At 42.7% G+C, this 72089-nt stretch overlaps 1 protein-coding gene across 2 annotated transcripts; it reads left to right on the forward strand.

Moving 5' to 3' along the window:
• Positions 1–17165: 17165 nt before the first annotated feature.
• Positions 17166–41493, forward strand: BTBD3 (BTB domain containing 3; the record flags this gene model as incomplete). Of its 2 annotated transcripts, XM_082305822.1 has the most annotated exons (5): positions 17166–17280; positions 31485–31749; positions 32332–32422; positions 32914–33032; positions 37132–41493. In XM_082305822.1, 4 exons carry the CDS (start codon positions 31607–31609, stop codon positions 38162–38164), a joined length of 1386 nt encoding a protein of 461 aa, XP_082161948.1. In that variant the 3' UTR covers positions 38165–41493. The 2 variants fall into 2 exon arrangements, with proteins under 2 accessions (XP_082161948.1, XP_082161947.1); XM_082305821.1 differs by lacking the exon at positions 17166–17280 and having other exon boundaries at positions 31427–31749.
• Positions 41494–72089: the final 30596 nt, after the last annotated feature.

Below are 72089 nucleotides of genomic sequence, written 5' to 3' on the forward strand. Positions count from 1 at the left end.
GTTGTCTGCCATATGAAATGCCATCGCCCTAACGGCATTGGCTAGCGTTGCTTCCAGCTTGAAGTGCTCTGGGCTTCAGTAGCCAAAATGGTATTTGCAATGAGATATAAGCCCCAAGTCCTCAAAGAGGTCAGTTCTTCCCATAACACTACAGATGTCCCTCGTGCTGTTTATTCTGCCTCTTAGCTTTTCACTTATCTAAGTGCTGAACTGTTCCTCGTGCATTTTTATAAAGTTTTGTTTGAATGTGACTGATTTGCAGGCTTTTTAAATGTGACTCTTCGGGGTGTTGCTCCGTGTTTAACCTTGTTGTTGAAAAAAGCCTAATGTGGACGGTGACAAAGGCTGAGGATGGAGCTAATTTTAGACTATTCATAGTTGAAAACATAGGACTTTCCCTTCCAAATTTGGCAAAATGAACATGAGGCAATTGGGTTTGTGTGCTGTAAGAGATCTCCAGCAATTACTTCATTAGGCAGTGAATTTCATTGTCCCTTATTTCTTATAATTCTTTTGAGGGCGCAGTATTTTTTAAAATACTTTAATATGTATTCTGGTGGCATGACTTGTTGTTTCAGAGACTTTTTATGATACAAACTAGAAGAGATTATTTTGGTTTGGTTTTTTTGTCTTTAATTTGTCCTTGGCACTGCTAAAGGTTTTTTGTGCATGAAACAGTGGTGGTGGGGGTGTTCCTATTATACCGGATTTCTCTAATTGTGTTTAGAGCTGCTGCAGCATCTCTGTGATGTTCAGGTACTTGTCTTAATTCTGTTCTACTAAACTGGCAAGCAGTGGCATAATTTCAGAGCATCAGAAATTTCTGTGTGTATGCCCTGAAGGGCTGCTGCCCTTGAGGCACTAAAAAGGGTCCATCCCGTGTCGAAGCCCCAAAAATATCTCCACATTTCTGTGCAGGGGTACTGTTGCTATGTCCTTTTTTTAACTTGAAGATCTCCCGTGGTTTGAGCACTCTCCAGAAATTCAGAAGCCCTGGGTCTCAGGTTTGCTCCATAGAAAGCACCTTCATTTCACATTGTATCATTGTATTTTAGACCTATCTCTAGTGCCCCAAAGCTGCAATATTTTGTGCATATTTTCCCTCTCTTTCTGGTTTAACAAACCCTTAATTATGTTATAAAGAGTGCCAAAGCTCTAACAGGAGAGTCTTCTCCTACCCCAAATGTTCTGCAGCTTGGGGTGATGGATGTGAGTCCCTTAAGGGGTTTCTGCCAGGGTCTCTCCTGCTCTAGTCGATGCCCTGACAGCTGGGCTGGATTGCTGGAGCTTTCTGTCCTCTAAACAGGCTTCCAAAGGTGTCCTGCTTATTGAGGGAACCACCTTGGTGGTCCCTTTGCCTGGAGATCTCCATGCTGTTGAGACGCAGGTGTGGGAATGGGGAATGAGCATAAAGGAGGTCTCTAGAGAGCAAAAAGGCTTTTCAGTGGAGAGGAGCTTGGCTAACAAGATGACTGCCCATTCAGAGAGCTAGTTGCTGGCAGTCCTACTCCAAGGGGCCTTTTTCTCATCTATCTTTAACAGAAAGTGCGTACGCCAGAAGTTCGACTCACCACATTACGGAGATAAGTCACCTGCAAGTGGCTGTAGTGCTCTTTGCAGACTAGCCCCAGGCCCTGCTCTAACATTATCATCTTTCATGTTGTTAATAAAAATAATAGTGCCAGCGTGTCAGGAGTTCAACCACCTGGCTAAAAGCAGCCCACAGAGCCACGGTATATGCCTGCCTTTTTACTCTAATCCAAGACTTCTAGCAGCGTTGAATTATGAAAGTCCTGCCGGCAGAAGCGGCAACGCAAGGCTGACACAGAGCTGAAAGCCCTCCTCTAGTTTCCTGAGCTGTGGGTTTAATGCCTGTTCATGTCCCACGTAAATCCTGTTCAAAATCAGGCCCGTAACTACATATCTCCATCACAGAGTCACTCTGTGTTGGGAAAAGCGTGGAAGAAGCCCGGCCATGGGAGAGCGGGAGTGGCACGGGCTGCGGTGCTTGGGCACAGCTGGGAAGGGGAGGGAGCTTTAGTTGTTTGCTGTAGCATCTGCCCACGCTATGCTTTCCTCTAGTTGGTACCATCGTTCTGTTATCAGCCAAGGTTTTACCTTGAACTTCTAGAAAGGCTATGCTCCAGCACCCCATTGGGAGGATAATGCTATTAGAAAGGCTTTTAAGTAATTATATTTGAGCTGTAAGATTCCACAAGAAAAAAAGGCCATAAATTCACATCTGCTTTGGCATCAGATGCAGCTTGCCCCTGGTGCCACTTCATGAAATTGCTCCGTCGGTGCTTGCAGGGCATCGCTACCTGCTGGAGGAGGAGGTCGGGGCAGGACGGAGCTCAGCACGGAAGCGGTGATGGCACTGCCAGCACAGCAGCCGATTAATATTTCAGAGGACGTGAGTGAGCGGTGACTTTGTGGCAGATTAAACCAGCCAATGTCCCACGTGCTCCCGTAAATGCTCCTGCATCTGCTTCCTTCGCGTGCCGAAAAGGCAGCTTCCATCCGTATTCCTTTCAAAACCAGAACAGATGGGAAAATGTATCAATTTGATATCATACTTATTTGCCTTAAAAGTAAAGGATTCTCTGTTAGGATGCAGTGGTGGCACACAGCATGCAGCCCAACCATGTACTATTAACGCCATCTATCCGGCTACAGCTCTAGAAAACAACATGGAGAGAGAGTTAGGGTTGAGCTTATCAGTAAAGTACACCACAGGGATGCTCCAGCCCCAAGAAAATGCACACTGAGGAATTTAAATTCAAACCTAAATTTAAGTTACCAACATTTTGAAGAGAAGCACAAAGATTCTAAGACATAGACATGCAAAAATAAGCACCCAAGCCACCTTAACTCTGCCCTGAAGAAACGTTAGGAGTGAAAATGTTAATTCGGGATTATTCTCTTTCATTATTTAGCCTCCAACTAAATTGACTTAGTCATGGTTACTTGTCTAATTTGTGATGAAGGAAGAATTAAGGCTGTTGGCTTCAATCATGAAATCAAAACATAAGTTGTTTCCAGCCTCAAATATCTGAAAACAAGCTCACTTTACAGATTGTGGGGCTTGCTTGCTATTGCTTATTCCTCTCCCCAACATTATATTACCCTTTATGCTCTCTTTCTCTTTTACGATACTCTCTGGTATGCCAGCACTTATTAAAGAAAAAAAATGAAAAATTGATACACAGAGGATTCTGAGACATAAAAATATTATGGATAATGGTGCAATAGTTGTCTTTTCTTTTTTCCGCTTTTGGCATTTTTATAACACCTAAAGGTTTAGGGAGCTGTTTTGTCTTTAGCGCATACAGTAGATGGTCAGAAGACTTATGTTGCCTGCGTTGCTTCACAGAGTCTTTCAATTTGCTCTGTTATCCTCTCAGTGTGAAATGAGGGTCTGTTTGCTCTGCAAGGCCGCTGTCTGAAGCGTGTCACGGCAAGGTGACCAGCCGTAACCCTCCCCAGGCAGCCTGCCAGGCAGCCACTGCTCTGCAAAGGAATCGGAGCTGAGGGCAAAAGAGATTCATTTGGTGGGGCTTAAGAAGCAGACGAGAGTCTGTTGTTGCTCCTCGCCCGCTGGTGTGGTCCTGGAGCAAGACAATCAAGCTTCAAGAGCCTTTTTCTTCCCATATTCATATTTAGAATTCAAGCTGTTGTGTAAGTAGGAAAGCCCCTTGATAGGGACCTGGTCAGGGAACGGATGAGACGGGCTTTCAGACTAGGTGGCGTCAATAACACAAAGTGGGTATTCAAAATTTGCTTGGCACAAGAAGGCAGAGTCTCCTCCCGCCTTGCAGTTCATCCCTGCACTGAAGCCTGTGGGCAGGAACAGAGCTCTCTTCCCCCTACCCCTAAGAGGTTCACGGCCTGAAGTGTTTTGCCTGTCCGTTAACCCTCGCAGGATTTCCAAGTGCTGCTCCCAAATCTACGCCAGCACCTGCATCTCAGCATCCTTGGGCAGGGCGGCCCCAGATCTTCTCCCTGCTGTGTGAAGAACCATCTCATCTCTTCTTGCCTCTTTTTGAAGTTGGCTCTTACTAGTGTCATTCAAAGGCACCTCTTTGTGTTGGAAGAGAGAGTGAACAACCGGTCTCTTCACCTTCTCTCTGCCACTCGGGGTTGTGCTGTCGTATTGTAGTTGATGAGGGTTGGAGAAAGACTTAGACCTTGGTGCAGGAAAATGGGCTGCCATCGCCTTTGACCTTTCATTGTTCTCCTCGAGGAGCTACAGCTGTGGAAATGAAGAACAAGTACAGCTATAGCATTTCAACAGCTGCTGTTGACAGGGCTAATAAACATGATTTTTTAACTGCTTCCTGGGAAAAGTAAAAATGTGTTTCATACAGGATGTGATGCACAAAATGTGGTTTCCCTGAAAAACCCATGGCTGTAATCTGGAAGTTATTTTCCAATGTGATTGTGAAATGGCAGAGCTTTACTCACTGTTTAAGTGCAAAACTTCAATACAGACTTCAGCAGGGCACTATTACAGTATCTCCCTCCAACAAGTTACTAAAATAAAGACGACATCCAAGAGCAAATTGTGAAATTGATTTTTTTTTAGCTTTTTAATAACTTCTGAGCAAGAGTATAGTGCTTTAATTCTGAAATAAGGAGTCTAGTGTCTGTTTACATCCTCCTTAAAGTACAAGCTGCTGGAACTATACATTTCACGAGAATCTGTTTGCCTTATTCTTTTGCCTTTTTTTTTTTTTTTTCTTTTTTTAAAAGAAACACAAGTGTCAGGACTTGTGGAAAAAAGCTGAAAATGTGACCCAAATGTACGCTTGGAAGGCTGAAGCATGTCAGAACAAATAAAAGGCACCTCAGTTGGTTATTTCTATTTAAGTCACAGCACTTTTGGAGGCTTGTTTTGGCACGATCAATTAGTTCCTCTGTGCTTTTTCACCTTCCGTAGAAGCAGTGGGAGCTTTACAAGTACCATTTTATAATCCTCAAACAACCTACTAATGCTTTCGTTTCCCATCAATTTGTTGCCAGGCACAAAGGGGTTTAATCACAAAATGATTGATAACTCTATTTAAACAGAACATTAGCCTAATGACGTATGAAACTGTAGCAGAGTTGTTAGCTTATGTACAAATGTATTCCTTAAAGAGCGACTGAAGTTGCCTTGTCTGGCATCCGAATCGGTTCGCTAATCTCTCTGCAAATTTCTCCTTAGCATTAATCTTCCGCTGATGAACACTCATTAGGCACATTGCGAGCACTCGCTCGGTGCCCACGGCCGTTCCCAGCGTCTTGGGAGAGAGCCGGCGGTGTGAGAAGAGACCTAGATGGTAGGTGACAACAGGACACCCATGTTCAAGGCTATGAAAAACTGCGCGTAGCCCACACCCTCAGTGCAGCCCGCGCTGCTCCATGCTTTCTCTCCATTCGAGGCTGCTCCATCTCAGAGGTCGTGAGGCCACGTCTTTGAAGTCTTCCTGAACGCTGCTATTATCTGAATTGTATTATGTTGGGGTTTTTTTTTCAGAAGAGGTGAATCTTTTAGCTACCTTATCCAGTGGTTTTCTTCAAAACACCAGTAATTAAGAGCTGAAGCACAGTGCAAGCATTTAGGAATCTGGCCAGCAGCGCGCTCTCCTGGATGCCCTACCGGCTCTATATGACCCCTGTGTTTCCAGTCAAACCAGCTCCCTGGGGACTGGGCTGAACCGGCTTGCTGCAGCTGGCCTCTGCTTGAGCCCTACAGAGCATCCATATCACATCTAGGACTCACGTCCTCATTTTTTTCTTTTTTTTTTTTCCTCCCAAAGGCTCAAGCTGACAAAACTCACGGAGGGTGAGCAATACATGGAAATAATGATGAGACAGCAAGAATCTAATACCGGCTGCACGATGATCACAATGTTTGCAGTACGACATCCTCTACTTAAGAGCATGACTTAATCATGTTGCTGCTGTCTTTTGCATAGTTGGGGCTAGGCGATACAATGGATATCTGGCTCTCATAACTAGAACCTGTCAGCAGTTATTGGCATATGCCTTAAACCTCCATGAAGCTTTGGTTTTTCTAGCAGTCCCAGACATCCAGCTATTGCCTAGGAAGCAGCAGGGTCTTGGTGCCACCTTTTACCCTTCCCAGAACTCTCCCAGCAGCAACTTTTTTAACAAAGGACTTGGCCAACAGGACCATGCAATTGCTGCGGATGTATTAAGGGTTGTCTAAGGCAAACCAGGCTTTGTGTTGTCCGAAGCAGACGGGATGGTGAAGTTTCTGCTGAGCCCTGCATTTGCCATCTTTAATAGGAGATGTTTCATGAAAGACTCTCAGCTGTAATGGACTTAATCTTTGTGTGAACCAGACCTCACCTGACCTCCATTTGAAACCTCTGGTACTTTTCCATTATCACATACTTAGAGCAAATCAGGTTTTTTTAGCCAGTGCATTTATAAAGATTATGCAGGCTACATCACCATTTTAGAAAGGCTTATCATTGCGCATTTATTTTTCTTCTCTCCTTCTAATTAGCATTTGGCCAAGGAAAGCTCCAGTTCCACTTCTAATACTACTTGTTCCTGCGTGACCAGCTAAGAAATACTTCACGTGTCATTACGTCGTTATCTTCACCCTAAATGTCCCTCTTATGGATGAAAGGGCCCCTCCTGGTAACTGATCCCCATGCATCCTGACAAGTCCGTCAATCCTGCTCTGCAGAGCATGTGTCCACCCCAGATACCTGATGACAAACGAACGATGATTGATATTCCTTTCATAGCCTGCAACAGCAGCCATTAACTCTGCTGGAGTTGTTCTGTCGCACTAAAGACTACTGGGAGGATGGTTTGCAAGTCTTTTATATCTAAAACACAGCTATTTATATTCTGAATACTGTACAGGAATGATGGGAAGTGAATCATCAAAGATGTTTTGATTACATGAATAAGATTCAATTTCAAGTTTATCCTAATGATGCAAATATCCTTCCCTGGAGATGCATGCATAGTCTCCTGCCACACTGGCAGCTGTACACAGTAGGGCTTTGCCCCTTTCAGATCTGGCTAATTAAAGAGAAGGACCTGGTCGGTAATTTGGTGGGAGACCTCCAAGACAAATTTGGCATAAGGGAGAGAGTGGTCACTTTTACTTATTACATCATGGATTTTTCTATCTGAATTCATACCAAACCTGCAGATCACACTGTCCAGGAAGGAAGTCACACCTCGGCCAGCTGGAGCTGTCGCCCATGGGCAGAGGTGGCTTACGTTGGCCAGGCTTTTGCGCTTCTTTCTGCTCTGCTTTCTGCTCTGCTCCTACTGTCTTTTATCATTTTCCACCTCAGTTTCCCACTTGCAAAACACCAGCTGAGCAACCACAGCCCAGCCTGGGAAGGAAAATCCATGGCGAGGAGCTGGGGACGGGGAGTCCTGGGGCCACCCCAAGGTGCACCACGCTGCCTCCCGACTCGGACGCTGAAGATCTGGGTGGGTTTTCTGCAAGACGACGCTTCCCAGCACTGATGCCCCGTTTTAAGTGTTACTTTAGACAGGTATGTGCTGCCTCCCTCCAGTCCTGCTTGCGACGGGACAAGATTTTACTCCTCGTATTGCAGTGTTGCAGAAGCTGATGAGAAGCTGAGATGTTTCAATCTAGAGCTGGTGACTGTAGGCACGGTACTTGTACAGCAGATGCTAGCTGATGGCATTCATTACTATTATTTATTACACTCTTTGCAATAAATTAATAAGACCCCACTATCAGAAAAGATCAAAAATAGGCTACTTCAACATGCGGTAGGACGAATACTTGTGGGGAAATCTGGAGGAAAGCGAAAGAGATGCACAAGATTGCTAGAGGAGCTTCTCCTTCCCCCACCACCTATAAATAGCCTCGCGCTGGGAGCTTCAGGAGAGGTCTTTAATTAAACAGAATGGTTTATAATTGTCATGGTTTAACCTCAGCCGGCAACTAAGCACCACGCAGCCACTCGCTCACTCCCCCCTGGTGGGGTGGGGGAGAGAATTGGAAGAGTAAAAATGAGAAAACTCGTAGGTTGAGATAAAGACAGTTTAATAGGTAAAGCAAAAGCTGTGAAATGCAAGCAAAGCAAAACAAGGAATTCATTTGCTACTTCCCATCAGCAGGCAGACGTTCAGCTATCTCTAGGAAAGCAGGGCTCCATCATGCCTAATGGTTACTTGGGAAGACAAAACATCGTAACTCCAAACGCGTCCCCCCCTTCCTTCTTCTTCCCCCAGCTTTATCTGCTGAGCATGATGTCATATGGTGTGGCATAGCCCTTTGGTCAGTTGGGGTCACCTGTCCCGGCTGTGTCCTCTCCCAGCTTCTTGTGCACCCCCAGCTGCTCGCTGGTGGGGTGGGGTGAGAGGCAGAAAAGGCCTTGACTCTGTGTAAGCACTGCTCAGCAGTAACTAAAACATCCCTGTGTTATCAGCACTGTTTCCACCACAAATCCAAAACATAGCCTCATACTAGCTACTCTGAAGAAAATTCACTCTATCACAGCCAAAAGTAGCACATTCTCCACCCATTATTCCATACCATTTATGTCATGCTCAGGTGCCACACTATCCAATACATCGTCATTAACCACCACCCCCCTTCCCATCCTTTGATAAAATACACAGATATCATTCCTTAAGTCTATGGACTGTCCCTGTGAAATGTCTGTAAAATGTCCATAAATGTCCACAAATGCCCACTGAGTTCATTTAGTCCATCAAAACCATAAGCCTGGAGACATTGATGCCCTCACCTGGTATTTTCTGCCATTGTCCTGGATCTCAGTCATCTTTAAGCCTTAAAAATTTTAAGGTACTTCCAACAGAAACAAGGAATGGCAGCTAACTCTCATTTTCCATGTGTTTCCAGGTGGGGCACACCTATATCCTGCATATATAGTGGGAAGCTAGCTTGAAATGCAGTCTTTTTCATGCAAGCAAAACACCTGTGATGAACCATTTCCTACCAGTCCCATGCTAGGTCCAAGATTCAAATCAATGGCATTTCTACATATGAGGAAACATTTCCATTGAATGTGGGTTTTTTTCCTCTTATAGTTTCACTCCTTTTGTCAGCACACTTACCTATAGCAAATACTTCATTTTATTCTTATAAATAGGCACCATTGTTTTCAAGAGGAATGGATGGTTCCTACAGCACAGCCATCTGCTGCTCGTTGCAGGCTGATAGCAACCCACTGTTTTTAAACACAACTGCAGCTACGAGTACGTAACACCTGAAAGCGCGTTGACTAGCACCCCATCCCTTTTCCTCCTCTTTTCCTCTAGCAATTTTTGACACGCTCTTCCAAATCCATGCTTCCTCCTGCCCCCGCGTCGGTTTTTCCCATTTATGTCTCTTTGTAGACTAAGAAGTGTTGTCTCAAAATCCGTGCTGTGCTCGTGTGGAGGTGACCTGGCAGCAAGCAGAGATGCAAAGATGCATGTGTGATAGTGGGGGGACAAAAACAAGAGCCCCCTGATTTGGGAGGAGAAGTCCCAAACTGCCATGGGTGGTTTTATACCTATTCAGGACATTTGTTGTCCTTCATTGGGTGTTTTTCTCGTTTGTCCCCCTCCTACTATAAAGTTCTGATTGCAAATAATAATTTAGTAAAGAACTATATAATTTTTTATTATTATTTATTTTATTTTATTAAAAACAAAGCAAAACAAATATGCATTTCTGTGGAAGCATCTTCTTTACCATGCAGGCTGCCGCAGGTTGATTAGCCCAGTTTCATGCTAAGAAAAGCTGTGCTGGTGGGAACGTTCTTTCACCTGCCTGCAGGAAAAAAAAAATCCATTTTTTTTTTTTTTTTACTTGGAGAATTGAAAATCAATGTTAGTTTACTGGCTGGAGCTTAGCTACAGCAAAACTTGGGCCAAAATCTCTGCAGGTGTAAAGTGGTACAGCTGCTCTGGCTGGAGGGCGCTCGTGCCAGCTGAGCCAGCTGGGTTTTATTGCTTATTTGATCAAATTAAAGGATATTCACGTCTCACGTCAATTCTGACAAAGCGATTTGCAAGCAGGAGCATTAAAGATGGTAAAAAGTCATGCATACACCCACATATTATTTGGTATGGTAAAAAAAAAAAAAAAATCAGGCTTGCATTGTCAGCACAGCATCCCCGGGCTGTTACTGACCCTAAGACCTGTCCTGCTCCCAGTGAGGTCAAACTGGGCTGTTATTCGCATGGTGTGAGCAGTGGTCACCCTAAAAACTGAGAGGGACCCCAGTGTTTGCACCAGCAAAGAGCCTGCCCCATCACCTCCAGCAGTCCTGTAAAATCCTGGGAGCACATCGCTCGTGGGGACCGGGTAGCGTAAGTGATGGGATACGGTCCTGACGGAGGAGGGATGTTGCCTGTGGGTATCAGTCCGCTCAAAGACCGTGGTGATCTTTATTAACACAGTTTCTCATGCCTCTGCAGAAAACCAGCTCAATTTCTTCCACTAAACCCAGATGAGCAAACTAGACTTTTCATCGTATCCTTGCAAAACCAAATAAAAATTGCAATATATCTGCCTGCAGGTGATGAATACAATTATATCCCCCTCTCCTTTTTTTCCTCTCCCAAAGAAAAAAGCATCTTTCACTGCAGAAAAACCTGTCCTTCATTTAGCGAAGCCAGCAGCTGTCAGGAGAGGAAAGACGCAGATTGACAGGGGAAAGAAACAGCAAAAGAGCTCCCAGAACACGGTACAAAAAAAAATAATCTTAAGATGTTGACCTCGCACAGAAGTGTGTAAAATCAAAGAAAAAACAGCAATATAATGTCCTGGTTATTTCCTAAATGGGAGTACTGTATACACTGCACGTTATCCCACTCTGAGAGCCTGCACTTATATTTTTCTTGTGATTTTTCCTCCAGAACAGGACATCTGGCATGTTTAGAGGTTAGTCCCCTTATTTCTGAAACCCCTGCCCTTTTTTTTTTCCCCCATCTCCTTTCTTGATCGTATTATGGTCTGGTTTTATCAGATTACTTCGGGCTTGGTAATTCGCAAGGGCACCGTCACAGTTGCGTTACATTTGTGACCTGCATGAGAAATCACATACTGTATCATTAAAACCCAAATAATTTTAAAAAAAAGTAATAATTTCTTCCATCTCCTCTCCTTGAGTTCACATAGTCTTTGAATTTTTCCTCCCCTTTAATATTCTTTCTGTCTATAATCCAGTTCACTTCCAGACCCTGCTGTTCAGCTGTTACTGAAACGTCTTCTTCAGAAACACCGAGCGGGGAAATGTTGATTTGTTTTGATCTCAGGGGAAATAATGTAACTCGGTGACAAGCCCACCAACAGCAACTCTTAATACACAGCTAGACAACTTGCAGAGAAATCACCTTGCTGTTAGGCTGCGTACACAAATTTAATTGCATTTAATTCTTGAACGCTGATACAACTCGTTTCAGCTGTAGGAATAATGGGGTATTTTGTTGGTTCACTGGCTGAACCAAAGGAGACCAGAAGAAAAAGAAACCCCATAAACTGTTTGGTTTCATTTTCAGGTTCTTTAATCCTCTTTGCTACGTGGCCTTTTAAAACTCTTTTTGTTGTTTTTATTATGAAATCGACAAAAAAATGTAGTTTCAAAATGAAAAGTTGAAACGTTTCATGCAGATACTTCCTAAAGATAATTCAGGTGGGGGAAAAAGGGCTAAAACACAGCATTTGGGCATACCTCCAATTAGGCTTTCAGCTAACTTCTGCCCAAACCTGCACCGTTTCGGCTGTCAATGTGCATTTTGCCAGGCAGAACTGGAGCAGGCACAAACGCGAGGCCAACCCGCACCAAAACGACCTTTTTCTCCCCCATAATCACACTGCACTTCTCACACTGGTATTCTTACAAATGCTGAATTTTCAGACTCTGTGGCCTCTCAGGGTACTAATGTGACCATGCTGGGAAGAGCTTTCCTACAAGCGGTAACTTCCTCACAAAACGGGACTATTCCTTCCAGTAGTGACTCTAGAAACGTGCAGGGTTTGGCTGGGATTGACGTGCACTTTACCAGTTTACCGGGCTACCTGCTGGCCAGCCAGCTTTCCTAAAGCAAAGTATTTATTCAGAACAAAAGCATTTCAGAGGAAAAACTATTAGAGCAGCAACACGATGCCCGCCTCACTCCGGAGGCGGTCACCCCTCTTCCAGCCAAGACCCAGCAGGCTGGTGGCACTGTCACCCGCCATGCACCAATGGTGCTATGATGGGACCATCACCTCCAAAGCATTTGCCATCCAGTGGCTTCCCAAATCAGGTCAAAGCATCCTCTGCCATCAGGGAATAAATCACGGATGGATTTGTTGCTGGCATTATTTCTGCATTTGGGGAATCGTAGTCATTACCCGGCAGTATATTTAGTTCCCATTTGAAGCTTCTTCTAGACTACCTACTGAGCTTGAAAGTTGTTAACCCAGACATCTCCAATGCCAGTTAATGTCAAGGGCTGAATGCCTTCTTCTTCCACAACATGTAATTGAAATGTTGACACTTCAACAGAACAGTCCTGAAATACCCCACCAGGGGTGCCGAGGTCTTCCCTGTACCTTGCTGTCCCCACATTGTTCCCGCTGCAGGCGACCACCCACCCTCCAGAGAGGGGCCGGGGGCCGTCAGGGAGGAGGTGCGGGAGCGGAGATGAGTGGAGGGGTGGAGGAGAGGAGCCGGGGGGAAATCCATCGTGGAGGATTTCAAGGGCCACGGTACAAAGATGTGAGCTGTCAGCCAGGTTCAGGGACCTTGGAGCAGCTTGCTATAAAACGAGACTAACAAATAAATAAACCCTGGATTTTAATTAACATGTTCTTTCATTCATGCACAAAATTAAAACCCCATCCATCCTCAATCAATCACCATCATCTCTTTTCTTTTTTTTTAATTAGGAGATTTTGCTATTCTAATTGTTACATTTGCCCATTTCCATCAAATCAAATCAAACTAATGACAGCCAGATGGTCACAGCTCTCAAGATGCCTCACTCAGGGCTAATCTATGCCCTCTGCTGTGCAGAGGAGCAGAGGGAGCCTGTCCTCTTCCTCCGGGCACTGAAAGGATGGGATTAAAAAATACATACTTGGTCAACAAGAGGCAAAGCCGGTGAATATCGCTGCGACCAGCTCTCCTCACAGAGCTGAGGTTGGATTATCCACCCTGTTCGTACGCTGTTGTCAAAGAGCATGCAAAGGGATGGATGGGGAAGAGCAAGCTAATGTCTCTGGAGCAGAAACAAGGTGCGTTTGATCTCTTCAGTCACTCTGAAGGATGTAAAGGCTCGTACATGCCCCCTGCCCGCACGCTCCCGGCGCGCTGTGTAGATGCTGTGTGCATCCTCTTGCACACCCTCTACCTCCTGCTTGGTCCGTAACCCGCGCACACGAAATTATCAAGGGCAAGATTTGTACCCATGTCTTTTGCTCCGCAGTAACAGACTCGAGATGTTGTTCCCGGCAGCTCCTGATAATACATGCATATTAATAATTACAGCATTTTATTTAAGAAGCAGTGGGTCAAACTGTTGTGATCACTTGAATGATACTTGAAAATTATTACAGGGTGCACCCATTGTAAGTTAGGATAATTAAGGCTGCTGTTATTAACACTCTGCCCTTCCCTACTGCCGGTTTAATTTCCTTGAACATTTTTATATCCTACTCCCCATCCTGCCTTGGGGTTTTTTAGTAAAATTCAATAACCATTTTCCTTTCTAATTTTTCTATTAAAGCACCATCTTATTTTGCCATCAGAGCTCAGCAACTCGTCTGCTGTTAGTGCTTCCCTCTGCCCGGGGCTGAAAGCCCAGCCAGAAACCAGGGGAGCTTGTGCAGCTCTTTCATCAGGTCCCGCAAGCAGCTGCTTACAGAGACCCTCCCAGCTAATAAGGGTCTCTCTGAGGACTTTGAGGCAGGCTTTAACACCCACGGATTTTACGAGGCTTGACTAGTCAAGCACTGGAGCAGACTTTCTGGAGTCATCTGTTGGCCTATTAGTTTTGCTGGATACTTTTTTCCTAACTTCACGCTGATAGATGCAGCAGGCACGTGCATCCAGAAGATACACCACTCAACCTATACATTGCCCCTGTGCAAAGCCAAGAGTCCTGGCTGAGGAGCGCTCGCCTCCCCAGTGCATGGGGCAGAGGCGTGCAGCCTCTCGGCACACCACCAGCACAGCTTACTGGGATGTGGGCACCCACGTACTGGGCAGGGCTCTGCCCGCACCTGCGCTGCACCCATGTCCAGCCCCGTGCCAGTTCATGGGTGCGCAGAGCCAAAAACCTGGGCAACACCTCCCCGATGGAGGAGGTTTTTTTAATTCTCTGTGTTCCCAAGGTCAGGAGGAAAACCACCCATCTGCCACCGCCATAGCCACCACCCGCAGCAGCCCGCCTTTAATGGGAAAACCTCAGCTTTCCATCTTTCCCTTTTTTGATGGACAGCCCTGTTAGGAAGGAAAAATCATGACCACGGACTGTGGTTCCTCAATCTTGGCTCCAAAAAAAATTGTGGCTCATTTTTTTATTTATATTTTTACTGACACAAGCAGAAGCTTGTTCACTGGGCATTCAGGCAATGCTGTCTCTGTAATTTCAATGATTGAGCCAAAGTTTCAAGTTAAGGGAAGCCTTCCTCCATACCTTTCAACCTCTGGGGACATTAAGGTTCTCTCTGAGATAACCCTTGAGCTCTGTCTCCAAAAGGCAATGCCGAAGAGCAGTTTTTGGGGGTTTTGGATCCCTTGGCTTGCATCAAATGCCTTAATCTGGCGTGTTTCAGAAGAGCAGATGCTCCCGCAGATATCGCAAGGGCTTCAGCTCTTTCTCAAGCTCTCAAGGTATGGCTAAAGACAGCAGGAATCAATATTCAGGCTGTTTAAAAGCAGGTATTGCTAGCAAGGATGTGATAGCATTTTCTCTGCCTTCAGGCTAGGCTGACCGCCTCAGTTAGAAACCGGCATCGGGAAGGCTCCCGTCATGCTTTTTTCCATGTCTTAAGCTATTGTACAAATCACAGTGGCCAACGCTTTCCCATCCAGACACTAAACCAAGTGGCACTGCACTCACAAAACAGAGAGGCAGCACTTGTGGCTGCCACTGGTATCACTGGCTCTTCTGAGACAGGCGAGGAAGGGTTAAAAGGCACCTGGGACTGTTGCACCTGGGGCCTAATGATGATGAGCTCCAGCTATAAAAGGCTGAAGGAGGAGCACAACTCTTGAAATGGAGACTAGGAGCTGCATCCTGGAGTAGCCTTGATACATAAAAAGCATACATCTGGTGGGAAAGGAGGTGTGAGAACTGACTGTGCTGCTGAAGGTAAGTGATTTGGGGGGGGGGGGGGGAAGAGTTGAGGTGCTGGTGCTAGGGTGTGGTGGAGAGGTGCTGGTGCATGTGGTGAGAGAGGTTGGACAGTCCTTGATAGAAGATGTTGGCTCTCAGATAGGAGTCAAAGATTCCTCTGCTAATATAACATTTTCCTCACTTGTGACGGACGCTGGTATCCACTAGTTCACGTATTTTTATTTTGGAAAGGTTAATGGCCATTTGGTTAAGCCTGAAGGGGTTTCTGCCCCAGCTTGTGGCAGGAGGGCAGAACTGGGAGAGATGAGGAAAATTGTCTGTACCAATACAGTAGACTGGCCATCAGTGCCTTCTAGCTGCAGTTTCATAGCCTGTGTGACCTGACCTTACAGGTCAAGGAGCAGACAAAATTCAACACCATCTACTATTAGTTAGTTAATACTTAACCCAAAAGTTGGGCTTGGCAGCCTCAATGGGCTACAGCTGTGCTGGAGATAATGGGTTTATCTTTGGGAGGCATCCAATGCCTGCATAAACCCAGGGGATGTGGTCACCCCCCTGGGGACATTTGGCATGGTGCTGAGCTGACTCCTCTGGCTCTGCTTCATGGAAGCCTCCTGTGGCCTTGGGATGCTGATGTATCTCCCTCTGGCTGGTCCTAGTTTGGGTGCCCACTTTCCAGCCTTTATAGCCGCAAAACACCTGGGCATTTAACCGCGTGTTGCAAGGATCTTGTCCTGCCTGCCAAAAGCTCACAGCAGCTGCCCAGGCTAATTTTACAACTCAGGTGTTTGCTTCTGATAGGCAACTCTTCATATTTTTACGACTAGACATTATTACATTGTTCTTTCATTTGATAACTGCTCCAGTAATGGCTTCCACTTGCAGTAAATCTCTTGCACTGTCTTTTTTCCCCCTATTAAACATAAGATGATAACCTTTGTGGGAGGCTGTGCACAGAAATTCAGTGAAGCTTTAAGAGGTTGGGGAGGAGGGGAGATGTGGAGGGGAAATGCGGTCAGCACTAGCAAAGTGCCTGGTGGGAAGATGCTTTTGGAGAAACTAATTATACCCTGGAGCACTTGGAAGAATCTACCCAGCATGCAAGTTGAACTGGAAAATGAATATTTAAATGGCTCTTCAAGTTAGTAAGTCTTTGGAAAGCGCTGCTCAATACCTGGAAAATATGCCTGCGACATGAGAACAGATGAGTCTGAATGTGACTCAACACAAATATTTGGCTTTATTTTACCACCTCCACAGAGCAGAACCTATCCAAGTTAAACGGCTTTGCAGACACCAACTAAAATACTTTGATCAGCTCTCCCCAACAGGCAGCTGGTTCAGCTTTTACCTTCCCCAGTAGCACAGCCCTTGGTTTGCAACAGGCAATGCTGGAGCTTGCCCAGAAACCTGGGCTGGGAGCAGGCAAGGCGCCAAAGCTGTGGAGGAGCACCCCAAAGACCTTCTCTGCAGCTGCTCTTGGGCTATGGCTCCTCTTCTTCATGAGCTTTTTAATACATATTTTATATATATAGTCACCCTGGAGGGTGACAGCACAAGGAGAGAGGACATCAACACCCAGTAGCACCAGAAGCTTTGCACTTTGTCCCCTATTGCAAGATGGTTTTGGTGGCCCAGTACTGCGGCTCTGGCCAGGTCTGGCTTATCTGGCGGCTCGGTGGCTCTGGAGTTGGGCTGAAACTTATCCGCAAACTGCAGTGCTAAGTGACTAAACACAACCCTGAGAAACACAGCGAGCTGCATGGAGGTCTACTGAACTCGGACAGGTAACCACCCATCTGTGTGCTTCAAAGCAGGTAACTAATTCTGGGTGTGCAATTGCAGGAGGAAGAGGAGAGACTGCAGCTCTGAACGTCAGTGCTTTGGTGCCCAGCAGCAGGGCTGTGAGCGTGTGTTTGAGCCGGACCATGCGGACGAGGTGTAACCCGTCGTCCTGTGTCTGTAAGTCCCCAGAAGTGAAGAGGGCTGAGGATGGGGTGGGACTGGTGCTCTGGTGCTGTGTGCGGCCTCCCGCACCGCTGGCTGTAGCGGAGCAACTTCAGCTGGGTGCGCAAAGTCCGCTGCAAGGTGGCGGCAACTGCTGCAGTTTAATTCAGTGTTGGTATTGGTATTAAACCAGACCCTGGAGCTCTTTGGGGGATGCTAGGCAGTCACGGTCCAAGCCCTGTGCACAGGTGAACAAACTGGGCTGGAAATGCCGGAGTGCTCTAAGGAGCCCAAAAAGCAAAACAAATGTTATTGAGTGGAGCCCCTAATTTGGGCAGCTCCTGCTGCCTCTCAGTCAGAAAATATCGCAGGATTTGATCTTCTGACTCCTGGATGCGCTGGGGTTATGGCCAGAAGATGCCTTCCTGCTATGGGGTTTCAAATTCAGGTTGCAAAACAACCTCCTCTAAACTGGAGGAAGGGGCTTCTCCCCACCACTTGCCCATCTAAACTACCCCAGCTGCAAAAGAGCCTTTTACCTCCAGTCTGGAAACAGGGTGGGCAATGACAGTGGCTATCTACAGCAGGTTTAAGTTCACTTCAGATAATGAATATTTTGTTGGCTTCCCAAGTCCCAATTAAATCATCATTTACATACTATAATTTAAAGCATGTACTCTGCCAGTAAAATCCATAAGAGCTATAGTGTGTGTATACAGTCATTATTGTTGCTATTTAGTTTCTTATCTATTTTAATAACTAAAATATTAAAATGGGAAGAGCAAAGTACTGATTATCCACAGATACGCCTAATTTCACATAGCGAAGGTATCTGCTAAAATAACATGTATATAATATAGGTAAAGGAATGTTCATGGGAGACTAAAGCTGGAAGACAGCAGCGATTCCAAAAGAATTGTTTCTTCGGCGGGGGGGGGGAACCCAAACCAACCCCCTCTAAAGCTTCAAATAAAGCCTTTTGCTATGCTTTTAAAAATAAATGCTAGCAATGCATTTTAATTTCCCACATGGTTATACGCCAGCGTTATGAGAAATCCCTTATTTATGAAGCTCCTGGATAAACCCAGGTGCTGATCCTGGAAATGCCTCTATCCCTGTTGATTATTTCTTCAGTGGCTCAAAAATAAAAAGTACTTTGCCTTTATTTTTTTTTTAACCTGGCAACCCTATGCGCAGCAGGATGGGAACAGCTCATACAAGGAAGGATGTACGGCATTCATATCTCATTGTGTGATTAGGTTTATTTGGAAAAAAAAAAACCTAAAAAATCTGAGGGGGAAGGGTGGTTCACCCATCAGGCTGCCTGTTGCTGGCCCTGGGATGAGATGTGGGCGCTGCAGCTGGAGGAGTTTCTGCTGTAGGGCTTATTTTTATTTTCTTTTGCGGAGAGCTCTGGAGAGTGACACTGGATGAACAAACGTGATGTTTTATATGGAAAAGTATTTGGTCGTTGTAACGTTGCACATCAATGAGATCTGTTGTCTGGAGGGAATGGTGAGCTCTTGTCCTCACAGATATCAGTGCACACAAAAAAAGTATCAGTTTTTTAGAGGGTGACTCCTCAAACGGGTTGAGCCAAGAATATGCTTCTATTTCAGGCACTAACTGGATTTTTAATTAAAAAAAAAAGGTGCTGCTAGTTTTTGTCCCGTCTTTTCTAAACTGTTTTGGTGCCAAAGCCCCGTTTTTTGTGGTGAAATCTGAAGGTTTTGTTGCTGTGGGGGCCCCTTGTGCCCCCCGCGCCTCGGCGGGCCGTGGGGCCAGGCCCTGACTGGCCTCCCGTGGGGCCAGGCCCGGCGGTGCCCTCTGGTACAGCGCGGCCTTATTTCTGAGGGGAAAACCCCCGCCAGACTGGAGGAGCGCGGCGGGGGTGCCCCGCCAGCGGCCCCGCGGGAGGCGGGAGGCGGGAGGTCGCCGCTGAAGGCCCCGGCCCGCCCCGGGGTGAGGCCGCGCCGCTGTGGGCCCGACCCACGCGCGGCCCCGCCGCCACGCCCCGCCCCGTTCGCGCCCGTGGCGTGCGCGTGCGCGCGGGGCGAGCGGGCGCGTCCTCGAGGCGGGGCCGCGCGTGCCGCTGCGAGGGGCCGCGCCGCCCCGGGAGCGGGGGCGCCCTCAGGTCAGTGCGGGGCGGGGGGGGGGCGGCGCGCGCGAGGCGGCCGTTACGGCCGTTACCGGGCGCTCGCGCCGCGCTGAGGGGAGGCGGCGGCGCGGTGAGGGGGCCGGGGCGGCCCCGCTGGGCCCCGGGCGTTGCGGGGCCGGGGGCGTCCTGCGGCGGGGGAGGGAGCTGCCGCGGCGCCGGGTGAAGGGGGGCGGCGGCGGCGGCCGTTCCCGGCGGCGGGGGATCGGGGGTAGGCAGGCAGGCGGGCGGCCGTTGGTCCCCAGCCGCCTTGAGGGGACGCCTCCGTGAGGGACGGGGCGGGAGCGGCCGCACCTGAGCGCCGGCATCGCGCCCGCCGCGAAACTTGGGCAGAGAGAGGCGGGGGAGCGGGTGCGGGGAGCGGTGCCCCCAGCGCCCGGGCCGCCTGCCGCCGGGTCGGCGCTGAGGCGGTCGGCTCAGCCGGCACAAAGAGCTCCTTGGAAACCGGTCTTTGCCCGATCAAAGTCGTTATTTGTTCCTGCAGCCGTTTCGAAGGGTTTCATCCTTACTTTTTCCCCCCCGGCTCCCCGAGTGTTTGCAGCTGCCTTTTGTGCAGAAGCCGGTTGGCTTTGTCGTGGTGCCGGGAGTGAACCGGCGGTGATCAGCCGCTCTAAAACCGGGTGGCTTGGGATCAAACGGGCAGCGCGAGGAGCCCCGGGCTTGGGACCTGGCAGCGCCAACGCGCCTGGCCGCCCGGGCCAGGGCCTCCTCCAGCGCTGTGCCTGTGGGCTAGCGCTTCCCCTTGGAGAAATTGGAAGTTATCTAAACCTAAAAGTTGGGGTTTGGGGTTGTTTTTCTCTTCTTAAAGTACCGCTTCTTTAAAAGAAGTAGTATTTTAAGTATCAATTAAGTAAAACTTACTAGAGGAACAATTAATAATTGCACCTGGTTTGATGTAAATACCACCTCCTCTTCCCCATGTTGGCCAAACTTCCCTAGGTACACGTCTGACGACTGAGTAGTTTCAGTTAAGGGCCCACACCTTTACAATTTACTATTTTCCTCTTTGTTTTGTTTCAAGAAAGTCCATCTGTGGTAACCTTCAGGTTAAGTTTATAAATTCGTTTGCCTATGGTGTTTCCTGGGTGGTGGTGCATTTGAAAATAGGAGGGAGCAGTGGGTTGTTCTCACCTGAAGTAAGAAAAAGTTTGAATTGAAGTTATGGTACTTAAGTGTTCCTAAAATGATGATTACTGACATACCTAATTAAAACAGCAAAGACTGATTGTGTTTTCTCTGAAGGGTGCTGGTGCAGATTTTCTACATTGTTGTTAGTCCTCACTATACTTTGTTTTCAGCATGTGATCTATACGTCAAAGTGTAATCCGTGTCCTGGGCTTGTCATTTGTTTTTTGTAGAGAGAGGTGATGTTGGGTTATAGGTATACAATACTATATTTGATGCTGCTTTAAGTGTTTTATGCTAGAGTCGGGGTTAAAATAGCTTTTCTTTTGGTGGGAAATAACTAGTCTCACCATTTCCTACAGAAAGGAGGTGCAGTATGTCATAACACGTAATATCTTGGCTTCACTGGGTAATTTAACTTTCCATATCAAATCTCTTAGGACCTTATTTGTTTGAAATAAGTTCTGCAGGATTGCCAAAGTTGAATGTAGAGTGCAGTACTTTTTTTTTAAATCCCCCACAGTAAGTACACTGCAGCTAACTACACAATAACTTTCCTTGTGTTTCCCCTCCAGCGATCCTCAGCTCTGCCCTGGAGGAAACACCTTTCACAAGCAATATGGAATTCCTTTAGCTTGCCCTTTAAGGCTGAGGAAAAAGATGCAGGTTGCAACAGTAATTTTTATTATTTGGGCGCTTGCTTGTTAGAGCTTGTGAGCAAATATTTTTTCTAAAGTTACCAAACAGTTGTTATGCTTACAACGAAAGGATCAGTGTTAGGGTAGGCTGAATTAAAACAGAGGTCTGATGATGATAGGCCATGCGTTATGTTGTCGGAAGAAATTTAGGTCTTCATCTGTTGTGTGAACTTGTGCAAATGACACTAGTTTTGCAGCAGAATATCATTCATGCCCAGCAGTAGCTTTCTCTGATAACTCACAATAGTTCTGCTGTGATACTCTCTCTACTAACTCCTCGAGGCTTGCAGGCTATTGTTTTGTTTTACACGAGCAGGTGTTCAGATACCTGAGCTGGCATGGAAGCACTGTTTTGTGAGGCACTATATAAATAAGAGATTAGCAACAGTTTCTATCTCAGAGAGCTGATAGATAAGGCAAAAGAAGGAAATAAGAGATGGGAATCTTGGAAGGAAAAGATTAAAAGCTTTGTGTGGTGGAAGTTGTCTTCAGTTGTTTTCTGCCATAAAGTTGAATTCCAATATTGTACCTTAATTACAAAACCAAATTATACGTATGTATGTCAGAAAACTGGGTGGGGGGGAACACACTTAAGTAAAAGGTCACTTCATTCGAGTTTGCAAAATTCCCATTTTCTGGGCCTGGCTTGTCTGTTTTCTGATCCTGCTGGCCTATCTGAGGTTCATAACTCAGCAAGCTAGAGAAAAAGAAAACCAAGCGAGTCCACCATCTGGAAATTGTGTTTTCAAACACTGGTGAACTGTTTGGTGATCTGTGAATGTCTGCTGGCTGTCCTGGGCTTGTAGGGTATAGAATCGCAGAAAACAAATTTGGAAGGCATCTTGAGATATCACCTTGTCCAGCCCTGTTACCTGTATCCTGAGGTTGCTTGATATCCTGAATAAATATTTCACCAGAGGATCGTGTACCACTTCAGTACAGGGCTGAATGACTTATTGATAGCATCCTCCTGTGACGGGATATTTATGTACCAGGTTACCCTCTGTATCCACCCGAGCTGCAGTTTCTCCTCTTCACATCCAAAGCAATTTAAAGGAGTCATTTTCTTCAAAAACCTACATTTTCTGGAATGATAGCTTCGCTGCCTCCTCGTTTGCACAAAGCATGCTTAGTTGCAAGGGTTTTCTGAGAGTATGAAAAGAAAGCAACTCTTCAGTCAGGTAGCGTGCTTGCTTGTGCCTGATAGGTGTGAGATTTTATATGTAGGATTGCAATAGTTGATGGAACAAAATCCCTTTAAAATCTAATCCATAATCCACCACATGCTACTTAACAGCCTGTCACCTTGTCCACTTGGAGGGGGAGGAAAGTGCAAGCCATACACTTTAACACTGGGGAGGAGCTGAAGCTAGCTGCCTATTATTTACAGCTGTCCCCTTGTTGCAGTATTTTACCTTCCTTTGGACTCCTCAGCATACAGTTCAACTCAGAGACGGAAGGAATCACTGCCCTATTAGACAACTCGCTCAGTTTCTGCGGAGGAGTGCAGCTCAAAGGGATACCACGTGATGTTAGGGTAATATAATGCACTCAAACATGTACAAAGTGCACCTAGGTGCCTTTGATTTCGTAGTGCTATTTGTTTTTTGTCTTCAGCAATACTCTCCTATCAGACCAAGGTAATACTACTCCACATATACCAAGAAAAAGTAAAGGGTTTCATACTATATAAAACTTTATAATACATAAAACTAATGTGTATGTATGTTTACCTTGCACAGTCCCTTACTTATGCTCTTATGTTTGATTACTTGCTCCTTCCTTGATTTTTTTCTTTTTCTCTACTAAAGTTCTGACATGTCGTAGGGTCTCTGAAACAGAGTTATTGTGAAGGAGAACAGGCATTTGGGATATCCTAATATTGCTAGGTAAATACATCTTAATGCTTGCAAGTATATTCTGAAACCAGAATTTGAGGAGTATGTGTATGTTCGTCTTGAAAATTTGATTAGTGCAAAGTAGCTGACGTTCACTTGTAAAGAGGAGGAGAAACTAATAGAAATACTAAAGCATAACTGATCTAATAGGCGAGTGTGACTGAAATATTTGCAGCAAAGTAAATCTGATTTTCTAAAACAGTTAAGATAAAAATTTGGCAACATCTTTATCCCCCTGTGGAACAGCCATTCAAACAGAGGCTGCATGTGCTGTGAAAGTCTGGAAACCAGGGCAAGTAACAAGATCCACAGCTTCTAACATGTGGCAAAGGAAGATTAACTCAGTACAGTGCAGTTTAATGGACGTAATGTTTGGTTCTATTCCTTGAACTATTTGGATGCAGCTCAGGTTAGCAGCAATCAGACTCTCGTATCTAAAAACTGGAGTTATTAAACAGTTGTCAAAAAAATGGCAAGAGTTGTTGTTCATGGGTTTTGAGTCTCACTTCTGAGAAGTGAGAGCCACTGTGTTGGAGAAGGCATTCCTTGTCAAATGCTTGTTTTGCCATTGGACTGACTGCTTCCTCTTTTGCTAACTGGGGTAGTCTTCCTCTTTGTCATTTAAAATGTAGTAGAAACAAGAAGCTGTACCATTTTATCCCCTTTTTTAAGGCCATTTAAAATACTTTTACTGAATGGTGCCAGGTATGCTCTTCTACTGTAAACACAAGTGTGCAAATCACTGACCTGCTTTGTGTTCTTAAGCCACATGTTTTACATCTAGTGAAGTTTAGGGAACTACGGACTGGCATGACGTAGTTTTCCCATGACAGACCCTAATGACGTTTACATTACAACACCTAACCCAGCTTTCCAAAAGTCCCCTCCATTTTTCTTAACCTCGTTGGAAGGTGCTGGTAGCCTGGCAGTCCCAGGAGACTGAAGTTTGTAGGCCACAGAACAGGTATGGCGTGGGTCGTAGCGATATCCTCTCCCCCTTTTTTGTTCCACAGGGTACTTCAGTGCTGTGGTTTGACGTGGTGAATGTAGGTTATCTGCACATGAAAAATGTAGTCCTTGAATTATATGCCAACATAATCAACTGTAATGCAGTCCCCATGTGGATACTCATGGGGTAGTTACTCTTCTAGTGCCATCAGCTCTCAGAAGCGAGGACTCGCTGAGAAAATGTCTTCTCTTTATCTGTGTTACCATTTGCGTTTTGCAGACTTACTGTGTGTAGAGCGACCAAGACATTTGGGAACCGCTGATGTAAAGGAGTAGGACCAGTCACCTTCCAACCTGCCCTTTATCAGAGCCTGTATTAACTTAACCATTGAGTTCAAAAAGAATAGTTTCTGAGCCAAGTTAAAATTAGTATGAAGGTTTGTCTACATAGGCATGATCTGTCTGTAAGATAGGAAGTTCTGTCTGTAGTCATCCGATCCCGATCTCTCCCTTGAAATAGGCAGCATGTGAGTACTAATTGTAGTGGTGGTTTTTCTGAAGTGCACCAAGATCACTAGCTTCTTTCTCACAGGGCACTGAACGATCATTAAATGCTAATGACTTTTGATTACTGTTGACCTTGGTCAATTTAGAATTAGTGACCTAGAGACGAAAACCACTGTATCTCATTACCAATTTCCTGAGCTATCTGATCTTTCCTTTGTAAGTCAGTTTTGGTAAGAGGCAGAGTAGAATTAAAGTTGACCTCTGTCTTAGAAAAAGGGTTGAATGTTTTCAGGTTTGCAATATCATGTTTAGAAAGAAATTGAAAAAATGGTAGCCACTAAGAAAGAACTTATTTTTTGAGCCCACAGATTGTCAAGAGCAAAACTCGACATGACATGAAATGGACAAGCTAGAGTAGTAGCCATGGGGAAGAAATGCATAATTTGTCACTTTTAAATTAGTAGAAAAACAGTTTATCTCCTGTAACCTTGAATTGGATTCTCATTTTGTAGTTGCAGGTTTTCTCATCTCAGAGTTAATTTATAATTCTTGTTTTTACTTTGAACTATCAAGAAGCAAATTAATGTTTATAGAATAAATTGCAAATTCTGCTCTGAGATATTTTCTACCTGCAGTTCCCAAGCTATGACATCAGGGAATATGTCTCAGCAGGCTGGTAAAATCATGTATTTCGCGTTGTAATGAAGCATTTCACATTATTTCCTTCCATATGCACAGAAGAGAATGGTTGTGTGATAATTCGCTGTAATGGGATCAAATATGTTCTTCACTGTAGGTTGTTTAAACATGAGCCTTTGTTTATATGGTTGTGGTTTATATGGGCTGTCATTCGTGCAGCAAGCATGGTATTGAAATCATAATGAAAATACAAGAGAATTTTAAACATTTTTTTCCTTTCTCGCTTTAATACACTAGCTATATTTATTTTGACCCAGCTGAGAACAAAACCTTTAACTTCTAAAGCAAAACTCAACAGTGTAGAGAAGTCTTTTGTGTTATGTTGTGTTTGGGGCGTAAATATGAAGTTATCGAACCTCTCACTGGGGTTAAATTGCTAACTTTAAGCAGCTAAGCAAGAAAGTAACAGGAAAAAAATGACAGTGGGAGATGTTGCACTTGGTGTAGGAACAGGTTCGTGGAGAGCCTATTGAAATCCACACAGAAGGAAGGTGGATGTTTATTCACAAGTAAACATAGGGCTAAATGTTATTCTTAAATAGGTTTTGTTTTGATTGCTTTGTCTCAAAAAGGATATTGCTGTAAAAAAAAAAATGAAAATGACTGCAGATACAAAAAGGACGTATTAAAAAGATTAAGGCTGCTTTGGTAAGGGGACCAAAGAAGTGCTATGCAGATACATAGCCTATATGCTAGCAAATAATACAAGAAAGAGAGCAAAAGACATCTGAATACTCATTCTTTAAGCTTCTGTTTTATGTAAGTTTGTATTTACCTGTTGACTGGGCTGCTCAGGGCTTTCTGCTTTTGTTTTCTTTGAAGTGTTAAGGGCATTTAGGAAAAAAATGTAAAAAACTATCTTAGTGGATAATATTATGCAAAGCGTTTAAAACCTCATACTTCAAGCACTTAAGAAGAATATTTGCCAACAAGTATGTTGCTAGTATAGCATAAGACCTATAACAAAATACAATTTAGCTGTTTTGGACTTTGGTTTAAAGCTTCTAATATCGGTTCAAAGTGCAATTCTACTCTGATACTATTCTACTTTTTCCCAGCTCTTGGCTATTCTGGGAAAGAAGTGCTCTCTTAGTTTTTTTACCCTATGTTCTGGCTTCTCTGAGAGTCTCTACAGTTTTGCCCGTCTTTCTCCCTGCTTGTAATTGGTGGGGTTTTGGGGGGGGTGGTTGTTTTTTTTTCTTTTCCCTTCCCATAGAAGACCTTTCTGAGTAAGCCTTCAGGGCCAGCTTTTCCATGTAACAGACAGAAGCGGATGCAATCTTGGTTACTTTCAGTGCTGCCAATCAGAAACGTGTGAGAGAGGAGGTTAGAAGATTTTTGTCAACTGTAATGCGTTTTTCACTTGAGGAAATCAAGAGTAGAGCTATCAGTCCCCTTTCCAAATGAGCGTTTTTACAAACAGAAGGGTTGGAATTGTGATTGGGAAAGATTCTTCCAGGTGACTAAATAATTCATAGATAAGTAAACAGAACTAGGCTCCTCAGCTGTGTGGTTTGTTGAGTTTTTTGTTTTTGTTTTTTGAACTTGTACCTTCCATTTCTAAATGAGCATTTAAAGTCAACTTAAATTCAATGAAAATTAGCAGTGGACAGGTAGATTTGTTACACAGTAACATTGAGTGTTTATTTTGGTTAATCGAGATGTAGCGTCTGAAATTTGTTTCCTCGTAAGGGGAAATCCAGAATTTAAACAAAGAATGTTAATAATGCATAGGCATAATAACTGCCAAGGGAGAGACTTGGCAACTTTACAGAAAAGAAATATATGCATTTTCTCCTTGCCTACTTGGAATTCATTCCTTTATTCATGATCTGGTTGTAACAGACAATTGGGAATTTTGATGAAAGCTTGTTTTTTTTATAGAATTGTCCAGTTCATGCTATAACATGAAGAACGAACCTGTAAATGAGAGAGAGAGAAAGCACAAGTTATTAGAGGGCGGGGGGAGAAAAACTTGGGTATACTTGCTATTTTGGCAGGAGAGACTGATGTAATATAAGGAAGAGTACTCTCATCAGCCCTGGAAATTAAATGATTTCTCAATCGGAAGTTACCTTTAGAAAGGCATAATTATAGTAGTAGCATACATTAGAAGTTGTACTAAGAGCTGGGCTATAATATGACTCCTGTGCCAACCCTCACAATGGTGTCAAAGTATTTGATCGTCTTAAGGGATAAATGAAACCGGGATTGCAGGTATATTGCACACATTTGGATTTGAACAGCAAAATTAATGCTTCAGTTGTTCACAATATTTAGTCAGGACCTGATTTCCAAGGGCTTGTAACTTGCTCGTAATAATTTGAAAGGGCATGTAACTTGATGCATAGTATCTCAACCTCCGAATATAGTCCTTTGCTTAATTCTTCATCTCTGGCATTTTGGATTTTCATTAGGCTAGTGTTAAGATTTAAAGGTGGAATTTCCTACACCTTTTAAGTTACAGTGTTTCTGGTGTGACTGCTTTGCTTATAAAATAAAGATTTATGTGTCTCTGAAGAACTGTATTTCCCTTTTTCTAAGTTGTATCAAGGTTGGTTCTGTTAATATATAATTAATGAAGAAAAATGAGAGTTGCTGAAAAAGATTAGGAACACATCGTAATAAGCTTTCAGAAATTGATAGATCTTTGGGAGAAAGAAGATCAATTTCCTTGATGATCTTGCTGGAGACAGACTGATTTGAACTTGCGATTTTGACTAGTCTTTCAACAGGGACTACTTCATAGGTTTCTTTTACTGATTGCTAATGTATTGATTTGTAGATTCATTGACAGTATGTCTATAGTAAGAGAAGAAAACTATGTTACAGGAAAATAAATGGAAGTTGCTCCCAAAATGGAAAGAATAGCGAGTGCAATTAGCACTAATTCTTTGGGGTTGTTTTTTTTTTTTTTTTTTCCCCACCGTTTCACGTGCATCTAATGATTGGTCTAGGACACTTAGTTTCTGAGCTGATGAAGTGCAATGGAAGGTGGTATAAAGCTTGTAACAGGGTTGTAGTTTTTCATAGGAACTTTTGGAGTCTGTTGTGGAATTAGCACTATTTTCCAGTTGTAACAGACCAGATTTTGGTGCGTGGCTTAAGAACAGGCAAAGATGGCAGTTAGGCTTTTTATTTACTGGGGTGGATTTTTATCCTGTCATGGAGATACTTCTTGTCTACTGGGGGTCTGACTGACTTCTGGATTCAGGCAGAACATGCTTCAGCTGCAGCTTCTCCCTCCCTTCCTTTCCCAAGAAAGCACAGCATGCTATGCATATGTTGATTTTACAGAAATCAAAGGTATGGTGGACTCCTATGGGCTCATGTTTACAGTCTGTCTTTCTCAGATTGAGTTGACCGGTCAGTCTGTCTGTCATTCTCTTTCTCTTCTGTAGCCTCCCAGTGACCTTATCTGGTGTGTGTATAATCTTTGGATTTGTACTGGTCAAATGGTTTGAAAAAAATGTGCGAGGACCTTGATTTTTGTATACTTTGGTAGTCTATAAAATGGATTTATAGAATGAAAATCGAATCTCTCATATGGATCTCCTAACCCCTGCTATCTTTCCCCTTCTGCCAACTGCAATGCTGAGAACCAGATTTTCTGAAGAGTGCATGGTTTTTCTGTCTCTTTAAGGGTTTTTTTTTAAAACTTCTTCCTTTTGAAATGTCTGTCCTGTGCAGTGGCAAAAGGGTTATTTTTGTAACTAGAAGGGCTGGAAATTTACATAAGGAGGGGAAAAAAACTTACTCAAACCCATCAAACTCAAATTTTGTGCTGAGAATACCTGCTGTGTCCCCATTATAAACTCTCAGCTGTGAGCAGTTATAAACATCCTATCTGTGGGATGAGTTTCTTCTCCTTTACCCCTTCTTTTACCTCTCTACAGTTCAATATGGTTGTTAGTTAGTTTCCCTTCTGAATCAATCTGTTGCAGATAAAAAAGGAAAACAAGGAGAAAGGGGGGGAGAAAAGAAAGAAAAGCTTGCTAGAAAATGTTTCTTTGGAAATTGCATAACCTGCCGCTCAATGTATTTAGGAACAAACCTGATTTTCAACCACACCAGGCATAATCTACCATCTTCTTTTAAATTACTGGTGAAGGTGATTTTGCACTAAGAGGTTGGGCTGTGAAATGCAGCAGCTGAGGCATGGACGCGTATACTTCTGTTTCCCCCTTCCATGAGCAGTGACTTCAGACAGAGGGGACAGATGTGTCTCTGGAAACGGTATCATCTCCAGCCACTGCAGCAAAGTCTCTAGATGGCCAGCTGCCAGGGTGTTTAGTTAGTGCTTAATGTGGAGTGTCTCACAAGGAGAGCTGATAATCTTTGAAACACCTGCACTTAGGTTTTACAATTTTGGGTTTAAGGACATTCAGAGGTTGCATGTTACAAAGCCATAGCTGTGATTCAAGCAATTGTGATGGTGTTTCAATAAATAGCCTGCGTAACATTTCTGTGTTTCAGTTTAAGTCAGTGGCAGATTTCTGTCAGGGATTTCAGCAAGGTCAGCCATTTCCCCACCAACCTTTGATCACTTTAATTTCACTGTTGTGGTCTTGTCCAGCAAAACTAATTAAGGCTAGAAGTGGCTAAATTTGCTTTGAAAGCAAAGAGGATTTTTTTTTCTTTAAAACTTGAAAATAATTATGAAATCGTATTTTAATAACCCCCCCCCAATATTTTAAGGTGTGAAATGTTGACACTTAATACCTAATATTTTTTGTTTCCCTGCTTTTATTTTTAAGTGGCTATGCTTGCTTGCCTTTTTTTTTTTTTTTTTTTATACACTTGACCTACTGTTAAGGAAATCTGATCTAAATTTAAGTCCCAAGTAAACTAATGAGTGAAAATAAGTCTTCTTTCCTATTTAAATGGTCTGGTTGGCATAGCTTATATCCTGTTTATTTCAGAAAGTATTTGTGAATAAAATCAGAGCGTGTTTGCATCTCAAGGAGTGATTTCTGCCTGAGACTCTCTGAATCATTCGGACTTCTTCATGTAATGCTTTGAAATATTGATTAAATATATTCACTCTGATTTGCTTTAATCTGATTACACATCTAGAAGTTTTCTTCTGATGAGGTGCAGGCATGTCTGGTGGTAAGCTAGCTTAATTAGCACTGCTTAGTGATTTGGGACCCTTGTCAAAGGCTATTATGTTATCTAGAAACATAAGGAGTTAAAGCTAAAGCTGTGACCTCATCTCTATTCATGTTACACTGGAGTAGAAGCTGCGCTGAAAGGGATTGTTTAACTGCATCGCTGTCTTTGCTGCCGCTAGTTGATTGCTTTCATTTCGTTCTGATATCTATAGCGTGCTTTTGCTGAACAACTGCTATGGTAGGGATTTGTGGGAATACTGGAGACATATGAAGTCATGTTAATATCAACTGCATGTGGAAATAGCTCCCACGGAAATACTTAGACTCAAATACATCTCTCTACCTGATTTCAACTTTTTACTGCTTCCCCTGTGAAAATTCAAGCAGCATCCAGGAGAGCTAAAACACACATGCTTCTGGCCAGTCATGCGCTTACGCAACTGTGCATGCCATTTATTACTTTATTACTTAGCGCTACGTATTAACTGAAGAGCGCAACTGCTGTCGCTTTAATGTCAGAGCGGCGTACGTTACAATAGGTGTCACTGTGCGGCTGGGTCCAATCGTTATCGGTGACTTCAGCTATTGGCTCCGAACGCTGGCTGACTCCATCTGCAGGGCTGCAATACCTACTCTGTTCCGATCCGTTCAACGCACAAGCTCCGCTCGCCGAGCAGACTGGCAGTGCTATTGCGCGTCTTGCTAGCCCCCTTCAGAAAGCCGGTGCTACAGCCAGGCGCGTACCCTCCTTGCAGGGTGTAGCGCTTTCAGGCGATTCCTGATCAGGAGATCTGGAAAGAAATAAAACTGGCAGGAATGATGGGGATGTATTTAACGATTCAAGTACTGGATCAAACTTAAAGCCAGTTTCTTACTCGGTGCACCGGAAAGGTCACCTTGTCTTGCTGGAAAAGAAGCAAACTCTCAGCTCTGCTGCTCTCTGTTTAACAGCTTCCACGTGCATTTCTTAATGTTCCCGGCTAGTTAGGCTATCTAGCTTTACAGACAAGTATACTCATGGTAGATGAGAAAGGAAAGAACATGAAATGTCTCACCTTCTTCTTGATGCTTCCAGAGACGGTCAAGAACAGGTCCAAGAAGAGCTCTAAGAAGGGAAATAGCAGCAGCAGTAGCAGCAGCAAATTGCCTCCAGTTTGCTATGAAATCATTACCTTGAAGACCAAAAAGAAGAAGAAGATGGCTGCTGATATTTTTCCCCGAAAGAAACCAGCCAACACTAATACAACTGCTGTCCAGCAGTACCACCAGCAAAACCTCAATAACAACAACACTATTCCAGCACCTAATTGGCAAGGACTTTATCCGACCATCAGAGAGAGGTAAGTTCAGGGCAGTTTATTTTTGCTGTTTGAATGGAGTGGTGAAAAATAGCAAAATGTTCATAATACATATGTTTAGTTATTCATTTATTTGCTGAAGAAAACACAGTTCTCTTTTTTTCCTTTGTGTGTGTGAAACAAGTATTTTGGTAATGGAAAATATTTTAATATCTCTTTTCCAGACAGTGCAGCTGTTTGTCTTGAGTAAATAAAAATGTTGCTGGAAGCTACAGCGTGCCCATAAAGATTTGCTTTTAGACCTTAGCGTACATGTTGAGCGATACATGCTTTTGACTTTGATTTCCACTTTTTGAAAAGTTCTCATAAGTTTGTTTTTTTGTTTTGTTTTTTATTGCATGTGCGTGCACATGCCCCACACCCTTCCCCACACACACATCACCCCCTTACTTTTTTTCTCTGGCATATTTGTGTGATGATGTGTAAACTAGCTTAAAACAAATTGTGACCTGCTTCTTTTTACTAACATGCAACTTTAAGTTGTTAAGAAATTGCATTTCTTGGGTCTGGGGCAAGCACAGTGTTACTGGGTGCCATAAATTAACACGCCGCCTCTGTTTGTAGAAATGCAGTGATGTTCAACAATGACTTGATGGCAGATGTTCATTTTGTGGTCGGGCCACCAGGTGGGACCCAGCGGCTGCCAGGACACAAAGTAAGCAACAGCTGCATTATCAGCTCGGGCGGGGATAGCCGGAGAGAACTCCCACGGTTACAGCAGGACACAGCGTGGGAGACTTGGCTTTTCTGGGACGGGCATAATTCTGTGTATTAAAAGGCTGCGTGCAGGGGAATAGTCTGTCCCTTGCTTTTCTTTGTGTTTTTGCTTGAACAGTACACTTACGCTAAGGCAGTCGTTATAAAGTTCGGAATACTGCTTTGTGCTGCTGATTAATATTACTCTTGAGATTTTCTAGAAATAGTTAACTTCTGTAGTGGATATGAGCGTTTTCCAGTAGCTAATGCATATATGCCCATGAGAGAAAATGTGTAATTCTGTTCTTAACTTTGACTTCATTTCTTACTGAAGTGTCTCTATAGAGTGTGTCAGTAAAGCCCAGTATGCTCCGAGTGGCTCTCCCACATTGTTTTTGTTGGCAGTGCTTTCAGTTTAAAGCATGAAATAAGATTTCCCTTTCTCAACAGTATGTCCTGGCTGTTGGGAGCTCTGTATTCCATGCGATGTTTTACGGAGAGCTTGCTGAGGACAAAGATGAAATCCGTATACCAGATGTTGAGCCTGCTGCTTTTCTTGCAATGCTGAAGTAAGCATCATTCATCTGCTGGATATGTTTTTCTTTATGATGTATACACACACTGGTAATGTCATTGTTAAAGCATTAGACTTGCGTATAAACAGAAAGAAAGCAGTTGCTTAAAATATTCCTCTTTTTGTGTTTCAAGTGTTTTAAACTTTTACCTCGTTTTGCTCTTCCCCTCTACTTCCAGGCATGCATATATTAGACTAATGTAGGCAGTTATAAATAATGACTTTGACAGAGGATCTTTGGGCACATTGTATACTGTAATGCCTATTGATCTGATTTGTCACTACACGTTACACAATGGAATGGAGTTACTAAAAAGAATTGTCAGCTGTAACAAAAAAAACCTGTTCTACTTTGCAAGCATAGCGAAAAGTTAAAAACACACAAAAAAACCCCAAACCCCAGAATTGCTGGGTTTGTATATTGACATCATTCCAGCGCTTTTATAAACTTGCTGTATGAAGGTCTTGTCTTAGAAAAATGACCCTAAGTTATTGAATATAGCCTCTGAAAATTAAATTTCTCCTCATCCATCATATTGATGCATTTGGAAAGTGATAAAAAGGCTGTTTACATGAATAGCGTTTTTAATTCTAACAGGGGAAAACCAGTCAGTTTACATGATCATTATTTTTCTTCTTGCAAACTGCATAAGAAATGCTATCTTTTCCTAAATGAGCATACAGAAGCAGCTTCCCTGCTGAATTGTCCTTGAATGTATCTATAAACTACGATTGTTAAAGAGAAATGCCCTATCACAGAAGTGCTGTGGCTTTGGGGGTTTTTTCCCTTCAGCTTTAGTAACTGTCATTGCGTTCTGATAAAGAATATGCATTAGTATCTGATAGCGATCCTTTTAATATGCTGCAGGGTTTTTTTGCATGTAATGGTGTAATCACTAGTGAGCAACTTCTTATATTTCATAGATTGTTTTGACTAGCTTGTGATTACAGAATGGTTTATTTTTTACATTTCAGTGGCACAGTAGATGAACGTTCGAAGTTGCATATAGAGTTTGTTGCATAGAATTTTTACAGGTTATCGTGAACATCAGAAATGTTCTGTGCAAATATCAGTAACTGCCAGGAAAAGCTGAAGTCACACAGATGTTCTATAGACCTGGAATATATATAAAGTTAAGATATGACATTATGTAAGTAGGTGCGTTATGGATCCCTGCTTTGGGCCTTTCTGGTTTTGCAGGTGTTTTCTGCAGAGCTCAGACTTGTGCTTTACTGTCCTGCAGAATTTTACAAGGCACAAATACAAGATACTTGGATTCCCCTGGCCCCCCTCCCTTTTTTTTTTGGTTTTTTTTTTTTGAACAACAAATCTGTTTCACTGTGGCTAAACATGATTTGCCATATAAAAACTGAATGCTTTCTGAATTTATCTTTAAGAAATGTGTTCAGAAAACAAACCTAGAAAAGAGAGTATCAATACTGACGTCTAGGTCTTGGCATGTTATTTAGCCTATGGCAATTTAGGAAACTATCTTTGAGAGCATAGCCAGAACCATGGAATTCTTTACCTTCTCAGCTTTTATTTAAAAAAAAAAAAAAAAAAAAAAAAAGTTTGTGGTCTGTGTGGATATTGAGCTAACCTTGCCAGTGCTAACTCCCACTGATGCAGTGTGCCTGAACCTGCAGAGTGCTCCTGTGTCTGTGAACGCCAGCGGTGTCTGCAGCCGTGACGGTGCAGGGAAAGGGAAGGGATCTTGCTCAGCAGTGCAGCATTCCCCTCATGGCAGGATCCAGTGCATGTGCTGCACTGGGTGGAGCCTGGGGGGAGCCACAGTCCCCCTTGCTCGTCTCCTCCTGGGAAGTCATCCCCATGAGTGTTGCTCCTGGGAAGTCATCCCCATGAGTGTTGCTCGCAACTGCTGTGAGCAGCGGATGGCAGAAGGTTCATGATGCTGTTGCTACAGAAGGAAAAGACTTTTTACCTATCCCAAAGCAGCCTTCTCCTTCGTACGCTCCTTTCTGCAGTCAGGAGGAATGCATCATAATCTTTGTCAGAAAATACACTGAGTTTGGTTTTGTGGCTTTTTTTGTTGGTTTTGGTTGGTTTGTGGTTTGTTTTTTTTTTTTCCCCCTGCACAGTGAATTCTTACAGCATAAATATTTTTTGTCTTTTACTATATAGTGGGCATTCTGACAACAAACATGAGACAAGGTATTGCCAGATATAACATAGGAAATGATATCTCGATTGGTAGATACTAATTCTTCTCCCAGTAAAATTGATTTGGCTGTTCTCTACAGTTTTAAAAAATAGGGTTAAATTCAGTCTGGCTGACACACTGAATTGGTGTTTTTAATGTATTATATCTTATCTTAATCTTGACTGTTCAAATTAGAACCGTGGTCTCATCCCAGGATGAATGTGTTACTAAACTGTCAGACTCTGTGGTCTAGCAGAATCCTCTGTTTAAGAACAGGGTGAAACTGAAATATCAGTAATTGTAGCCCAGAGTCGAGGTGCATTGGCAGAGTGAGAAGTGTCAAATATTGCTGACAGCTGATCTGTGCTGTGTCTGTTGTAAATCAGTGATATTAGTTCTTCGCCTTCATGAATATTAAACTAGCAACTTTTGTACTACTTCAATTTAAAACAGATGTCATCATTCTCTGCTGTACTAGCAGGCCAAGAGAAGTAATAGAAGGGAGAAAAGAGTTGGAAAGCAATGAGGAGAATCATAAAAATGAATGAATTGATACATTGAAAATTTTTTGGACAGTAAAGGAGCTAAGCCTGTAACCACTGGTATAGAGATGTGCTCTTTGTTGTTACAAATAGCCCAGATGAAACCAAGTAATAAAGGTAAAAAAAAAAAAAGTTTGGGTCTATGTAAGTATTCTTTTTCTCTGTAACTTCTTAGATTTTATTATATTGCTTGAGCAGTATCAGCTCTGAGCATGTTTTCTAAGCATGGCTTGGAAGATAGTACCCTACACCTTCAAAAATACAAATATACAACTATAATCAGATCAGTGTAGGTAGTAATTCCACTTTATAAGCGCATCTGTTCTGAAAAAAATTCATTGTGTTGGGAAACCTTCTAACTAGAAAATTTTAATTAGTACAGGGTCGCATACAACTTCAGCTTTACTGGAGGAAGGCACTTTTATCAACCATAGCCATCAAGACTTGCTTATCCCTATGAAGAGTAAAATTGCATTTGGCATGGTTTTAGCACATTGCATTCACCAGCTGCAAATGGGGCCCTGAAGCATGAGATATTAAAAAGAACAAACTGTACAATGCTTCATTTCTCTGAGCAATGAATCCCAGCAGTTTAGTCATATAAATAGAATTTCACCTTCATCTCTTCCACCACACTAGCGTAGCAGTAAAGCTTTTTTTCTTCCTTATGCAATGAGACTGAGAGAAAACACCATGGCAGTGGAGCTAGGATGCTGTAAGCATTAATAAACCTGAAAATTAGAATTCTCTGCCTTTTTCTATATGTTTCATCGCCCTGTTAAAAAAATAAAACCAACCTCTCTCCCCCTCCCCCTGCCAAACCTCCCCCCCAGTAGTTACGAAGATGAGTAGCACCTGCTATGTTTTGATAGTATTTCTATTCTTAGACTAGCTAGTTATTCCCAATAAACTTGTTTTCATTCCTGTATTTATATATACACCTCAATAAATCATCATTCACCACCACGGGACATCCAGTCCAAGTACTCTTTGTAACACGTGTTCCAGAGTGTTCTGTTAGCCAAGTAAGGTAGCCCTTGAGGAGCAACTGCCTGGGGCAGATAGCCTCTCGTTAGCCAAAGCATGTACGGAAGGAAGACAGAGCTGGAGGGGCCATAGTTCGTAAACAGAACCATTGTCTACGTAGCGTGTACCCTAAATGTGAAGTTGTATTCACCTTAGATTTAAGCCTGTTCTCTTCCATGGTCTTACATGAGTGATGAATTTGGTTTGTACTTTCTTTCTGGATTTAATCAATGTTCCCCAAAAGCACTGCTTACTTTTAATGTGGAGCCATTTAAATATTCTTTGTTTATAATTTTCAGATGTTGTTGACAAATGATGGTTTTTGCATTAGGCGGCAGCGTTACATGCATGTGTTTTATTTCAGATACATATATTGTGATGAAATTGATTTGGCTGCAGATACCGTACTGGCCACTCTTTATGCTGCCAAGAAATATATCGTCCCTCATCTTGCCCGTGCCTGCGTCAACTTTCTAGAGACGAGTCTAAGTGCAAAGAATGCCTGTGTGCTGCTTTCCCAGAGCTGCCTATTCGAGGAACCTGACCTGACCCAGCGCTGTTGGGAAGTGATTGACGCCCAAGCTGAGCTAGCTTTGAAGTCGGAGGGGTTCTGTGACATTGATTTTCAGACACTTGAAAGCATTCTCCGAAGGGAGACTCTGAATGCCAAAGAAATTGTTGTTTTCGAAGCAGCTCTGAACTGGGCTGAAGTGGAGTGTCAGCGACAAGAGCTAACGGCTACCATAGAGAACAAGCGCAAAGTCCTTGGGAAGGCTCTGTACTTGATACGCATCCCTACCATGGCACTCGACGACTTCGCAAATGGCGCTGCTCAGTCTGGGATTCTGACTCTCAACGAAACCAATGATATCTTCCTCTGGTATACGGCTGCCAAAAAGCCAGAGTTACAGTTTGTAAGCAAGCCCCGGAAAGGCCTCGTTCCTCAGCGATGTCACCGTTTCCAGTCCTGCGCTTACCGCAGCAACCAGTGGCGCTACAGGGGCCGGTGTGACAGCATCCAGTTTGCTGTTGATAAGAGAGTGTTTATTGCTGGCTTTGGGCTGTACGGCTCCAGCTGTGGATCAGCAGAGTACAGTGCCAAGATTGAACTCAAACGACAAGGAGTTATCCTAGGCCAGAACTTGAGTAAATATTTCTCAGATGGTTCTAGTAACACTTTTCCCGTGTGGTTTGAATATCCAGTGCAGATTGAGCCTGACACCTTTTACACAGCTAGCGTGATTCTGGATGGTAATGAACTCAGCTATTTTGGACAAGAAGGAATGACAGAAGTTCAGTGTGGGAAGGTGACTGTTCAGTTTCAGTGCTCTTCGGACAGTACAAATGGCACTGGGGTACAGGGAGGGCAAATTCCCGAACTCATATTTTATGCTTGAATGAAAGTCTGTGGAGACGAAGCATTTTGCTATGAAGAACCTGTCTGGTTTAGACCTACTGACACTTAGCTTTTTATCTGCAGATATGTGATCAGTACAGGTAATATGTAACTAAACACTACGGGCAAGTTACTGGCTTGCTATACTTGTAGCATTGTTGGTGATAAAGTTTAAGTCTAATATTTAAACTGGAAGCTCTTAGGAACAAGCAAGTCTTAAAGGCTTTGTAAGAGAGGTGCCTGTTTGCTGGTGATGCTGACCCTTTCTTTGATGCACCTGTGAATCACCAGAGGATGTCCCCCTCTTGTATCTCACTAAACACTGTCTTCATTGATCCATTTTCTCTTTCTCCATTTCCTGCTTTCTGCTTGTAATTATTTGGGGAGGTAGGGGTAGAAAATGAAGAGCCTTGTTTTATAGCTCTCTCTTCTCTCTTCTCTTCAGACTTAAAAGATTCCAGTAATGAGCTGCTTTTGATCATGGGAGCTGAAAAAGGTGCTTGAGTTGTAAGCAGAAAAACCATAGGTTTAAACCTTCATCCTGTGAGGTTCTCCTGCAGCCAGCTGTTTAGGATGGCTGCAGGGGAAGACGGAGAGAAGCAAGCAGCTTTCAGGAAGCTACACAGCACGCTGACCGTGTCCACAGTGCATGGACATGTTTACAGTGAGGGGAGGATGTGGGCTTGGCAAGTTACCCTCAGAGTTCATTTTCTAGGAATCCCACCTCGAAGGCCAGAAAGTAGTTGCACATGTTCAAATTGTATATGCAGCTTTTGAAACTCTACTCCCATGAGCTAGTTTTTGCTACGTTGAAGTTAATTTGCTATATAAATGGCTTTTCTTTGAACACTTGCTAAATAAATGGGAATTAATATCTATCACCTGATGCAGGATAATTTTTTATTTGTTTTGGGTGGTTTTTTCTTCTTCCTCCTAAACATGGTAGAGGCAGATTATAGAGGAACAAAAGAATGTGCCAATTCTGACTTGGACTTTTTTCTGTAATGTGAGATTTTTTCTTTTTATTACCATACATTATCAGTGGAAATTTAGACAAGAAGATTCCCAACTGTGGTCATATTACACTTAGTGTATATCATCAGATAACAGTGAGGAGGAGGAGGAAGTGTTCTCTAATGTGTTTATGTTAGATCTCTTGCAACTGCTTATGGTTATACATCAATCGGAGAATTATGTGGTGCAGAACTTTTTCTTGTCTCATTATTTTTCCCCCTCACAAACTTCCTGTCATATGTCTGTATCATTTTTGGAAAAGTATTAGGGATCACGACTCCTTCATCAGGGAAGGAAACCAGTATAAATAACAAATACAGGTACTATTTAAACGTAAGAAAATCCTTCACCATTGCATTGGGACAGTTGCTTCTCAGAGGGACACTACCTATTGTAAAGCACCTCATTCTTATTTCATCTCTGAAGTGGGTTCTGTTTGTTGTGTATGTTTTAACGAAATGAGAGGACCAAATGATTCTTTAGACAGACTGAAGATTAATATTATAGTACATCAACACATTAATGCAGCATAACCCTAAATTCACTTGTCAGTTTTGTAATAAAAATGGTTTTCTCATATGATTTCTTACCAGTTTAATACTATTACTCTAAGTGTTTCTTGACGGTTGGAATCCTGGCCCCTGGCCATCGTAAAGTGCCAATACATCTTTGCAGTGTCCAAAATACCATCTGAAGTAAGGAAAACGAGCGTAGACGTCAAACGCTTTATGGCCAAAGCCCAGATCTTCTCTCTAGGTAATAAAAGGAGAGACAGGTAAAAATATGCCTTGCAAGATCGATGCTTTTCACCCGTCTTAGTGTTTAATGTTTTATGTACATACATACATACATGCCTCTGTGTGTGTGTGTGTGTGTGTGTGTAAGCAATGTTCTTTCCGAAATGTAAATACCCTCAACATATATAGAAAAATGTTTTGGTTTTTTGTAACAGATGTACATAATCCAGACTGTTAGCGAAATCTAAACAGAATGCTCCATGGAAAACTCCCAGAGAGATTTTAAAAAACCTCCAGTTAATTATATTTAGATCTGCAGCCTAAAATAGACAAGAGTGTAATTATATGGACTGGAGGAAGAGTTGCTGAAGAGGCTGCAAAAAGGAATCTAAGATTGTGATGAGGTAATGGTCATCTACTTTTAGACAACATCTGAGCAGCAGTTCCATTTATTTAAATACATTTGAAAGCAGAGAAAGATGCTAATCAGCTGATTAAGTTTTCTTACAGCAAGCGGTTGATGCAGATGTAATTACTCTGATGATCAGATTGACAAGTTGCTTGCAGTAGCAAGCTGCATTCTGAGTTGTTTGGAAAAAAAAAATCAGGTGCCTCAGCTGGTGGGACAAATCAGAGAGTATTGTACTGGTAAAACTAGACTTGGCTTCTCACTTTTAATTTATTATTTGGTTTTTACTTACCTGCACATAAAGGTGAGGTATCTACTACATTGACTGCCTGGAACAGAAGTTAGGAGATCAGAATACTGTGTAGCTGTAATATGTAGAAAATGAGCTGTTATTTAATTATTATTTTTATTTGCTACTATTATGAATCTTTTTGACGAAGTAGGATGAAAGCTACCTCTAGCTTAATTCCTCTGAGTCCCTTCCAGGTTTTAGGAGCTGGTGCATGTAAAGTTTTTCAATATGGAAGAATAAACATAAGCACCCCAAAACACCTTTTGATGCTTACAGCACGACTTGATTCTGAGCACTGCTTGATGCTAACAAGTACTGGTATATAAAAAGGTGACTGGTACCAGTCACCTTCGGACATCAGGGCACTTAGGTAGGTGTCTAAATGTGGATTTGGTTGGTTTAGCAGTAGCATCCAAGCTTGAATACATTGATTGACGTTTTGCAAGCGTCAGCTATATCAACCTGGAATGTCAGCATAATGTCGATAGAGATCCTTTTGTAGATTCTGTCTTAAACTGTACCTGGCCATCTTTGCTACGTGTATGTTTGATTTTCCTGGGGAGGGGAATCTGATGAGAGAGTATAACATAATATACTTTCTGCATATCTAAAATAGTATTTAAGTGAACATTTTAATTTCTACATACTTATTGCACTGAACTGGGGTTTTTTTTTTTGTTTTTTGTTGTTTTTTTTTTTTTTTTTTTTAATTTGTTGTGATAAATTCAGCTAACTTCAGGTCCCAGCACCCATTTGTGCTGTAGCAGTGTTTGACCTTAGCAGGCTTACAGCATTATTTACAAAGGACAGATATATATAAATATGAAGTACCTCATGTTGAATGTTATTGTACTGTATCTTTAATGTCACAGTGCAGATCTTGTTGGACTCATGAATGTGTATAATCGCGTTAAACATACAAATAAAAATGGTTCTTAAATGGTTGTTTCCTGCAGTATCTTTGAAGCATGAGCTATGAAAGCCTTTACTTAGTTATCTCTTTTAGCGATTTCTATTGTTGTACAGTTGTGCAGAGATATTTGTTGAGCTTATGTATTCAGAGATCTTTTGATCCCCAAAGAAGTAAAAGTCTAAGGAAAAAACAAGGAAGAACAATGAAAATGTTAATCAGCTACATTGTAAAAAGGTTGACGATTAAGCTAATGAGCTAGAGTGAATGAATTCATTTATGTGCTTTATGAAAGACCTTGTCTACTAGCATTAATATTTTAATGTTCTATTAATATTATTAACTATGTGGAGATGAAGGGGGAGGGTCTCGTGTTTATTCTAAAAGACAGTTGGCACAGGAAAGGCCATGGTTTTCAGTCTCTGATATATCAGAATAAAGGACATGGTTAGTGCCAAGACGCTGTTGTCTGCTGAAAAGTTAATTATGTAATATTGTTCAGCATTCTGACTGCTTTCTTACTTAACAATTTTCTTCCAGGAGATTTGAAACTTCATTTTAAATACTTTTATGGTCCGTGAAGCTGAAGTCCCACTTCCGTGATACCCATCTCCAAGACTTTTCAGATATTACTAGCTAATGATAAGAAATACTCCAGAGTGTGATATAGAGACATGGAAATTTAATTGAGGAAGTTTTCCCCAGTAAAAGCAGTACCTTCAAACTTCATCAAAAATTCTGATTAAAGCATGTTTACAGGCATCAAACTTGTCACTTTTGGTAAGTTGTTTTTCTAGAATTCTTACTGCTATACTTGCTACCACACTGCTACATTCTTGATCCAAGTTCTCTTACTTGTCCAGTGCTTCTCATTAGTTTGGAACTGGCTTCAATCAGGACCTGTCCTATGCCTTGTTCTGTACTAACGGTACCAGCTCTTAAATGTGTGGTAGATACCAGTGTGATTTGGTGCAGCAAGGACCACATCATCGGCAGCAGTCTAGCTAGGTATGTTAAAGGAGATGGATGCTGCTAGCAGCCTTGGTTTCTCTGATAAACAGGTAAGAACTACGTGGACAAGATGAATAAAGGGTGGCCTATCTCATCCAAGGGGACATTATCCTCTATTTCTGGCTGAAATCTGACAGAAGTGCCAGGACACTTGCTTTGGAAATTGATGCTAAGTAGAGCTGTGTCAGTTTCTTGCACTGTGTTCGGTGATGCAGAGAAGCATGTGTGTATGCACACCAGAAGAAAGAGAGTTTGAAGTGGAAGGAAAAAAGTGATAGGATGTTTCTGGGTTTGGGAGGAAGAAGACTTCAAGAGCTGAATTCAGTTGTTCGTCTCACAGGTAAAATCCTGCTTGGTGGAGAAGGACTCTCTGTTCCCACTTAGTTGGAAACTCCCCAGGGGCTGACAGCCACTCCCTCTCACGAAGGCAAGGTCCCATCTAAAACAGGCTCCTTGTGAGTGCTCAGCTCTCGGGAGTAGGAACCCGAGATTTCTTGGCCTCTGATAGGCAAGATTACTTATCCTACAGCCCAGGACAGGCCTGCACCTCCTTGAAGAAGCCAACTGGGACTGCTGTAAAGAGGAGGGTCTTTTTGGACCTCCCAAGCTCAGCACTCAGTGGAAGCTGAGGTCCTGGCACGGGTGAGACAGGACTCAGCCCATCAGTGGTATTTGGCCACTGAAAAGCAGAGGCTTTTAAGCCAGCCTATTCTACCAAGCTTGCAAGCAATCAGTGGGAGCAGAAATACCTGCTGATTTCCTGAAGGCAATGAAAGGAGCTGCTTTCTCACATGGCAGTATAACCATGTTCAAAATAAAATTTAAAAAAGGCTTTTTGGCATGCTGCTCCATTTCCAGAAGTCTGAATTTATTTTCTCCCCAAGACTTCCCCATAAAGCGAGGCCTTGGCCGAATTGAAATCAGTAGGAGTTGCCCTAGTGACCTCAATAAACCCAGGATTTTCATTTGCAGTGTTCAATTTGTGTGGTTATTCCCAAAACACAACATAAAACTGCCCAAGAAAGGGAAATTAATTTTGAAATCCCACTGTAATCTGATTATCTAAAATACAGGTAGAAACCTTTCTATTAAATCTTACAAAACTCCTGCTCATCAGGTTTTATGTGCCTGCCCCCAAGCTTTTCTACTAGTATGCTTTATCTTCAACCATGAATCTGTAGGCAGAACAGTAAATCTATATGAGGCTTTATGTAGATTTTTACAATCTGTGTATGGAATTCATAGCACATAAGTTGCATAGTACGGATGAAGTATTTTTAAGATTAGAAAGTGTGTGTCAATTGCCCATAGTCTGTTCAGCATGAAGGAAAAACAAAACCAGCTATTTTGCTTGAAGGCACTGGTATTTTGAAAGAGCTTCTTGAAGTCTGCTGAGCTTGTTGATACCATCAGAAATGCATTTATATTAAGCCTTTAATTGTAGCATTTTAAAATTAGCTTTCTAATTGTTTTCTATAGACAAAGATAACATAGTTGGCCTTCAGGGATCCTCCATCCTGGTCCAATAGGGTTTACATTTGAACAGATACTAGTAATTGCAATTTTCTAGATCTCATTTTAAAGCTTCGCAGTAACATTAAGTGCTGCTTGGGGAGCGTCAGCGTTTCAAAAATAGCCATGGCTGGTTTTAGCCTAACAACAAACAAGGGCTTGCATGGGGAGATATCTTCAGTGGTGATGCTGTGGGAAAGTACAGAGGAAGGGTTTCCATTTCCCTGAGGGGGAAACACCTCGTGTTGCCTTATGCTGACAGCAGCCACGTGCTGGACATCATGTCTAACAATTCAGTAGCCATGTAGAACTGCAAGGCATAAAATGCAATGGGGGACCACTGCATGAAAGCAGCAGGGGAAGCTCACGGATGCAGGGCTGTTGGCGAGTAAGCTGATTTCTTGAGCCAAAGAACTGGGATCCTGCATCATAATGCTCTCAGTGACGGAAGGTTATAGCTGGGCTGCTGAATGGCATGTGACTTGTGATTTTTCACAACTGTGAATCCCATTTTGTGTTTTATTGTTATTCTGCGAGGGTCTTCAGCTCTCCTCTACCCTGAGCTGCCTATTCCTGCTCTGTGCCAGAGGCTTCCATGTGGTCAAAGCCCAGCAATTCCCTGTGTGCTGAGACTGAGAGGACTGGGAGCACCTGGTGGAAAGGACTGGCTGAGTGAGGGTGGGACAACCCCGCGCTTTGGTGAGCGCAAGCTCTCCTGGATGTGCTGAACACTGACCTAGAATAGCAGGAGAGGGCAGGATAATTCTTACGTATGTGTGTGGTGTATGTATTTCAGTGTTCCCTAGCCTCGCTTTCTCCAGCCAATTGCTGGTTGTGCTTAGAAGGGAAAATGAGCATTCATTCACTTTTTTTGTAGGGTATAAGAATTGTGATTCTGCAAAGGCTAATTCATGCTCCTGTCTTTACAAAGTCAACAGTCCCAGTGGGCTCGGGGGAGGTAGTGGGGGACCGGACTCGCGTGTACCTTAAAAGCATGCATGGAAACATCTGCTTGCTTCTCTAGTGCCTTGTTCTTAGGAAGTTGTGATGCAATAAAATAAATTCCTACAGAGCTGGAGCTTGGCATATCTGGCTTGTTTCTGAGGCGGGACTTTTTATAAATGAAAGAACCAAGGAACTGAATTTAGCTTAGAAATCCTGCAGAACTTCCAGAGCATGGGGGTAGTACAATATAAAGGCACTTCCAGATGTGAGGATATCGCCCTTTGGTTGCAGTCTTAAGCTAAGGTGTGACATGTTCTTGCTTTTCTTCCTACCCACCAGGGCATGTTAGTAGTGGTATTTGCATCCCTAGCACCGTTACTGCTTAGGGAGAAGTGATGCTGAGGGAGAGAAATGAAGGTGAGGGATCTGGAATACAGAGGAAAAGTATCTAATCAGAAATGACAGCTCTCATCAGGCACAGACAATAGACAGTAAACTGGCTTCAGGAGAACTATTCAGGCATCACGGGAACCGAATCAACAGATACAAGGTAAGAATATAGTCATGACAACTATCTAAATTATTTTTAAAAGTTGCTTATGCCTGAGACTGTCCTAGACCCTACAAAGGGAGTAGTTGTTTTGCTGCCTTAGAATAAAGCCCATACATGTTTTTGCCTTTGTCCTCCATGCTTCATGTAGTAGTTTCTTTACAGTATATCCTGTATAAGCTGGTTTTCCTCCTCAGTGCCAGGGCATGAGCAGGTTGGCTGACCTTGCTTAGGAAAATAATTTTCAAATATAACCTGTAGTTGTCATATCAAACACTCTCCTTAACCCCTCTACACAGTCTTCGTTGGCTCTTAATAAGGTGGCAAAGGGGCGGCAGTAGCAGGGTGCTGTATTCACTTCTCAAACACTCATACCGATTTGATATGAATCAGGCATTGGCTCAGTGTGCTGTCTTTCTGGTGAACTTGCTGGGGCACACAGGACAGCCTTTGCGAGTCCTGTGGCTTCTGTGCCACCTTTCTGCTAGCTGTGGGGGGGATGGATGATCCCAGATCTGCCATAAAGCCTGCCGATGTTTTGAACAAATACAAACTGACAGAGTGTGTTCATACTGGGTTAGCATTTCACGGCATTTCTGAGCTGGTATTAGGAGCTTTCAAAATCATTGAAGTGCAACATGAGATATTTAAAAGTTGGGGTTCCTACCAGCTCATGGCAGTCTTTTTTGTTCCCATTTTACAAGCAGAACTCCCCAAAAGAGCAGTCACCATGCTCATGGATATTGCTAGCTCTGGGGTACTAGGAAAAGGCAGAGACTTAAAACTGAAAACTGGAGCTCTAAAGGTGAGTTGTGCAATGGTCAGTAAAATCAGCTGAAAGATACTGTGTTGTTCTGATGCCTTCCTAGCATTTTCCAGTAATGCAGTCTGCACTGGCAGGCTTGGCGTCACTGGTTGAAGGTGGGTTTTCGTGTAATGAAATATGACTCCCAAGGGCTGAGAGCAAACACCTACTGTTTTCCACCTAGGAAAGCTGGCATTCCTCACTCTGTGTCTGCCTTTGTAAGAAGAAGAAGAGTTTCTTTTCAGCACTGCCAAAAAAGTGAAATTAATTGAACTAAAGCTTGGAAGGAAATGTGAGTATGACTTGATCTGGGAGGCAAATTTAAAAATATGCAACACAGGAAGGAACTAGCGCATTAGGTTACAGTAAGACTGATGAATTAATAAGGAGAGTGTATCCATAATTCCAATGAGCTGGGACAGACAGGTAGGAGAGAGGAAGATGCACATAGAAAAAGCAATACCTGCATAATCAGGCCGAGATCAGGACCCTTCAAAGGAAAAAAAGTCAGACAAGTTAAGGGAAAAGAAATTTCTTACCCTTGTTGTCTGCCATTTGTCATGCTGCTCAAGTGATTGTGTAGATGACGTGCTTTTGCTGAGCTCCTGTTAGGACACCGCAGTTAGAGAAATGAATTACCCCAGAAGGGCAGAATGAGGTCTTTCAAAGCTCATTATCAGAACTGGTTTCTCATCAATACACTACTTGATTGGAAGAAAAGACTCAAAATTGCAGGGCTTTGATTGCTGGGGGGGAAGCTTTTAACTGCTTCCTGCTGTTCTGTCATTTTGTGCTAACCCCAAACGGCCCTGTTAAATTGATGTCCTGTTTCCCATTCACTGCCCACAAATCACTCTTCTCCTGTTAATATAGGAAACATTTGCACATGATAGGAATTGGAGTGGCTAAACAGTAAATCTTAAAGCCAGTAAAGAACTCAAAAGTGTTTACCTAGTGATCAAGGTGTTGATTTTCTTTTTTCCACCCAGCACGCCATAATATTGAATTGTGAACTTTATTAAAAAATACAGAACCTCATGTCTGCCTTAAGTGAATCTTTGCACAAATACTGTTCCCAAACAATGCAATATGAGTCAATACAATTTCTGCGTGATAGCAAATTTCTTGCAGCTAATCAGAAGATAAAACAAAGGCTAGGAGTGATGCAGCTGTTCAGGCAATGGGGTATCATCGCTGACACTGTGTGACACCGAGTGTTGCTGCTGTGGGTTAGGTCAGCAATGACAGGAGCACAACAGCTCTGGTTCCTCAGGACAGCAGTCCTTATGAGAGAGTGCCTGGAGCCTGGAAGCTCTTTGGGCTGAAGAGGTAGCTGGCGGCTGAGCCCCAGAAAGGTTTTTCTTCACTTTGATGGATGTCTGAACTTACACAATCTTACAGGTTTGCACATACATGCACTCTTCCATCCAGGACTGAATCATGCCTCGGGTCCTTCCATTGGCAGCATTTTACTAAAGTCCACTTTTACTGTCAGATTAAACTAAAAGATGGTGACTGTGCACTGGACTGATACCTGGTCCCCTTTTATACCTGCTCTGCTACAGAGTTCCCCCCAGCAGCAGGGGGAAGTGTAGGTAACGGGACAGTGAATCCTAAAACAAGACTAGGTAGGGCAGGAATACCTTAGTAATGGTCTCAAAGTACTTTGACATAACTAGAGTGAGCACCTTGTAATCTGTGGTGTTTGTTGTGAGCAAATAAGAAAAAAATCAACCCTTCTTCCACTGGCTTTCACACAATACTGTTCCCTTCACTCCTCCGTATCTCTGTTTGCCCTGCTGCAAAAATGGGAGGATGAAATCGACTGCTTCTGCAAAGTGCTTTGATATCTGCTGATCAAAACCACTCTATAGGTAGCAGGTATCAGGACAAGCGTGGTAAAGCCCCGCTTTCCTCAGGCAGCCAAGATCGCTGGTGTGCTCTGTCATTGAAAGATTTCCAATATCCTTAAATGTCACTAAACTGAGAAAAGTAGCATTACTGAAAATCAGGATGAACGTGGCATCAGATGTAAATCCTTTCTAAAATCTTTGTAATCCTCAACTGCTTTAGTTTCAACAGATCTTCCCATAAAATGAACTGCCAGCCAAAAGGTAAATATAAATGCAAAATATCCCCAAAGCAAACATGTTATTGGCTTTTAAAACAAGTCCATTTAAATAATGTGAAAATATATTAAAGAAATGGAATCTATTCCACTTTAAAGACAAATTAATGCAAATATCACAGGTTTATCCTGCGTTGCTCCCTTGAGAGGAGTCACTGGGGAAGCAATTTGTTTCTTGTTAGCTAAGACAGGGAACTTTGAAGTTAGTGAGTTGTCTGTCTCTGCGAGTAGTCCATTTAATCTTGAGGAAAAGTGTCAAATCTAAGTTGGAGCGAGTTGTGTGTCTGTGCATTATTTAAAGCTCTGGCAAGAAGAGGTCTTTGGCATGCCAACAACCAGAAGTACGAAGGACGTTGAAAATGGCACAAAGAATTTATGGAAGGAATTTTTTATTGGCTGTTAACAATGGACATGCAGCTCTGAAGAGTAAATGTCATGAGGAGGGCCTCTATTATGCCTTTTTTTTTTTTTTTTCCTTTTAAATTGATTACTACTAGGCTAAGGGCTCTCATCAGTTGCTTTTTGGTGGTAGCAGGTGAGGATGATCTCAGTGAGGACTGGTTGCTGGGAAAGCCACCAAAAGTGGCTTTTTTCACCAAAGACAGTCTCCATAGTTTTAGGGATCTTCACACACTCCTGTTCCCTTGTCTGTGCTCATGAAATTGTTTCCGGAGCTGCGCTGTAACTCGATGAGGTAAATGACCTAGAATTAATTTCTTTTAATTTCAGCTTGGAATATTTTACTGATTTCATGTATAGGATCACCCTATGATCAGTTTATTGGCACAACTGTGTGGGCAATGAGTTGTGACTGGTTAGGTGATGGAAACAGATACCTCTTACAGGCTGTTTCCCTGCACAGAAAATTTTAAAAGCCGTTGTCTGAAACTCCAGAGCCATCGAGTTCATAGCAGACTTTACCTTCATCCCAGAACTGTTTTTCAGAAACTAGTTTTTCTACACTTTAATTACAAATCAGACTCTCAGCTATCAATCAGCACAGCTCCACTGAGCTGGTATACATGAGCTCTACACAGTGTCAGCTTTTAGCCTGAAGATACCAGCCTTGGGGTATCAGCTGCAAAGAAAATAGCTGCAATGTGAACAGCCTATAAAGCAATTCAGGGAGGTCAATATGCATCTGAAGATAGCTCAAAACAATAGCTAGAGGGGGAATATAAACTGTTTACTACAATTGGATTTGCACTGAAATCTACTGATGCAAAATTCATAGCCAGCATGAATTAATTTGCTCCTGATCACTTCTTACAAAAACTCCAGCTTCTCCCCCTTCCCCTAATGACTTCTGTTTGACAGCTGTGGATTTGCAAAGCAAACTGCAGTAGCAGAGTAGACATTAACATTTTGAAACAGCACTAAAAAACTGTGAATTGAATTGCCTTTGAAACTTTAAAGTTGCTGCCAGCTTATACCGAATTAAACTTGTCATGTTTTTATGGACTATACTTAATCTTTGAGCATCTCTCATCTCATTATCACCTGTTTGTGAGGCAGAAGTATTAGCCCTGCTTTATAGACGGAGAAATGAGGCACAGGACATCTGAGACAGTCCTGGAAATGACTCTGCTCTGTAGCACAGTCTTACTCACAAGAAGGCACTCTCTCACCTTTTCATGTTAGTTGGATCAGCTGCAAGATCTCAAATTGGTTTTCCTGGTGCGCCACAGAATTGAGGTCAAGTTCTCACTGGGGACCAGGCAGTGAGTGAGATGTGCAATGTTCCTCCTGGTTCGTACCAGCACCTCTGCAGGAGAGGAGAGCATTGCTGTTTCAGAAGATGTCGTCCCTGTTCCTCCTCTGGAGGGTGAGCAGAGGGCTGTAGCTGAGTTAATGGCCTCTGCAAATGCACTATAAAGTCAGTTTATGTAATGACCTGGAATTTATATCTTTGCTCATGAAACAGGAGCTGGTGGCGGTTTTAATGACTAGCATGTAGTGTAAATACTATACTGAGCTAAATCCTTTCCTCAGATAGTCCACACATGCTGGTGAAGTCAAGGAGAACTGGGCTGGTATCCAAGGACAGAAGCTGGTTGCTTGTCTACTTAGGATACATTGAAAGCATTAGGAATGAGATGTGAGAAGAGTAAATAAGCCTATTTACCATGTGAGAGAGGGCTGCCTTACAGAGAGTTAGCTGCAAAATGACTAGTTAAGGGCTGCAGGCAATTGCCCCTCCCAAAATTGCAGTCTCACCTGCCTTCTCTTCCCTCATCAACCATGGAGTGAGCCCAAGGAAACATATTAAAAGGACAACTCTGCAGTAAGGAGGTCTAGTCCAGCGTACTCTGCTGAAAAGGTCCCTTTTGTCTGAGGAGCTGAAGGTATGAATGGTGGTGGTTGTGTAAAGAATTACAGTAAGAAAAAAAAATGCTGTAAGAATATTCTGTAGCTGAAAAGAATCAGGATTAAATAGTTCATAATGTTTGCTGGAGAAACCTCTAAAACAAGTCAGTAGGAAAGGAGGTAAAAAGGTTTTTTTACTGATGCGGGCTTTTTTCTTTTTTTTTTTTTATTTTTCTCCTTAAAGCCTTCCTTGCTGTATGAGCTTCTGTAAGCAGTTGGTATAGTAGAGCATCCTAGCTCTAAACTCTGACTTTGGTTTGGCTTCTCTGGTAGTGTTAGCTTTCAGTGCTACTGCAAAAGGACCAGCTGGATTCGCCATTGAGTTCTGGTAAGCTAAAAGGAAATCTCACACCTGGCTGTGAAGCCTGCAAGGATAGGGATGGGAAAGCAGGGAATTTCAGTGGTTCCACGCTTGTGTGCAGAATGTGAGCAAAAATGAGGGCTGGCTCTTCTCAGAATCTTATACTCCAGAAATAGGGTATCAGATGTGAAGGAAGTTATGGGGCTGGTTCAGGACTGAAAATTGTCAACAAAGCCTTGGACCATGAGATCTAATACAAATTGTCACTATAGACTGAAGGCTAATTGAGGTTTAGAAATCTATGCAGCATGAGTTTTGTGGCTGCAGTTTACCCTTTAATAGAGAGCTGTTATGCTAATATTATAAACCAGGCACTGAGTGGGAAAAGAGAGCTCACTTCTCTTGGCTAAAAGCGATCCCTCAAAAAGTGGGATTACGGTAGCTGTGAGGGGAAGAAAAGAGAGTGGTACGGGGCCACAGCTGGGTGGAAGGCCTTGTTAGCCAAAGCAGCACCTTCTGTAAGCAAGACCTTCACAGCAGAATTAAAAATACATCAGGTCTAAGACCTTAATAAGTGGTTTCCAAAGAAGACATGTGGCAAAAAGGTCTCAACAGAGCAGGCAGATCCTGCTGGCCCGAGTGGCTGCAAGCCAGGAGCAGGGGGAGTGTTGGTCTGCACTTCTGCTGGAAAGTTATAAATAAAGGAACAGCGGGAAAGGGAAGGTGTAAGTCATGAAACAGCCAGAATTTGTTTAATGTTTCTCAGGATATAAAGCTAATCACAAGCTAAGTTTACCCTCATGATTCCTCCTCCCACCCCACACCTCCAGGATCTTCTAATTTATAGTCTACCGGATTCCTGTGCTTTTCATGAGCACGATGTGAATGGAGCAGTCTCAGTGGCTCCAGAAGCCTGACAGTGCTTTCACATTGCTTCTCGCTCTAATAAATCAAAGCGTTCAGAACTACTGACTGCATATCCAATAGAAGTCCTATGGTAGGGAGCAGTGGCTGTTTATGCATTTTTATGGCTGTGAATCTCCTGGATGGCATTCCTGCTGACTGGAGTGCCTTGCTGCAGTTATATAACTGCAAGTAAAAATTTCACTGGTTTGCCAAATTACTGAACCAGAAGGGTTTGCTTACTAAAGGACCGGAGGGAAGAAACTGGAAGGGAGACATAAAGGCAAGAGGCTGTATAAACTGTTGGGCTGTGATCAGCATTTTGACCATTTTAGGAATTTGTCAAAGGGGAGAGGGGGAAAGTTGTGTGGCGAGATGGGTGAATAATTAACCATGTATAATTTAGTCAATGAATTTTGCTGATTGGGGATTATCTACAAATGGATTCGTGTGTGTGTCGTGTTCTTCAACAGCTCTTTTCAGTGAATAATTTTTGAGTTGTAGCTTTATCCTGAGGAGTTCATTTGGGTATTTGATAATTAAATGCTGAGAAAGAAGTGAGAGTATTAGCACACCAAAAAGTAATCACATAAATGGTGCGTGTATGGTCTCATTGACTTCATAAGGTGTAAGACAGGGAAAGTTTGTTTGATTTGATCTTTCTTCACTGTCTAGTCTCTGAAGAGGTCAATTTAAATCTTGAGAGCAATGAAACTGGAGGCATTTGGAGTGAATTACCCAGTCCTGTCATCATTGGATAAACCCAGCTTTTGGGGATCTGAATATCTATCTGCCTGCATGTGATTATGTGTACGAAACACTCATCTGCAAATCTTGTAAGACAACTAAGCCTATTTTTTTGACTTATCGCTACTGTTACTCTTCCTTCCCTCCCATTGCTTCATCAAACTGCTGTGCTCCTCCTAGATTGTATTAGAGCTTAATCAAAAAGGGCAGTTTCCCGTAAAATATTTGCAATAGAGCCTAAGCATCATTCTCAAATCTAAAGATCCTAATAACGATCTTTAGTATTAATTTCCAAGGCTTTGAGGAAGCCTCAGAAACCTCTTCTAGCATCCGAGGAAGACACTGATATTCTTTAGTCTCCCCTCCTTGTGTAACCTTGGGCAGATGAATTGCTTAGAGAAGTTTTGTTATCCCCATCTTACAACTAAAGCCTGTTTGGATGATAAAAATTACTTGTAGTCATGAAGCAAAAAATCTCAGAGACCTGCATCCCCAAACCTGCAATTGTAGTTAGGGGAACGCATGCTTCAAGGGTCTACAGTACCTCTATCCATAGATCCAGTGTCATTGCAAAATACAGAATGCAGTGATCTGCAGATGCTGTTGATGAAGTAAAACTGCAAGTCAAACCAAAAAAAAAAAAAAAGCAAGAGTACACATTGTTTAGGTGAAAGGCTTTCCTGGACAAGATGTGGATTTTCAAGCACCAACTTTTGTGGTGACAAGTCAGTTGCATTTTACCTGTTTGATTTAAATTGGCATCCATAAGAAACCTCTGGACAGCCCCATGGAGCTCAAGCCAGGGCAAAAAATTGTCCTGAATTCAGAGCACTTAGCTTTGCTTTGTTTTATTAGTAGTGGAGTAGATGGTACATCCATTCATGAGGGAAGAAGTTTAAAATAAAATAGAACTCTATATTCTAATTCTATATTGCCATGTAGCTTTATCCTGTGGAGTTCACACTGCAACTAACACAACTGGCCTTTCAGAAAAACATGTGCTTTCCTCAGCTTCTGTGCATGTGTTTGCAGCTCACAAGCAGATTGCTAATGTTCTTTTTTTGTTTGTTTCAGTGCTTTCTCTTAGTAGGCGATGCTCGTGACAGTTTGATTACTTGGAATTTGAGGTGAAAATGCCCAGCCAAAGAGATCAAGTTGAGAGAGAAAAATCAGCAGCACATTAAAATAAGAAAATCAGGCTTTTTGTGAAGAACACAATTGCTTGTTCCCATGTTGCTGAAATGAGAAGGTACTTTTAATAACATTTTAAACCTCAGCTTTTTCTAATAATCTTCATAATCCTCAACTAGGATTGCCAGGGAGTAATTTGTGGCTGCAGTGTGTATGACAAGGAAAAAACCAAAGCTGCTTGACAGAACATCAAAGGTTTGTGCCACTGAAGTTTTATGCACCCATTGCTAAATCTTTCTTGCTTGAAACAGTGATGAAAAATGATTGTCAGCTATGAAAGCAAAATTATATCAATCTACTGCAGGGTTGTGGGTTTTTTCTTCATTTGAAAACATGACCCAGCCTAGCACAGTTCACTTACCAACCTCAAGTGTTCTGTCAGGATTGAAAAAGAATAGAACTGAGTCAGGAAGGGTGAATGTATTTCATGCTTCACAAATGTGTGTTGGGGATGGGAAGGAGAGAATACCGAAAAATAAAATCAAGCAGGTCAGTGCCCAAATACCTCATTCTGATTGCCTTTATATAACACATGTAACAGACAATGTAGCGGCTCTCTGAATTTCCAAGGGGAATATTCAATGTAGAGTAGCTGAAATGGAAGCTAAATGTTACTGTAGGCTTTAGCTCCCCAGCAATACTGCTGCAGGTAATTTTTCTAGCTGTAAATAAAGCGATCCGTAAAGCTGGATGCTGAGAAAGAGAAGTTTTGGAGTGATTTGGCTTGTTATCTCTATCAAAATCTGGTCTTGATTAATATCTTGTTAGCTACTTCCACACCTCTTCTTTCCTACAGAGAGGCCTCCAGGATGTACCAAAGAAAGGGACCAAGTGGAGAGCAAGAAGAAATGCGAGGTTTAAATTATCATCATCAAATCTATTTGCGTCATGTAAGGTATGCACATGTGAGAGAGGCTGCACATAGCTGCTGCTGCAAACAGAGCCCAGACAGCGTGCAGAGTGCGTGCACTCGATCTCTGTGGTTGCACACCCGTGGCGCGATGGGCTGCACTACTGGGGTTGGAGGAGTCCTGTGAAAGAGGAGTCCTCGGGCCTAGAGGGGGAGAAGACTGATTGATGCCAGCCTGTTAGGACTGAAGCATATTGACCTGCTGTTGCTGTGCAGAAAAGCTGAATCACCTGGCACCTTGCTGCTCTGTGAGGCTACTTGTATGGTTTATTTTGGGGGCTTGCAAGAAAAAAAAATCCTCTCACCAGTCGTGGCAAGGGGGCTTTATCTAGACAACAGCCACTCTGCGTTGTAAGTAATTTTTTGCGGTTGTTGTTGTTGGAGGGAAACAGGAGAGACAAAGCTTGGCTGCTACACTCCTTGGACATGAGGGAGAGGTCCCATCGGCCTAGTGCCCTCAGTGGTCCCTCTGCAAGGGCTCTTTCCCTCCCTAGGCTGCGCGCTGATCAGCCAGAAGCTGGTGGGAATCAGATTCTCCTCTCTAAAGCTCTGTTTTCTTCTCACTGACGAGTATTTGCTGATCTTCTCAGCCGTTTGCTTAGCAAAGTTGTGTTCTAATATCCTGATTATAATTTGAAGCTGATTAGCATACATGCACACAGTCAGCCTCAAACATATGGGAACCTTTCAGAGATTATGTTAATTCTGAAGAGATGCTACTCAGCGATTAGTCACAAAGTCTGCAGTATAAATTGATACTTCTCTCTGCCTCTGCTCTCTTTCCCATTGCTGCTGCGTATTTTCTGCACCACCTCTGGCAGAGGAGTTGGAGGTCAGACAAAGAAAGAAATGAAATACAGTCTAGCAAGAGAAGGCTATAAAGATAAATGGTACCATTCAAATGTGATGCACCTGTGAGTGTGCTGCATAGTAAGAAGCACTGCATGTTGATGAGCTGCGTCACTTTACTTGTTTGCAATGCTGCTTCATCTTCCATTGTTTTGCTGTAGAGCCAACGACAAAGATGACATTAAGCCATTTTATCCGGAAAATCCAAATGCCTAATTTAGACAAGGCTTGTTCTGCTCTTTGGCTAGAGAGGGCAGCCCTGTGCCAGAGCCTTGCAGAATTCTTCTTTGGAAAAGAGAATCATTTCAAGCAGTTAGATAGGTGGGTATTGTCCTCTCAGTATTAACTTATCTGTTCACCAAAAAGAAAAAAAAAAAATCTCTACATTATCAGAGAATCTCTGCTCAGGAGGCTCCCTCGGGAAGATCTGAGCCTATGAAGCCCTGTGTCTCTACTGCTCCTTCAGGGACTGTGCATCTTGGGTGTTAGGCAGAAAAAAATCAGCTTGTTCCTGCAGATAGCATCCTTCAAAGGCAGTCCCCGTGCAGGGGGGGTGTGCTGTATGGCACGGGGAGAAGTAAAGGGGTAAAGCAGCATGACAAGACCAGAAGCCAGCAGCTGGTATTGTTTCACTTGTGCATCTGTATTATAAGATTTTATACAATTAAATTGTTCCACAAGGTAGCTGTAACAAAGTTATAAAAAGTCTCATCAATGTTCCAGCTGGTAGGTAGCAGAATGTGAGCTGCAACTGATGGTCAAATGTACACTCTAATCAGTCACGAAAAATTATATTTAATTCACTTAGGTTTACTTGAGAGAGACTTTAAACTAAAGGTTTGGTCAAAATACCCTCTAATTTTGAAACTTTTTTTGGTCTAATTCCTAAAATCTGAATATTCAAGAGCTTCGCATTTCACTATTTCAAGCCAGGACATGGCTGATCATCATGGCTTAAACCTTTAATTATACAAATGAACTAACAAAATTATCTCTTCTACAGTGATACTCCTTTTATCTCCATATCTTTCCTTGGAAAGCACCATAACTTTAACTAAGAAGGGCCTCGTTATAAGCTTCTGTTTTAAGTCTCAGGGGATTTTTTTTTTCTTTAGTAAGCTTTTATTGAAGTTGTGACTGACTTTTTTTTAATCTTCCTTACAAGAAGGCTTGTTTTAAGAGTTGTCCTACTTCTGTATCACCAAAGATTGGTGCTTTGGACAGAATAGCCTGCTGAATTTACTCTTAGTAAGAAATAGGTTTTCTCTATCGGCACCATCTTGTGTATATTGTATGTGAATCAACAGTGCCTAAAAGGAGTTACCATGTTTCAATGAATAAAAGCTGGGGGGGTTTCGTGGTTTTTTTGGTAGGGGGAAGCATCCATAGGGATAGTTGCCCTTCAGAATATGTTCACTGTGTTGTAATTTGTTTGTGCTTCTCTCCTGATGATTTTTACGGATCTTAAATCCTCCCCTTCCTGAGTACATTGCATCCCCCTGATTGCTACCCCTCGTCCCACAGGTCAGGTCCTGGTGTTCACAGTTGGCTTTATGCCAAATATACAAAGGTGATGGAGTATCTTTTGGGCATGTCGGGAAGAACTGGTCTCCACCGCATTCTCAGTGGAAGTAATAAACCTTGGAGAGGGTGTGCTTCTTGCTGTTGGTCTCCTCTTCATCTGGGTTTGGTTTTGCCGCAGTGGAAATCAGGGTGAGGGCAGAAGAGCGCACCTAGAGATTTCATCCAACTTAATTTTGAGTCAAGATGTTGCTCTAAATAATAGAATCATAGAATAGTTTGGGTTGGAAAGGACTTTTAAAGGTCAACCCTCAATAAAAAAATAATAAAATATCCTAATATTAACCGTATAACAATGATACAAGCCCTATAATACTGTGAGTTTCAAGCCATTCAGCAGTGATAAAAAAAAACCAATAAACCCACACCTGAAGAATAAGCATAGGCTTGCCTTGTGGATTTTCTGATCGTATTAAATTCTGTGGGGCTGGGCTGGGATGTCCTGTCTTCAACTTTCTCTCTTGTCTGCCCATATGATGGAAACTCCTTACTCACCTTTGGCTGTGCCCACGTTAGCAAGTCCTGAGACGCAGCAGAAGTAGTTGGGTGGAGTGAGACTGCCAGTGCTGGGAACCCCATGTCCCTGATGTTGGGATTTTTAAGTGGGTTACTGTAGACTAGCTGGTGTCTTGTATTGAATGTCTGTTCACAGTTGGGGCACATTAGCCACTCTAGTGGAGTATGTTAGGAAAAACTCCCATTGATTTATTCTTTACCAAAAATTGTTTTCTTTATAATGCTCTTTATTTTCGGAAAGAGCTACATTTAAAAAATGATTAAGTTTGCAGAGAAAATTGAGTCTATTTTTCGTTTTCTCCTTTTTTTCAGGACTCTCATGCAAAAAGTACTTAATTTTCTGTCCTAACAAAAATACAAAAGCAGGATAACGTAATAGAATACGTGCATGGTACAGTATCTGCTAACACTGTCAATATCCAGAGCCATCAGGATGGTCAGGTGCTTTTCCACGTTTAAAAGTGTGTTTCTCTTTTGCTTTCACAGGAATAAACTTCCAGATCTTAGGTCTTCTCATACCACTGGACAGTACAAAATGCCTGAAGTGATTGTGCAGAACACATGGACTCGATGATCTTGAGGGTCTTTTCCAACCAAGATTATATGATTCTATAGAAAGAAAAAAAAAAGAGGTAATCTGTCCTAATCAGGTCTTGTCCTGAATGCATTTTTATGTTAAGTCCTTACATGAAACAAGTTTTCTTTTCCTTCCATTAAACTTCTTTTTATCATCAGCTATTGTAACTGAATGTTGTTGCTTCTATAAAATCAAGTCCTCCTTCAAATCTGGCTGAGTCTTTGGCCACAACTCCATTGCAGCAATGAGTTCCACTTAGAGTTTCTCCCTCCAGGTTTTTCTAATCACCAAAAGTACCTTCTTTTTAAAAAAGAAAAATTAGTCTTTAAGAAAAATGAATTGGAAAATCCAGGATGAACTCTTCCTGTCCTGTCTTTTCAAATAAGCTCACATTCAGGAAAAGGCTTAGTTTGGAAGATGTCATACAGAAAGATAAAAGCTTTGGAAAAAGTTGTTGGAGTTTTTATTAGAAACCGGTTGTTGTACTTAGAGAACCAAACAAAAATTATCAAAGACAGAGCTTCCTTCTTGGAGACCTCATCATCTAAGTTGCAAAACTGGGGTAGGAAGAAAAAGTTTTGCCCCATGACTGTTGCATCAAATTCAAGGTTAATGTTCTGCAACGGAATTACAATAATAAGGAAAACTGTCTCAAAGCAAGGAAATTAGGCAACAAAGGATACAGAAGGACTGGAAGCTCCATATCAGATAGACCTATGGATTTTCAAATTCAGTATCTTCTCTTTTAGCAGGGCCCATTCCAGCCATGTCAGAAGATGGTTCAAGAAACTTTACAGCAGGGCAATTTATAGAAAAATGTGCCTGCACAGAGTTTCTGTCCCTTATTGCGTAGAGCTTGCTTTCTGCTGTTTCACTTGTTAAATATTAAATTATTACTATTAAATTGATATATTAAATACATACGCATATGTGCACACATACAGAAGCCCCTCTAGGTGTTTTGGCTGCAATACATTATGGGCTTTTTCACGCTTTTTTGGAAGCCAGCTGAACTGCTGGCCTGTTTGGCACTCTGTGGCATAAAATCCTCAGGCTAATAATACACCGTTGAAAAGAGCCTCTCCTTCAGTCATCTCTAGATCAGTTGCCTTTCATTTTATTGAGTGCCTTCTAGTTATTGTAGTAGAGGATAACTAGACATGCTCACGTGTCCTTCATGAAATTTTCATATTTGCTTCTATTTCCAAGCCATTTTAAGAAACCTTTTTTTACTTTAAGTTTTTCACTTTACATTTTTCATCTTGAGTACTTCAACAACTGATTGACATTTTATTGAGAGGCAGGGAGGGGAAAAAACAAAACTAATTTAATCATATCGGGGGAAGCAAGTTCATTTTCTCAACCCAGAGAACTGTCTTCAAGCTCACCCCTGGTGGAAGGTCCATGAGTTTCAGCACTGCAGGTGAATGATTCTGGCCCAGAATGATTTCATCTATCTGAAAAGGGAGTTAAGTGTTTGTCAATTTTGTCTAAACTGCCAGGTTTTCCTAGAAATAGTGTTCCAGGTTTTCATAAGCCTGGAGACGTTTTTGTCATTTCAACCTCGTTTAGCTTATTATATCCTGCCAGCCATGTCTAGATAAACTGCAATGAAGGCTGCTGCCTCCATTATAAGCCCACATCTACTCTATCAACAAGCCTTCAGTACCATGACCATTATAAAAGCCCTAAAATTTGATCTGCCATTGATGATAGGCAAGTTTCAATTTGTGGTCGCTAGCCTGCAAAAATGATCTACAAATGGCATGTTGCAGGCTGTTATTTTGTATCCTGCAGGATGGTGTTCAAGTCCTCTCTCTTCCCTTCAATGTGAAGGTCATTCCTCCAGATCAGAAATTACTATCACTCTAAGTAACATGGGGAACTATACCAGAACCTTAATTTAGAATAAAAATACAGGCAGTAGAATAATGTTTCCTGTCCATTGCTTTTCTGTGATTTGACAAAAATGTTAATTTCTCACTGAGCTGGAGATAAGACCAGTTCTTAAGAGAACCGCATATTTGGGAATATGTTTCTTTATTGTTCAAATTGGTGGATCGGTCCTCAAATGAATCTTGCTGTATTTTTAGTAGGAAATATTCTCTCATTTCCTCCATTGCCTTTTTTAAAGCAGCAAAGTGCTTACCGACCACCTTTCTACAGCTTTTATTTTCACCAAGCTTTCCTGAGACTGTAACTGTTCAATATTACAAATCCATGTTTTCCAGTATTGATGAATCTGGCTCTTGGAAAGTGTGAGTTACAATGATTAGCTATCTGATTAAACCAAGAAAAAGAGCTGCCATGAGGGTTTGAAACAAGTGCCCTTTGGAAGGCTTAATTTCATGATCTTCCTAATCAATGTGTTGCAAGTTCAGTGTACATCCTATGCACATCTTTTAAATCAGTGCAGATTGCATATTGGTTTATATTGTTATCACAAATTAGCAGTACAATATCAGTTTCTCTGATGCGGGAAACTCTGAACAGGAATCGTTTGCATTTCTATTTGAGCGTCCTGGAGACAAATATAATGAACTGAATAGCCTTTTAATTTAATTGGCTTCCAATGTGAGTCTGAGAATAGAAAGCACAATACATAGCACAGTTACTGTAGAAACGGTTGAGGTCAAAAGCTCAGCATGCAGACCCTACATCAGTCACCACTGCTCTTGTGCAGTAATTTTTTTTAATTCTCACTGCATCTCCATCAGACCCCAGGAAGCCAGATAATTCAGCATTAGTATTCCAAGTCGAAGTGCTGGGTCATTTGTCACTGGTCAGATCATGCTATGGAATCCATTTAAAAAAAAGCTGCCAAAATGAAAAACTACATTGTATCAGTGCTCTTGTGTATCAGCCACAAGAATAAGATCAGGCCAGAAAAAAGAAAAGGGAGAGGAAAAAAAATCTCTGTTTCCTTCTCATAGAAGAAAAAAGAGACAGAACAAGGCAAGAAAAAGTGGTACAAAATGGATAATAGTCTGCCAAGAAACCCTTTTTTAAAAACATCTTTCTATTACAGATTACAGACAGCTAAGATTTACGTGCTACTTAGTGGAGCCAGCCTTCCTGAATGCAATGAAAGCAAAAAGGGAGATAATATCGTGCGAATATTCAAAATTCCTACATCCTTTTGACTGTAGAAATAAAGAGAGATAGCTCTTGTAAAACTTTAGCTAGCCTAGGAGCTCATCAATGAACACATAAACCCTTCCACACATTGCTAAATGTAGAAAAGGGATTTCTTTACTATTTTTGAACTGGCTAGTGCAAGAACTGTGCTGCTGCTTCAGCTTGAATTCATTCATCTGTGCAGAAAAGTTCAGGACTCCTCGTCTGTGTCTGATCCCATATGCTTATGCTGGTACAAAAAAGTGACACAAAGCGCTTGCATATGTAGCAGACTCAACTGTACGAAGAGGATCACATTAACCTCCCATTTAATTTTTGGGTTGTTGATTTTTAAAAGCATAAAAGTTCTTTTTAGGAGGTCTTGCATGAAGGGTTGTGGGCATTGTTAACATTTCCTATTACAACACTAAATTATTACATGTAACCGTATTATTATTTGCTGAAGGAGATGGAGGAGGTAGTACTTTCCAATTAAAAATATCCTCGTGGTCAGTGTTCTTTCCAAGGAGGTAGAGGACTTGGGTTCATCTCCCCTCTTGTCTAGAGGAACTTCAGTCCCTTGCCTTATGTCTGAGTCAGGTGCCCAGGGTGTGTGCAAGGTCTGGCTCTGTCCTCCTCCTGTGCAAGCCCAACTACTGTACAGAAAAAACAGACACACCAGGCCAAAAATAGAGCACAAGCTGGTGTGTGATTTTGTAACCTGGCAGTGAAGACACTCACTGAGGAAGGACAGGATCCATGAGCAGTCTTCTCATTTTGTCTGCATTGCTCAGCACTAGCGGGGAAGCAGTGCTGCGAGCAGAGGTCGAAAGCCAAGTTCCCCAGGTATAGACACAGTCGTTGAGCTGTTTGTAACAGGGTGGTCTGCAAAAAGCAGCTCCAGTGGGCAGGGATGAGGCCTCCCCTGAAAAGGGAAAAAGGGGAGATGGTTGGAAGAAGCTTTATGTAGTCATCTCTGGCGCTGGAATGTCTCAGGAGCAGAAGTGTGCAGAAGAGCTTTAGACAGTGCACGTTATTTACGTTCCTGTGTGCAAATAATGGAGTGGCATTTTGAAACAGTTTGGACATGGCACTGAGGTTTTCTTGTGGCCAAGGAAAACAGACCAGCAGCTTAAATCTGTCCTCTAAAACACACACACACACATTTCCCTTGTTGGCCCTATCAATCTGAGAGAGGACAGTGGACTTTCAGATCACTTTGCACTCACGGCCTTAGTCCCTGCTCCGGAAAATGAAAAGCAACAGGTTGAAACCCAGCTACTCCTGACCACATGAAGTAATGATGGCACCTGAGAGCGTAGGCTGGCTGCTCAGGGATGCTTTGCCTGAACTAAGATTTATACTGTGGTAAGCCATGTTAATGCTCCATGTAGATGCTCATTGGGAACTAAAGGCACTGTGGTTTGATTTAGATATAGAACTATTTGAAGTGCGTGTCTGCACTGAGGTAAACAAAGCAGTGCTTGCAGGGGCAGGTTTTGTGCTATCATGGGGAGGTCGTCCTGAGCAAACGGGCTATTGCAGGTTTTGTGAAAGTTTGACAGCTAATGCACCCAGACAAATCAGGTGCATCCTACACGCGTAGCCTACATTGCCCTCTGTGGAAACAAACTCTGCTTAATTGTGGTCAGGCTGCTGTGAACAGGTATCCATAAGGTGCAGGCTGACTCCTCTGCATTGAACTTAAACCCGTAATTGGTTTGAATTGATTTCTCTCAAGTACCCTCATGTAGACAACCCTCAAATCAAAGGGATTAGCCTCCAGTTTAACTCCACTGAAAAAGCTAATTGGGGAGAAAATGAAAGGAAAGCATGAAAAAGTAGATTTTTAAGGGGAAAGCTTCAATGCTGTGGTGAAAAAGAAACATCACCCAAGGTGAATTTGACACAGGTGGAGTGATACTGTGCCTGCACGGCAACATTGCATAGTGTCACCTACCTTTCAAATGGTTTCTGTATCTGCTATGTTTCACCAAGTCCAAAAAAGGAAGTATTTGTCACTTTAAAACACATTATCACTCCTGGTAAAATTGTGTCTTTCTCCCTCTTTGATAACTGCTATTCCTCAGATAGCGTTGGAACCGGATGCAAAGCTATTCCTTTTCTCAATATTCAGCTCTAACTCTTGAGAAATTCTGATCTTCTGTTGAAGAAGCCAAGCTTCACATAGAACTGTTTCCCCTAACCTTGACTAGTCCCTATTTCTAAGTACCCTGCCTTTCAGAGGAAATCCTGGTGTAGTGATCTTTGAATATTTATCAAGGGGCATAAGGTAACTGAATGTTGTAGCCTAGCTGTAGAGAAACGCTCTCTGTAGAAGCGGATTTTATAATGATACAGAAAAGAGAACTTGTTTTTCTGCAATGTGAAATGATTCACACCTGGCCTATCCTCACTCTGCGGTATGCTAAATAATGCATACATTTTCTAAAGGATATTAAAACATGGCTGTAAAAAATGAAACTGAGAGAGGAGCTCATATAATGCACTACATCAGGGCAAAAAAAAAAATCAGTAAGTGGAGAAAATGGCTGCGTCAGCTCTCATGGAAATAACACATTTTCTTCATAATCTCCTGATACATGGAACAGGCAGTTCCAAGGAGCAGCTGTCCTGATACTGGCTTAAAAAAGAAAGGAGACTGAAAAACCGTAGAGCCTGCTAGCTGTAATCTGCACAATACCTAAGCACTAGGAGATTATTTCAAAGCATAAAACACAGCAGTGTGTGTATGTTAGAGTGGTGAAGCAGCCAGCAAGGAGGTGGCACCAAGTGGGCCTGGAAAGGTGCCAGTACTGCAAGGGTTAAAAGCAAAGTGGGGCATTTCTACCAGGACCTGCTGCAGACTAATGGGTAATCAGCCCAGGTGCAAATCTTGCTTCACCACCACCTGAGCGATTGAAGTCTTCCCACCCCTTCCTTTAAGTCAGGGTGTTTTTTTGTCTTGTTATTTCAGACTCCTAAATGCAGTCAAACTACCTCTGTTGGAAAAAAAAAAATAAGCGTGGACAGAGAAATACCTCCTTCTTCCAAAACCAGCTTTAAACTGGACAACAGCACAACTACTTTATTGCGGTAAGTCTCAAGGCAATGGGTGGCGTGGCAAGAATTACGGGGGATCTCTTTCAGGCAGCGTGATGTGTACCTCCAAAATCTTTGCTTTGCGTGTTGTCATTTATTTTTGCTTTTTCCTCTTCTTAGCATTCCCCTTGCTAAGTGCCCTGTTCTCTCGGCTTATCAAACTGTGTTTTTTAGGATGCCTCTGCAGCTTCAAGGGCCTTGGGATGATTTGCACCTCTCGTTTCTCAGGGAGTAAGGAGGTTCCTTAGGGGTGCTCTTCTCTCTGCAGCAAGTTTAATACAGGCTGCCTGGCCTTGCTAGGAGGTGTTGTGATGGTAGTGCTTGATTGCTGAGGACCGGGTGGCAAGAGGAACAGCACAGGATTGCGATGGCTACATGGAAGTGGGGCTGCAGCAGCAGAAGATATGAGGAGTAGGGCTGAAGGGTAAGAAGGGTGGAGAATGCTTGCAAATAGGGCAATACATTGGTGGCTTTGTCCAGAGTAGCTGTCGGTAGGAGGTTGGATCAACAAATGCAGTCGGTAGCTGCTATGCGTCTTTTATGAGCGATTCCTTCCAACTACTAGGTAGTTTGCAGGCTACTGTTTCACTTTTTTAGGAAACTTGGCTATCCCGACAAGTATGTCCCTTTCATGGGGTATTTTTCTTGCCTGGAGCTGTAAAAAAAAAAAAAGACATAACAGCTCATCTGGTAGGAGTCTCCAGTCACACTCTCTCTCGTAGCGGGAACATGAGAGGAGGGACAATGAAAAGAGAAAGAGGGCACCTCAGCCTCCAAACGCACCACCCTGAAACACTGAGGCTGCCTCTCATAATTCCAACATAATTGCTTGCTAAAAAGGACAAATTCTGCCTTCCTGTTTTTGGTACCATTCCTGGGAACAGCTGCTGCTCTCTACTGAATGAATGCCTGCGTTCAAATTTGCAAAGTATCCCATGTCCTGTATGGCATATGTGCATTTTGTAGATTTTATCCTGGAGGGGAGGTGAAAAATGTAACAGGTCTAGTGCATAGTGTAATCAAAGATTTATAAGTAGCCATGCATTTTTAATGTATATAAAGTAATAAGAGCTGTACAGTAAAAGCAGAAATGTGACATTAAATGGTTGCTCTTGCCAGTTTTCCATAAGGTATTATCAAAGCACCATTTCAGCAGTGGGGTTGCAAGACTGCGTCCTCCAATAGGAAGACAATGATTTGATCAGGCTCCAGTTAAGGCCACGAGCATCCTGTGCTTGAAGGCCTGCTCAGCTTCTCTTGCATAACTTTAAAAGAAGCTGAGCTGGTCAGATGGCTAATCAAGAGATGTTTTGTAACACATCCTTTTATTTCATTCCCATAACTGACAACTTCAAAGCCAGTATTTAAAAGAAATAAAAAAATAACGGTGGTTGTGATCAAAGCGGAAAGGAAGCATTAGCACAGGATGGATCTGTAACCCTGTGGCCTGGGGTACTGCTTGGCAGAGGAGAAATCTTCTGCCCCCTCTCTTCATAGATATCTTCCAGTGTATTAATCTTCTTTCAATAGTTTCTTTTTTCCTGAGCATCCCACTTTCTCCGTTTGTAGTTAGCTGCCGGAGAGATGTATTTTCCCTTACTAGCTGCATCAGAATTTCTTAAGGTTAGGGGAACTGGTGCTTCTGGGAAATTATTGAATTCAGGTTATTTGGTGATCCTTCTTCCTGCTTCTGCGAGCCTTGCAGGACAGCTAAGGCATATATCTTTTCATTTTCTGGAACATTTAGATCATTGGTTTGTCTGCTAGCCTGGCAGTGTTTTATCTTCAAATTGTATATGAGTAAGTGTAAAGATCTGCGCGTATAATAAAATCAGTGTGAAAAGAGACTAAGGTTCATCACAGGATTTCTTGCAAGTTAATTGTTGGAAGCATTGGCATACAATCTGGCTTGCTTATCAAATTGATTAAAAGGGTTAGGGCAAGAGGCAGCATTGTATCTAAATTTGGTCAGATTTGTATTAAGAAAAAGTTTGTTTTAGAAATGTGACAAGATAAAAGCAAATGCAAGCATCTGGTATCTTGCTGTTTCGTGACCTGCCTTAAACGGTCTGTTTGGAGAATCCTGTTGATGGGAAAGGTCTGGTATGTGCTGCTTTGCTGAATGCTGCTTGATGCATCCCTTGTGGTCCCTCCTGTGGCCTAAATGAAGTTTTGGTTCAGCGGTTCAGACAGTTTGGGGAACAAATATTGATTATTTGGTGCCCAAAACATGCCAGATATTTTCTAGTTTTGCACTGATTTCTACTATTCTATTCTTTGCCTTTTTCTATTCAGCGATATGTGTTTTGGAGTAGCTGCAGTATCAAAATTGTTAATTTTCTGCCACTCGGCACGTGTGCTGATATGCCCTCCAGCTTTTCCTCTTTGGAGCCCTGGCATCCTGCTTCGCTCACGTGTTTCCTGTGAGAGAACTGAGCCTGCCTGCGTGGCCCTGGCTTGTTTCTATTTGGCCTGAGAAGCTAATCTTCACAATTATTGTCACCAATTCAAGCCCATCCAAGTAGCTGGCTTTGAGAATATTTGAAATACTGCTGCCACTGTTTCAGAGACCCAGATGTACTAGCTTGAAACATTTATGCTATTAAAAGAGCTGTGAGAAATTTTGAATGAGGCTCATGTTGACTTTGCAGCCAAGATTTCACCCTTTCATTATAAGACTGGCTTTCAAAGTTTTGATCAAGCCATGGACTAACAGATTTATTTCCCCCAGCCCCCAAAATCTGATTTGCAAATATAATCTTCAGCTTGAGACTCAGACTGCAGTTGCTGCTGATTGGAACAGTGCGAGGGAAATCAGGCTGTATAATTCTTTATTTGATATCATTAAGTGAAATGCCAGCATTAGTTAAAATATCCACCAAATGCTATAGGTTTATACCTTAAGTGCATTATTCACTAATTGTTGTTTGGTATTTCCCTGAGGGTGGAAAAGACTTTGGTCAGAGGGGAAGAAACAATGGTCTGATCAATCACAGACTCCTTGAATTGCAAATAAGCATCAGCAACCAGCTCAGTAAACATGTTCCCACCAACCTCTGTAATGCTGGTCTGTTGAGCTTTCGGCAGCCCTCTAATGTCGCTCTCATATGATTGTTTACATAATGTACATGCTGAGATCTTTCTCATTGTTTTTCATTTTTGGGGGGGGGGTTTGTTTTTTTTTGTTTGTTTGTTTTTGTTTTTTTTATATATATTGCCAGTAAGCAAATGTAAGAATGTGTGAAATTGAATGCTATTCGTCCCCAGCAAAACGGTGCTTTTTGGTCTGTAGAGGCTCTTGAAACAGATGTTCTACCTTCCTATCTGCACAATGCCCATCCTGTCAGAGCCAGGGTGATGGATCACTGAGGAAGCCCTAACATAAAGTCTCTATTGCATCTGAGTTACAAGAAGTTATTATCTTTTGTATCATGATAAGAAAGTAGTAGTGGTCTAAGAAATGGTGCTAAGCTGCTGATGTAGTCAAGTGCCTAGTGTTTCTACAGCTGTCTTGTAAGAATGTGAATGTGCAGCTGGGTATTATCGCCCCTCATCTGCAACTGGTGAACACCAGTGCAGTTCAACTGGGAACTTAACACTTTAGTGTCATTGAGGCCTCTGTGACACAGCTGTCGCGCTGGGAGCTGCCAGAAGCGACTGCCTTTGCTGCTGCAGAGAGATGCTGCTGGGAACATCTGCAGCTCCCCATGGTCTCCTCTTCCATTACAGGGAAATCTCAGATGTTCCAGGCACAGAAGAGCAAATAATGCCTTGATCCCCCAGGGTTTTCTTTTTGCCATCTGAGAAATCATTTAACAAGTTGCTGCCGTGCATTTGAAACAGAAACATTCAGTGAGTTGTGTGAATGTTCTCCCTTTTGCCTCAGTCTCATGATCAGATTGACACTGAATGCCTTCTTTGGAAATACGCTTCAGACAAACCAAAGCCATTGAAGTCCTACCTGGATTCCTGGTGGAAATGTAAAGGATGGGGAGAGATGCAAAGACAGACAGGATAACCTAATCTTTTTCTCTGTCCATAAGCTGAAAAACTTGATCTAATGTTGTGTGAGCTACTGCTCCTGAGCAAGGTAAGCTTTGTTCAGTGGCACTTTTTAGTTAGAGATGTGCTGCTGATGGCTTTGAGTCTGTTGAGATCTGGCTGTTGGAAAGGGCTAAAATGTTTTATTACCTTGGTCTTGGATAAGGGCATGTCTAAATGCCCTGGACAGGCTGGAGAGGTGGGTCTGGGTGAACCTCATGAGGTTCAACAAGGACAAGTGTGGGGTCCTGCACTTGGGTTGGGGAAATCCCCGGTATCAGTACAGGCTGGGGGATGAAGGGATTGCGTGCAGCCCTGCCGAGAAGGGCTTGGGAGTGCTGACAGACGAAAAGCTGGACATGAGCTGGCAATGTGCTCCCGCAGCCCAGGTGGCCAACCATATCCTGGGCCGCATCAAAAGAAGTGTGGCCAGCAGGGTGAGGGAGGTGATTCTGCCCCTCTCCTCTGCTCTGGTGAGATCCCACCTGGAGTACTGCTTCCAGCTCTGGGGTCCTCAGTACAGGACATGGACCTGTTGGAGAGGGTCCAGAGGAGGGCCACAAAAATGATCAGAGGGATGGAGCACTTCTCTTATGAGGAAAGGCTGAAAGAGCTGGGGTTGTTCAGCCTGGAGAAGAGAAGGCTGCGGGATGACCGTATTGCGGCCTTTCAGTACTTAGAGGGGGCTTATAAGAAAGATGGGAACAGACTTTTTAGTAGGGCCAGTAGTGATAAGACAAGGGGTAATGGTTTTAAACTAAAAAAGGGTAGATTCAGACTGGATATAAGGAAGAAATTTTTCACAATGAGGGTAGTGAAACACTGGAACGGGTTGCCCAGAGTGGTGGTAGATGACCCATCCTTGGAAACATTCAAGGCCAGGCTGGATGGGGCTCTGAGCAACCTGATGTAGTCGTAGATGTCCCTGCCAATTGCAGGGGGGATGGACTAGATGACCTTTAAAGGTCCCTACCATCCCAAAGCATTCTATGATTCTAAATACGAAAGCCATTCGGGACAGGGCTGTTCCCAGTCTTTTTTATTTTTTGCTTAAAATGTTTGGCAAAATTGGGTTTTATTCTTGACTCAGCAATAGATAGAGAATATAATTAGATAGCAGCAAGTAAGTTGTGTGTAAAGTGATTGTAGTTGCCTGGCTTTGAGACTGTTTTCAGACAGGTGTCTGTTATAATAATTTAGTTACACTATGCTTCATGATCAGATTTTCCTAGAGATCTCTGCTGTATGCAAACATAGAAGAACTTGGAAGCTGCTGAGCTTTCCAAAATGTTAATGTAAACATGTTACATATGTAGGACTAGTGAGCATTTTCTAGGCCAAATGCATATCAGAATGTGATTAACTGATTAATTAGCTAATAATCAATTGCTATTGGTCTTAGGCAAGCCTGTGCCACGTGGGTTTTGTTTGCAGGGACCATTTAGCATGGCACTTCTACCCTCTGCAGTGGAGGTGTCTCCATCTGCGCAGGTAGCTGATGCTCTGTTTTCAGAAGTGGGCAATAAGCACTTTTAAAGAACAATTTCCCTGACCGATTTTAGGCAATTACCACAGAAAAGTACTTCATGATCTAGTAGCACCTATCCCTACATAAAGCAAACCCAGACCTCTAGTTCGCATATCAAAACCTGTGTGGATGAATTCTGCCTCTGACGTCTGGTGAGACCGCAAAAGTACAAGTAGTGGCAGAATATACTCATTGGTAATTCGAACATTAGGAACACTTTTCTCCTGCTTGGTCTGGGTGAATCATCTTTTGAGACTTAATTTTAATCTTTTGCCTAGTAGCGCGGGAGATTGTGCCCAGGGAAGGTTTCCACAGGAGTCAGATTCCCAAGGAATGTGTTTTTCAGCTGGAAATAGCAACAGTGCTGGTGCCAAGAGGCTTGTTTCGGGCTGGGTTAACTTCCTTTTTTCCCCTAGTTCATTCATGGTTGAGAGTAAAACCAGTCCTGTCTGGGATGGTTTTGTGTAGTCTCGGCTCTGTGCCTCTTACCCATTTTACTCAAATGCTGAACTGTGCAGCAGTTCTTTCTTGGCGGGGGAAAGGCAACCGGTCACATTGTATATAGCGAGCGCTCGACACATAGCTCCTTGCCAAGTAACGTAATCCGTCATCGCAAGCAAAGCTGCATTGGTATGTACTCATTCATTCAGTTTGCTTCAGTGTTAGGTCGAAGAAAACAAAGGGTAATGTGCTATTAGAGAAATCTTGTAAGCTGTCAATTAATAATATTGCTCATACAGAGTATCTTGTGTCTTAAACTTATCACATCATGTGGATAGCCCCAAACTTTACTTTGAGTTTTACTTTAATGCTCCTTAATCTTCCTGTGAAAAAACAGCTCTTCAATGACCAAAATAAGAACATACTGAAAGAGGACTGAAGCGTCCTCATTAATATCCAATTTTGGTACAGTACAGTGTGGCATTAATGTCATCTACAATCATGTACTGTTGTCAGGTCCCTGCCATATCTGGACATAAGAGCATGACTTTTATAACCTTGTTACAGAAAGCAATTAGGGGCAACATCCAGCTCTGCAGCTACGTATCATGTGGAGATGTAAGGAGCTTCCAACAGTGAATTTAATTAGCAGCGAACACAGAGTACTCGGTGACCTGCAGTGCAGATAACACAGTTCCCATCCAGCAATATCGGTCTCTTCCTATAAAAGGGTTCCTAAACTGCTCTGATGCTGGACCCATGCGTAACTGACAGGCTTCCCAGGGACTGTGGTTGGAAACTTCCAACCTGGAAGGCTGCATCAGGAAATGCAATGCCAGTAAATCCAACCTTGTACCCAGCAACAGCACGGGCAGCTTTGCAACGCTGAGGAATAATCCAGGAGGAGCTACGTGCTAACACCAGGAGTTGCCAGACGTTTCTCAAGAATGTTTAGGACAGATTCTGGTCATCAAATCTGCACTGCACAGGGTAATAAAATGAGCTGATGCTTCATATGCGTTAGTGCATAAGGGTAAGGAGAGTCATGACATACAATTTTGTGTGAAAGGGAGTCTTGAGGGCTTGTGTGTTGGCTGTGATGAAGGAATTCCTTATTTGACATTGAGGGGATATTAAAAATGAATTAAGCCAGACCTGGTTTTGTTAAGGTTTGCAGTGCTAAATTCCAATCCTCTGAAGTGTCTGAGGTTACAGAAGAAAGCTTGTTAGTTACCCTGCACCTCTCTCAAACCAAAAGACCTGATAATTAAAGCCACGCTCAGCTGGGACATAAATGAGGAGGAGGCGAGACATGATTTTGCAGGGTGGGAAAACTGTGAGCATCGGTGTTATAGTAGCTGGCCTTTACTGCAGACACAGATCTGGTGCCAGTGCACTAAGCGTAACATCCTGACCCAGCTGAGGTGGAAGAGCCCTGAGCT

This window comes from Platalea leucorodia (genome assembly GCF_965183815.1).
Source record: "Platalea leucorodia genome assembly, chromosome: 3".
NCBI lineage: Eukaryota > Metazoa > Chordata > Aves > Pelecaniformes > Threskiornithidae > Platalea > Platalea leucorodia.